The sequence below is a fragment of the Arachis ipaensis genome, chromosome B8 (assembly GCF_059453495.1).
Source record: "Arachis ipaensis isolate K30076 ecotype BB chromosome B8, ASM5945349v1, whole genome shotgun sequence".
NCBI classification, from domain to species: Eukaryota; Viridiplantae; Streptophyta; class Magnoliopsida; order Fabales; family Fabaceae; genus Arachis; species Arachis ipaensis.
The window spans coordinates 97,998,400-98,070,488 of NC_142443.1; the positions used below are offsets into that span (position 1 = coordinate 97,998,400).

At 35.8% G+C, this 72,089-nt stretch overlaps 2 protein-coding genes, 1 non-coding gene and 1 pseudogene across 4 annotated transcripts in view; all 4 read right to left on the reverse strand.

Annotated features, from left to right (window-relative positions):
• Window positions 1-11,381: 11,381 nt before the first annotated feature.
• On the reverse strand, window positions 11,382-11,489 carry LOC148548954 (small nucleolar RNA R71). Its single transcript, XR_015898277.1, has one exon. It is a non-coding gene; the product is annotated as a small nucleolar RNA R71 (small nucleolar RNA).
• Window positions 11,490-21,971: 10,482 nt separating this feature from the next.
• On the reverse strand, window positions 21,972-25,689 carry LOC148548955 (uncharacterized; annotated as a pseudogene).
• Window positions 25,690-31,776: 6,087 nt separating this feature from the next.
• Window positions 31,777-38,209, reverse strand: LOC148548956 (cytochrome P450 72A68-like). Of its 2 annotated transcripts, XM_088496687.1 has the most exons (5): window positions 38,077-38,209; window positions 37,645-37,889; window positions 35,399-35,786; window positions 33,792-34,211; window positions 31,777-32,205 (listed from the first exon to the last, which is right to left on the reverse strand). In XM_088496687.1, exons 2-5 carry the CDS (start codon window positions 37,884-37,886, stop codon window positions 32,194-32,196), a joined length of 1,062 nt encoding a protein of 353 aa, XP_088352813.1. In that variant the 5' UTR covers window positions 37,887-37,889; window positions 38,077-38,209; the 3' UTR covers window positions 31,777-32,193. The 2 variants fall into 2 exon arrangements, with proteins under 2 accessions (XP_088352813.1, XP_088352812.1); XM_088496686.1 differs by lacking the exon at window positions 31,777-32,205 and having other exon boundaries at window positions 33,766-34,211.
• A 28,416-nt stretch (window positions 38,210-66,625) lies between these two features.
• Window positions 66,626-72,089, reverse strand: part of LOC107613364 (cytochrome P450 72A68) — an 8,744-nt gene continuing 3,280 nt past the window's right edge. The window contains exons 2-5 of the mRNA XM_016315330.3: window positions 71,074-71,291; window positions 70,648-70,892; window positions 68,262-68,649; window positions 66,626-67,285 (exon numbers count right to left, since the gene is read on the reverse strand). Coding sequence (XP_016170816.1) covers window positions 66,854-67,285; window positions 68,262-68,649; window positions 70,648-70,892; window positions 71,074-71,291 — 1,283 coding nt within the window. The 3' untranslated portion in view covers window positions 66,626-66,853. The remainder of the gene's footprint in view (window positions 67,286-68,261; window positions 68,650-70,647; window positions 70,893-71,073; window positions 71,292-72,089) is intronic.

The following is a 72,089-nucleotide window of genomic DNA, read 5'->3' on the forward strand; positions in this document are numbered from 1 at the left end:
TAAATGAAGTATGGGTGGGTTAATGCCAAATGATGAGGGTCTCAATTATATGGTAGCTACAACATGCAAGTGAGAAAACAATAGAAGCCATGGCATGCCAGTGGTACAAGATTTGAAACATAGGAGGGAGAGTGTGGGTAATGAAAGATAGTATAAGCTCATGTCAATGCAAAGAGGAATACAAATATCATAAAAGATTAGCATTGATTGAAATAATATTACCCGACAGTGTAAACAAGTCACTAAGCACCAAATAATACCAGAAAAGACACAACAATTGAATATGAACAAGTGACACCAATGGTAAAATAATAACTTTAGAAAAGAAAAGAAAAATATGCACAAAATTAAAATGCAATGAATGAAAGTATGTAAATAAATTACGTAAAATAGAATGAAAGTGAAAAAAAAAAGATGAGAAGTTAAAAAGATAAAGTAAGAAAGAAAGAAGAAAGAAGAAAAGATGGAAGAAATTAGGATTGGGGAAGAAAAGATAAGATATTTGGCAAATTAGGATAAGCTGTGCGGCGCAATCGACGCGGACGCGTGGGGCACGCGGTCGCGTGACTTGCACTTATAAGGATTGACGCGGTCGCGTCGGTCACGCAGTCGCGTGACACAGTTTATGCTACTGGCGCAAGGGCAGCCTCGCGCTCGCACAACTCTCTATTCAAAATCATATTAGTGCCAAATTTTAAGCGACGCGATCGCATGGGGCATGTGATCGCGTGAGTGGGCTTTAAAGGAATATGACGCGGTCGCGTAGGTCACGCGGCCGCGTGGGAAGGATTATGCGTTCAGCACCAATCCAGCACCACTCTCGCACAACTTTCGGGTGTGCACCACTTTGACGTCGAAATCTTGGTCACGTGGCCACCGGGGGCATGCGGTCGCGTAGGAGGCTATTATTCCCATATGACGTGGTCGCATCAGCGATGCGGTCGCGTGGGACGATTTGTGCCATTGGCACGCCTCCAGCCACGCTCTCGCATGACTTTCTGTTCGTTTTCTTTTTTTCCCATTGCACTGGTGACGCGGACGCGTCAGCGACGCTACCGCGTCGCGTGTGTGCTTTTTTTTTTAATGCAATATGCATAATGCAATGCTTAATGTGAATGCTATGAAAACTTCCAGGTTCAATGAAAATTAAAATAAAATAAAAACAAACAACATGAAAGAAAATTGAAAAAGAAACGATCATACCATGGTGGGTTGTCTCCCACCTAGCACTTTTAGTTAAAGTCCTTAAGTTGGACATTTGGTGAGCTACTTGTTATGGTGGCTTGTGTTTGAACTCATCCAGGAATCTCCACCAATGTTTGTATCTCCAGTAACCTCCGGGGTCCCAAACTAAGCATGTAAAGCCCTTAAGAAGCTTCAAACAGATTCTTAGGCTCCCGGGGTAACAAGTGTCAGAGCAGATTCTAGGATCCTAAATCTTGCTTTTACACCCATCTTTGTCGGGATCTGTATTTTTCCAACTGGGAGATAAGTAATTTGAATTCTCACTGCAGCTACCAAACAACTTTCTAGACCCATTCAGTTGAGCTTTACACCAACCTTTGCGTTTAAACTTAAAGCTTCCAACCATGATGAACCTTGCAGGACAATTCTTACCACTGGCCATCTTCCTCTTACTCTTAATGTTACAAAGAGCTCTAAGTTGACCATCCGTCTCCAGTAGCCCATATTCAAGTGGAATTAGAAAGCTAAGGGATATGAATTTTACCCACTTGAATGTTGTGAAGGATGATGGCAACTTAGGGGGAGGTGTTTTTAATGAAATTGCAAGCTCCACTCCCTTGTTCTTTTCTCTGATAATTACCACCTCTTTGCAAGCTTCTTCAATTTCAACCTCTTCCTCTTGGTAGCTTTCTTCTAATTTAATCACCTCTTCATTGCTTTCCAAGGGCATGGGAGGTTGTGCTTCTTCTTCTTGAATCTCCATCTCTTGATCAACCTCTTCCAAGTCTTCAACTGTGATGTGCCTTGGAGGTTGTACACCCTCATCAGCATCAATTTCAAACGTCTTGAAAGGGGGTTCTATGACTGGACTTTCCCATGGAGGTTCTGCATCTCCTAAGTCTTCAACCACTCCTTCTTCTTCAATAATTCCGGCTTCCTCCACTTGTTCCAGTACAAATTCATGCTCTTTACTATCCACTGGAGTTTCTAATGTCTCCTTCATGCTACGTTCTTCATTAGATTGCCCACATGAAGCCATGAGGGTTCTTTGAGTGTTCAAACGTTGGGAAGCTAATTGATTTTTCTCTTGTTCCAATTGACGAATGGTTGCCTGAAATCGATCCACTGTTTCCTTGAAACGATCCTTTGTCTCTTGATGCACTCGGCTTTCATAAATAGGATCATAGTGCTCTTGGATTGATGGATATGGAGATGGTGAATATTGAAGTGGTGGTTCTTGTGAGTAATTGGGTTGGAATTGGGGTGGTTCTATATATGGTTCATATGGCTCATAAGGTGGTTGGTATGGTGGTTGAGGGTTAGGGTCATATGGAGGTGAATGGTGGAAAGGGGCTTGTGAGTTTGGTGGTCCAAAGTTATGTTGAAGAGGGGGTTCATAAGTGTATGGTGGTGGTTGTTGATAATCAAAAGATTGCTCACCGTAGCCATTGCCTTGATATGCATCATAGAATAGTTGTTGATAGTCCATTGGAGGTGGTTGTTGCCATGAGGGTTGATCAAATCCTTGTGGCTCCTCCCAGTTTTGATTCTTCCAACCTTGATGCATGTTCTCATTATAGTTTCCATTCCTAACAACAACATTGGAATCAAACTTGAAGCGAGAGGGGTGAGAACTCATAGTTAGTTAATAAAAATTTAAAAACAAAAATAAAAGAAAATTTTAAATTCAAATTTTTGAATTTGAAAATTAAAATTTGAATTTTGAATTTTTAAAATTGAAATTTGAAGATTAAAATTTGAAAATTTTTTTTTAATATTTACAATAACCAATAATAAGGCACACGTTTGCAATTCCCCGGCAACGGCGCCATTTTGAAAGAGCGGAAGATCGATGGTTTAGAAGTTATGGTAAATACTCGTTGCAAGTATAGTTACTAAACCAAGCAATCAACCTTTCTTACAAACGTTTTGGTTGTCACAAGTAACAAACCCTTTTAAAATTGATAACCGAGTATTTAAACCTCGGGTCGTCTTCTTAAGAAACTGGAGGGAAGTATGTTCTTATTATTGGTTATGAAGATTGTAAATTGGGGGTTTTGGAAGTAAGGAGGGAATATGTTATATGACAAGTAAAATAAAATAATAATAATAATAAAATATCTTGGCAAGGTATAAGAAATTGGAAGTCCAGACTTAGTTATCCTTATCAATAATAATGAAAGTTGAATCTTAATTCCACTTAGTTGACCTTTACTAAAGCAAAGGAAAGTCAAGGGACAAACTGGTTTGATCTTCAAATCCTATTTATTTCCTAAGAAAAGATTGGGATTATTGAAGTTCAATTTAATTGGCAAGATAACAATTATCAATTATGCTGTTGAATTGGATAACTCCTGAGTTACTGATTTCTTAACCAAAACCAAAAGGAAAAAATAATTCTACTGGAATAAAAATACCTTCAGATGGGAAGCAATAATCATGTAAATAAAAGAAAGTAATAATAACTGAAATACCTCAAATAATATTAATTCAAAGAAAATCATAACGTGAATGTAGCATAAGCCAAATAGGAAACATAACTAGTATAAGCATTAAAGTATCTGAAAATAAGAGATAAATATAAAGTAAAAGAACATTGAACCTGGGATTGAGAGTTACTCCTAAAACTAAGAGAAATCCTAAATCCTAATCCTAAGAGAGAGGAGAGAACCTCTCTCTCTAAAAACTACATCTAAAACTAAAATTGTGAATATGAATAGCCTGTTTTTGAATGGATGCATTCCCCCACTTTATAGCCTCTAATCTGTGTTTTCTGGGCCGCAAACTGGGTCAAAAACAGCCCAGAAATCGCTGGAGAAGAAATCTACCACGCTGGTTTTTCGTCACTGCGATGCGGCCGCATGGGTCACGCGGTCGCATCGCCTAGCGTCAGGGAAACTATAGCATATTATATATCAAATCGAAGCACCGGACGTTAGCTTTCCAAAGCAACTAGAACCGCGTCATTTGGACCTCTGTAGCTAAAGTTATAGCCGTTTGAGTGCGAAGAGGTCAGGCTGGACAGCTTAGCAATTTCTCCAACTTATTGTATTCCTTCCACTTTTACGTGCTTCCTTTCCATCCTCTGAGCCATTCTTGCCATGTAATCTCTGAAATCACTTAACATACATATCAAGGCATCTAATGGTAATAAGAGAGAATTAATATTGGCAATTATAAGTCCAAAGAAACATATTTTCAATCAAAGCACATAATTAGGAAGGCAAATGTAAAATCATGCAAATAGTATGAATAAGTGAGTAAAGAGTAGATAAAAACCACTCAATTGAGCACAAGATAAACCATAAAATAGTGGTTTATCAGTCACACAGGGCATGAGGCCCCAAGATAAGACCACATTGGAAAGTGCTAGCAATGGGTCTATGAAAAAGTACAAGACCACTGATGAGGCATGGCAATTGATCAGTGACTTAGCTGAATCTACTAGGAATCACAGGCAGAAACAAGGCCATGCAAAAGCCATTGCAGAAGTATCCTCTAGTAGAGAGACTAATGCTTTAACTCAGAGTATCTGTGAAATGACCAACTTGCTGAAGCAGATGCAATTGAATCAACAACAAGTTCAGCAAGCTCAACCTTCTCCACCACAGCAAAACCAGCAGTTAGTCCCACAGAGAGTTTGCGAAATCTGCGCTGATTATAGCCACTATACTGATGAATGTCCGCAGCTCCAGTAGGAAGACAACACCGTGGCAGCCACACATAACTTCTATGACCGCCTCAACCAAGGGTACAATCAAGGTGGCAATTACAACCACGGATGGCAAGACAATTCTAACCAGATTTGGAGGGACAACAACAACAGAGGAGGTAGAGATAATCAGGGAAATCAGAGGTGAAATAACAACAACAACAGGCAGCAGAATCAGAATCAGCCTTACAGAGCACCTCACCTAAGGCAATCCGAAGGACCACAGAATACCCTACAGCAGACCTCTCAAATTACCTATCCTTCTTCATCTGCTAATGATGACTTACTACAATCTATTGATCGGAGACAACAGACCATGGAAAATAACATTAATGCCATTCTAAATGGTCTGACCGCTACTTTGCAGGCTCTTGTCTCCCAGATTGGATCAATGAACAACTCCAATAACCAACCTTTGAGCTCCAGTGGAATTCCCTCTCAACCATTACCCAATCCAAAGGGTGGCATCAATGCCATCACCCTGAGGTCCGGAACCACACTGCAGGAGAGGAACCAGGAGGAGCCAAGCTCACCCGAACACGCCTCAGCTGAAGAGGTAGTGGAAATAGAAGATGTTGAAGAGGAAGAAGACATACAGGACATAGCTGAAAAAGAAGAAGCTCGACCATAGGAAGAAGCATCAAAAGGCGCAGACACTGCAGAAGACACCACTCCTATTCTATTTTCACAACTTGCAAGGAAACCCAGGAAGCAGCTGGAACCTGATCCAAAAATGGTAGAGATATTCAAAAAGGTTGAGGTAACTGTTCCTCTATTTGATGTTATTCAACAGGTACCTAGGTATGCAAAGTTTCTAAAAGATTTATGTATACATAAAGACAAAATTAATGAATTAGAAACTATTCCTTTAGGAAGTTCCATATCTGCTTTAATGGGAGGTTTACCTGAAAAGTGTAGTGACCCAGGTCCTTGTATAGTTAATTGTACTATTAGTGGTGTGATAATTTCTGATTGCATGTGTGATTTAGGAGCATGTGTGAGTATAATGACTTTGTCTATATATGATATTATGAGGCTCCCTCCCTTAAAAAGGTCGGCAGCTCGTTTTGTGTTAGCAGATAAAAGCATTATTACAGTGGCTGGAGTTGTTGAAGATGTATTAGTGGGCATTAAGGGCCTCACATTTTCCATTGATTTTTATATCCTGGAGATGCCCCAGAATGCCTCAGATAAGCCATCATCAATCCTACTCGGAAGACCATTCCTGAAGACCTCAAAGTTTAAATTAGATGCTTTTTCAGGAACATACTCTTTTGAAATAGATGGCCGAGTAGTGATTTTCAATCTGAACAGAATTATGAAGCACCCACCGGAGGATCACTCTATCCTCAAGTGTGACATTATAGATGAAACCGTGGCTGAAGTCCATCAGAAGGAATTTGAAGAGAAGCACACAGGACAAGGTCCAAGGGTGGGGACATTCTCAGAGGACAATGACAGTGCCTTGCCACTGTTACCAGCTCCAGACAACCCAGAGTCTGAACATGATCAGAAGTTAGAATTAAAACCCCTTCCTCCACACCTCAAATATGCTTACCCTGAAGACGGGCAGAAGTTTCCGGTTATCATTGCAAGGGAACTCACTTCTCAACAAGAAGAGCAGTTACTTAGTGTGCTGAGGAGGCACAAGAAGGCAATTGGATGGAGTTTGGCAGATATAGTAGGCATAAACCCTCAAGTCTGTGAGCATAGAATATTTTTAGAAGAGAGAGCAAGACCTGTCCATCAACCCCAGAGAAGACTGAACCCCATTATCCTAGAGGTTGTCAAAAAGGAAGTGACCAGACTACTAGAGGCAAATATCATCTATCCCATCTCAGATAGTGAATGGGTAAGCCCAGTACAAGTAGTGCCAAAGAAGTCTGTAGTCACTACAGTGAAGAATGAGCATGGAGAGCTCCTGAAAACCAGAGTTCAGAACGCCTGGAGGGTTTGCATTGACTACAGACACCTCAACCAAGCAACCCGTAAGGATCACTATCCTCTTCCATTCATTGATCAAATGCTGGATCGCCTGTCAGGTAAATCGCATTATTGTTTTTTAGATGGTTACACAGGTTATTTCCAGATTCATATAGCTCCTGAGGATTAGGAAAAGACTACTTTTACATGTCCTTTTGGGACTTATGCTTACAAGAGAATGCCCTTCTGCTTGTGCAATGCACCAGCTACTTTCCAGAGGTGCATGATGAGTCTTTTCTCTGATCTTATTGAGGACTGTATGGAGGTTTTTATGGATGATTTTAGTATTTATGGCGATTCTTTTAGCCTTTGCTTAGATGGATTGTGATGAGCGGATAATTTATACGCTTTTTGGCATTGTTTTTAGTAGGATCTAGTTACTTTTAGGGATGTTTTCATTAGTTTTTATGATAAATTCACATTTCTGGACTTTACTATGAGTTTGTGTGTTTTTATGTGATTTCAGGTATTTTCTGGCTGAAATTGAGGGACTTGAGCAGAAATCAGATTCAGAGGTTGAAAAAGGACTGCTGATGTTGTTGGATTCTGACCTCCCTGCACTCAAAGTGGATTTTCTGGAGCCACAGAACTCGAAATGGCGCGCTTCCAATTGCGTTGGAAAGTAGACATCCAGGGCTTTCCAGCAATATATAATAGTTCATACTTTGGCCAAGAATTGACGAAGTAAACTGGCGTTCAACGCCAGCCTTCTGCCCAAATCTGGCGTCCAGCGCCAGAAAAGGATCCAAAACCAGAGTTGAACGCCCAAACTGGCACAAAAACTGGCGTTCAACTCCACAATTGGCCTCTGCACGTGCTACACTTAAGCTCAGCCCAAACACACACCAAGTGGGCCCCGGAAGTGGATTTATACATCAAATACTTACTCATGTAAACCCTAGTAGCTAGTTTATTATAAATAGGACCTCTTACTATTGTATTAGGCATCTTTGAACGCATTGTTCTTAGACCATAGGGGCTGGCCACACGGCCATGCCTGGACCTTTCACTTATGTATTTTCATACGGTAGAGTTTCTACACTCCATAGATTAAGGTGTGGAGCTCTGCTGTTCCTCAAAGATTAATGCAAAGTACTACTGTTTTCTATTCAATTCTTCTTATTTCGCTTCTAAGATATCCATTCGCACCCAAGAACGTGATGAAGGTGATGATTATGTGTGACGCTCATCATCCTTCTCCCTTATGAACGCGTGCCTGACAAACACTTCCGTTCTACATGAATTAAGCTAGAATGAGTATCTCTTAGATCTCCTAACCAGAATCTTCGTGGCGTAAGCTAGAATGATGGCGGCATTCAAGAGAATCCGGAAGGTCTAAACCTTGTCTGTGGTATTCCGAGTAGGATTCAATGATTGAATGACTGTGACGAGCTCCTAACTCGCGATTGCAGGGCGTTAGTGGCAGACGCAAAAGGATAGTAAATCCTATTCCAGCATGATCGAGAACCGACAGATGAATAGCCGTGCCGTGACAGGGTGCGTGAGCATATTATTCACTGAGAGGATAAGATGAAGCCATTGGCAAGGGTGATGCCTCCAGACGATTAGCCGTGCCGTGACAGGGCATTGGATCATTTTCCCGTGAGATGACCGAAAGTAGCTGTTGACAGTGGTGATGTATCACATAAAGCCAGCCATGGAAAGGAGTAAGACTGATTGGATGAAGATAGCAGGAAAGCAGAGGTTCAGAGGAACGAAAAGCATCTCCATTCGCTTATCTGAAATTCCTACCAATGTTTACATAAGTATCTCTATCCCTATTTTATTATATAATATTCGAAAACACCATTATCACTTTATATCTGCCTGACTGAGATTTACAAGGTGACCATAGCTTGCTTCATACCAACAATCTCCGTGGGATTCGACCCTTACTCACGTAAGGTATTACTTGGACGACCCAGTGCACTTGCTGGTTAGTTGTATCGAAGTTGTGACAATTATGAATTAAGATCAGAGCACCAAGCTTTGGAGCCATTACCAGGATTTGTTCGAGCCTGGAGATCACAATTTCGTGCACCAAGTTTTTGGCGCCGTTGCCGGGGATTGTTCGTGTTTGGACAACTGACGGTTCATCTTGTTGCTCAGATTGGGTAACTTTCTTTTCGTTTTCTTTTCAAAAATCTTTCAAAAATATTTTCAAAAAAATTTTTCTTTTGTTTTCGAAAAAAAAATGTTTTCAAAAAATTTTTATTCAAAATTTTTAAGAATGAATTCTAGTGTTTCATGAAGCATGCTAAAGCCTGACTGGCTGTAAAGCCATGTCTAAATTTATTTGGACTGAGGCTTGCAATTTGTTATCAAGAGCAATTTAGTTGTTGCTCATCTACCTGCTGCTAATCCATGATCACCTGCTGAAGCTTGGCTGGCCATTGGCCATGTCTAGTGTTTTGGACTGGAGCTTTCATTGAAAGCTTGGCTGGCTAGTGAGCCATGTCTAATTCCTGGACTGAAGCTTTAGACTAACATGGCAAGATTCCTGGAATTCATATTAAAAATTTTGGAATCCTTATTTTTTCTTTTTCATAATATTTTCGAAAATAAAAATCCAAAAAAATTAGAAAATCATAAAAATCAAAAATATTTTTCTATTTCTTGTTTGAGTCTTGAGTCATATCATAAGTTTGGTGTCACTTGCATATGCATCTTGCATTTTTTCGAAAATATCATGCATTCATAGTGTTCTTCATGATCTTCAAGTTGTTCTTGGTAAGTCTTCTTGTTTGATCTTGATGATTTTTTGTTTTGTGTCTTTTCATGTTTATCATATGCATTCTTGAATTCTTAGTGCGTAAGCATTGAAGAATTCTAAGTTTGGTGTCTTGCATGTTTTCTTTGCATTAAAAGTTTTTCAAAATTGTGTTCTTGATGTTCATCATGATCTTCATAATGTTCTTGGTGTTCATCTTGACACTCATATCATTCATGCATGCATTCATTGTTTTGATCTAAAAATTTCATGCATTGCATCATTTTTCTTGTTTTTCCCTTGCATCAAAAAAAATTCAAAAATAAAAAAAATATCTCTCCCCTTTTTCTCTCATCAAATTCGAAAATTGAGTTGACTTTTTCAAAAATTTTTAAAAATCAAGTTGTTTCTCATGAGTCAAATCAAATTTTCAATTTGAAAATCTTATCTTTTTCAAATTTTTTTTCAAAAATCAAATCTTTTTCAAAATTATTAGTTATTTTAGAAAATTTCAAAAAAATATTTTTCAAAAATCTTTTTCTTATTTTTATACCAAATTTTCGAAAATAACATAATCAATTAATGTTTTGATTCAAAAATTTGAAGTTTGTTACTTGCTTGTTAAGAAAGATTCAAACTTTGAGTTCTAGAATCATATCTTGTGATTTCTTATGAATCAAGTCATTAATTGAGATTTTAAAAATCAAATCTTTTTCAAAAAACTAATTTCTATCATATCTTTTCAAAAATATCTTCTTATCTTATCTTTTTCAAAAATATCTTTTCTAACTTCCTAACTTCTTATCTTTTCAAAAATTGTTTCAACTAACTAACTAACTTTTTGTTTGTTTCTTAACTTTTTCAAAACTACCTAACTAACTCTCTCTCTCTCTCTAATTTTCGAAAATATCTCCCCTCTTTTTCAAAAATTTCTTTTTTATTAACTAATTATTTTTATTTTTAAATTTTAAAAATTTTTGCGAAAATATCTAACATTTTTCAAAAAACCATTTTTCAAAAATCACTAACTCTTTTTCAAAATAATTTTCGAAAATTATACCTCCCCCATCCTATTCTATTTATTCATTCATATCCTAACATCTCATCTCACATCTCTTCCATTCGTACAGTTGTGTTTCTTCCTTACATCACATTCTTTATCTCCCCCTCTTCTTCTACTCATACAGGGATCCCCTTACTGTGGTATAAAGGATCTCTATTATTATTATTATTTTTCTGTTCCTTCTTCTTTGTCATATGAGCAGGAGCAAGGACAAGAACATTCTTGTGGAAGCAGATCCAGAACCTGAAAGGACTCTGAAGAGAAAATTAAGAGAAGCTAAAATACAACAATCCAGAGATAACCTTTCAGAAATTTTCAAACAGGAAAAGGAGATGGCAGCCGAAAATAATAATAATGCAAGGAAGATGCTTGGTGACTTTACTGCACCTAATTCCAATTTACATGGAAGAAGCATCTCCATTCCTGCCATTGGAGCAAACAACTTTGAGCTGAAACCTCAATTAGTTTCTCTGATGCAGCAGAACTGCAAGTTTCATGGACTTCCATCTGAAGATCCTTTTCAGTTCTTAACTGAATTCTTGCAGATATGTGATACTGTTAAGACTAATGGAGTAGATCCTGAAGTCTACAGGCTCATGCTTTTCCCTTTTGCTATAAGAGATAGAGCTAGATTATGGTTGGATTCTCAACCTAAAGACAGCCTGAACTCTTGGGATAAGCTGGTCACGGCTTTCTTAGCCAAGTACTTTCCTCCTCAAAAGCTGAGCAAGCTTAGAGCTGATGTTCAAACCTTCAGACAGAAAGAAGGTGAATCTCTCTATGAAGCTTGGGAAAGATACAAACAGTTGACCAAAAAGTGTCCTTCTGACATGCTTTCAGAATGGACCATCCTGGATATATTCTATGATGGTTTATCTGAGCTATCAAAGATGTCACTGGACACTTCTGCAGGTGGATCCATTCACCTAAAGAAAACGCCTGCAGAAGCTCAAGAACTCATTGACATGGTTGCTAATAACCAGTTCATGTACACTTCTGAAAGGAATCCTGTGAGTAATGGGACGCCTATGAAGAAGGGAGTTCTTGAGGTTGATACTCTGAACGCCATATTGGCTCAGAATAAAATATTGACTCAGCAAGTCAATATGATTTCTCAGAGTCTGCATGGAATGCAAGCTGCATCCAACAGTACTCAAGAGGCATCTTCTGAAGAAGAAGCCTATGATCCTGAGAACCCTGCAATAGCAGAGGTGAACTACTTAGGTGAACCTTATGGAAACACCTATAACTCAACATGGAGAAATCATCCAAATTTCTCATGGAAGGATCAAAAGCCTCAACAAGGCTTTAATAATGGTGGAAGAAACAGGTTTAGCAATAGCAAACCTTTTCCATCATCAACTCAGCAACAGACAGAGAACTCTGAACAAAATGCTTCTAATTTAGCAAATCTAGTCTCTGATCTATCTAAGGCCACTGTAAGTTTCATGAATGAAACAAGGTCTTCCATTAGAAATCTAGAAGCACAAGTGAGCCAGCTGAGTAAAAGGATCACTGAAATCCCTCCTAGTACTCTCCCAAGCAATACAGAAGAGAATCCAAAAGGAGAGTGCAAGGCCATTGACATAAGCGCCATGGCCGAACCTATGAGGGGAGGAGATGACGTGAATCCCAAGGAGGAAGACCTCCTGGGACGTCCAGTGATCAATAAGGAGCTTCCCTCTGAGGAACCAAAGGACTCTGAAGCTCATCTAGAGACCATAGAGATTCCATTGAACCTCCTTATGCCCTTCATGAGCTCTGATGAGTATTCCTCTTCTGAAGAGAATGGGGATGTTACTGAAGAGCAAACTGCCAAGTTTCTTGGTGCAATCATGAAGCTGAATGCCAAATTATTTGGCATTGATGCTTGGGAAGTTGAACCTCCCTTGTTCATCAATGAACTAAGTGATCTGGATCAACTGACATTGCCTCAGAAGAGACAAGATCCTGGAAAGTTCATAATCCCTTGTACCATAGGCACCATGATCTTTAAGGCTCTGTGTGACCTTGGTTCAGGGATAAACCTCATGCCCCTCTCTGTAATAGAGAAACTGGGAATCTATGGGGTGCAAGCTGCTAAAATCTCACTGGAGATGGCAGACAGCTCAAGAAAACAGGCTTATGGACAAGTAGAAGATGTATTAGTAAAGGTTGAGGGCCTTTACATCCCTGCTGATTTCATAGTCCTGGATACTGGAAAGGAAGAGGATGAATCCATCATCCTAGGAAGACCTTTCCTGGCCATAGCAAGAGCTGTGATTGATGTTGACAGAGGTGAAATAGTCCTTCAATGGAATGAGAACTCCCTTGTATTCAAAACTTAAGGATCTCCCTCTGCAACTATGGAGAGGAAGCAGAAAAAGCTTCTCTCCAAGCAGAGTCAATCAGAGCCCCCACAGTCAAACTCTAAGTTTGGTGTTGGGAGGCCACAACCAAACTCTAAGTTTGGTGTTGAACTCCCATATCCAAACTCTAAGTTTGGTGTTGGAGAGTCTCAACAAAGCTCTGCACATCTGTGAGGCTCCATGAGAGCCCACTGTCAAGCTATTGACATTAAAGAAGCGCTTGTTGGGAGGCAACCCAATGTTTATCTAATTCTTATTTTTATTGTTTTTCATGTTTTCTTAGGTTCATGATCATGTGGAGTCACAAAATAAATATAAAAATTGAAAACGGAATCAAAAACAGCAGAAGAAAAATCACACCCTGGAGGAGCATCTGTCTGGCGTTCAAACGCCAGAACAGAGCATAGTTCTGGCGCTGAACGCCCAGAATGGGAGCATCCTGGCGCTGAACGCCCAGAACAAGCATGGTTCTGGCGTTCAACGCCAGAAATGGCAGCAAAGGGGCGTTGAACGCCCAAAATGGGCACCAACCTGGCGCTGAACGCCCAGAGTTGTGTGCAAGGGCATTTTACATGCCTAAATTGGTGCAGGGATGTAAATGCCTTGACACCTCAGGATCTGTGGACCCCACAAGATCATCTCAGGATCTGTGGACCCCATAGGATCCCCACCAACCTCATCATCTCTCTTTCCATTCATGATCATCCCTTTCTTTTTTTCCATTTACCACTCACATCCATACACCCACTACCTTCAAAAATTCAACATCTCTCTCCCACCCAATCCCACCCATATGGCCGAATACACACTCCCATCCATCTCCTCCATATCTTCTTCTTATTCTTCTATTCTTTCTTCTTTTGCTCGAGGGCGAGCAACATTCTAAGTTTGGTGTGGTAAAAGCATAGCCTTTTTGTTTTTTCCATAACCATTGATGGCACCTAAGGCCAGAGAAACCTCTAAAAAAAGGAAAGGGAAGACAAAAGCTTCCATCAAGGGTCTATAGCTCAGTGGTAGAACATTTGACTGCAAATCAAGAGATCCCTGAGATACCTCAGGGGATACATTTTCTTCCACACAATTATTGGAAGCAACTAAGGGTGGAACATCAAGAGCACTCCATCATCCTTCAGGAAATCAGAGAAGATCTAAAAGCAATGAAGGAGGAGCAGCAAAGACAAGGAAGAGACATAGAAGAGCTCAAGGACATCACTAAGGTGGATTCATTCCTTGTTCTTATTTCTTCTGTTTTTCGTTTTCTATGTTATGTGCTTATCTATGTTTGTGTCTTCATTACATGATCATTAGTAGTAATAACTATGTCTTAAAGCTATGAATGTCCTATGAATCCATCACCTCTCTTAAATGAAAAATGTTTTAATTCAAAAGAACAAGAAGTACATGAGTTTCGAATTTATCCTTGAACTTAGTTTAATTATATTGATGTGGTGACAATGCTTCTTATTTTTTTGAATGTATGCTTGAACAGTGCATATGTCTTTTAAAGTTGTTGTTTAAGAATGTTAAATATGTTGGCTCTTGAAAGAATGATGACTAGGAGACATGTTATTTGATAATCTGAAAAATCATAAAAATGATTCTTGAAGCAAGAAAAAGCAGCAAAGAACAAAGCTTGCAGAAAAAAAAAAGAAAAAAAAATAGGCGAAAAAAAATAAATAAATAAAATAAAATAGAAAGAAAAAGAAAAAGCAAGCAGAAAAAGCCAATAACCCTTAAAACCAAAAGGCAAGGGCAAATAAAAAGGATCCCAAGGCTTTGAGCATCAGTGGATAGGAGGGCCTAAAGGAATAAAATCCTGGTCTAAGCGGCTAAACCAAGCTGTCCCTAACCATGTGCTTGTGGCGTGTAGGTGTCAAGTGAAAACTTGAGACTGAGCGGTTAAAGTCAAGGTCCAAAGCAAAAGAAGAGTGTGCTTAAGAACCCTGGACACCTCTAATTGGGGACTTTAGCAAAGCTGAGTCACAATCTGAAAAGGTTCACCCAATTATGTGTCTGTGGCATTTATGTATCCGGTGGTAATACTGGAAAACAAAGTGCTTAGGGCCACGGCCAAGACTCATAAGGAAGCTGTGTTCAAGAATCATCATACTGAACTAGGAGAATCAATAACACTATCTGAACTCTGAGTTCCTATAGATGCCAATCATTCTGAACCTCAATGGATAAAGTGAGATGCCAAAACTATTTAAGAGGCAAAAAGCTATAAGTCCCGCTCATATGATTAAAGCTCTGTTTCATTGATAGTTTGGAATTTATAGTATATTCTCTTCTTTTTATCCTATTTGATTTTCAGTTGCTTGGGGACAAGCAACAATTTAGGTTTGGTGTTGTGATGAGCGGATAATTTATACGCTTTTTGGCATTGTTTTTAGTATGTTTTTAGTAGGATCTAGTTACTTTTAGGGATGTTTTCATTAGTTTTTATGATAAATTCACATTTCTGGACTTTACTATGAGTTTTTGTGTTTTTATGTGATTTCAGGTATTTTCTGGCTGAAATTGAGGGACTTGAGCAGAAATCAAATTCAGAGGTTGAAAAAGGACTGCTGATGCTGTTGGATTCTGACCTCCCTGCACTCAAAGTGAATTTTCTGGAGCTACAGAACTCGAAATGGCGCGCTTCCAATTGCGTTGGAAAGTAGACATCCAGGGCTTTCCAGCAATATATAATAGTCCATACTTTGGCCAAGAATTGATGACGTAAACTGGCGTTCAACGCCAGCCTTCTGCCCAAATCTGGCGTCCAGCGCCAGAAAAGGATCCAAAACCAGAGTTGAACGCCCAAACTGGTACAAAAACTGGCGTTCAACTCCACAATTGGCCTCTGCACGTGCTACACTTAAGCTCAGCCCAAACACACACCAAGTGGGCCCCGAAAGTGGATTTATACATCAAATACTTACTCATGTAAACCCTAGTAGCTAGTTTATTATAAATAGGACCTCTTACTATTGTATTAGGCATCTTTGAACGCATTGTTCTTAGACCATAGGGGCTGGCCACACGGCCATGCCTGGACCTTTCACTTATGTATTTTCATACGGTAGAGTTTCTACACTCCATAGATTAAGGTGTGGAGCTCTGCTGTTCCTCAAAGATTAATGCAAAGTACTACTGTTTTCTATTCAATTCTTCTTATTTCGCTTCTAAGATATCCATTCGCACCCAAGAACGTGATGAAGGTGATGATTATGTGTGACGCTCATCATCCTTCTCCCTTATGAACGCGTGCCTGACAAACACTTCCGTTCTACATGAATTAAGCTAGAATGAGTTTCTCTTAGATCTCCTAACCAGAATCTTCGTGGCGTAAGCTAGAATGATGGCGGCATTCAAGAGAATCCGGAAGGTCTAAACCTTGTCTGTGGTATTTCGAGTAGGATTCAATGATTGAATGACTGTGACGAGCTCCTAACTCGCGATTGCAGGGCGTTAGTGACAGACGCAAAAGGATAGTAAATCCTATTCCAGCATGATCGAGAACCGACAGATGAATAGCCGTGCCGTGACAGGGTGCGTGAGCATATTATTCACTGAGAGGATAAGATGAAGCCATTGGCAAGGGTGATGCCTCCAGACGATTAGCCGTGCCGTGACAGGGCATTGGATCATTTTCCCGTGAGATGACCGAAAGTAGTCGTTGACAGTGGTGATGTATCACATAAAGCCAGCCATGGAAAGGAGTAAGACTGATTGGATGAAGATAGCAGGAAAGCAGAGGTTCAGAGGAACGAAAAGCATCTCCATTCGCTTATCTGAAATTCCTACCAATGTTTACATAAGTATCTCTATCCCTATTTTATTATATAATATTCGAAAACACCATTATCACTTTATATCTGCCTGACTGAGATTTACAAGGTGACCATAGCTTGCTTCATACCAACAATCTCCGTGGGATTCGACCCTTACTCACGTAAGGTATTACTTGGACGACCCAGTGCACTTGCTGGTTAGTTGTATCGAAGTTGTGACAATTATGAATTAAGATCAGAGCACCAAGCTTTGGAGCCATTACCAGGATTTGTTCGAGCCTGGAGATCACAATTTCGTGCACCAGATTATCTAGAGTATTAGATAGATGTGTCAGTACAAACCTGGTATTAAATTTTGAAAAATATCACTTTATGGTTAAATAAGGGATTGTACTAGGACATGTTGTGTCTAACACTGGCATTTCTGTAGATCCAGTAAAGGTGAATGTTATTTCTAGTCTACCTTACCCCTCTTTTGTGAGGGAGGTCCGTTCTTTCCTTGGCCATGCAGGTTTTTATAGGAGGTTCATTAAGGACTTCAGTAAGGTAGCACTTCCCTTATCCAGGCTACTGCAGAAAGATATTGAGTTCGAGTTCAGTGAAAATTGCAAACAAGCGTTTGATAAGCTGAAAACCTCCCTGACTCAAGCTCCAATTGTGAGAGGACCAGACTGGAGCCAACCATTTGAAATAATGTGTGATGCTTCCAACCATGCCGTAGGAGCAGCACTGGCTCAGCGTGAAGGTAAGGATCCTTTTGTTATTGCTTACGCGTCTAAAACCTTAGATGCCGCTCAGTCGAATTACACTACTACTGAGAAAGAGCTTCTTGCTATTGTTTTCGCTCTGGATAAATTCTGAGCCTATTTACTTGGTACTAAAGTAGTAGTGTATTCAGACCACGCAGCTCTAAAGTATTTATTAGCTGAAAAGGAGTCCAAACCAAGGCTTATACGTTGGATACTGCTATTACAAGAATTTGATTTGGAAATTAAGGACAGGAGTGGTAACCAGAATTTAGTGGCAGAACACTTGAGTCGCCTTGAACATATTACAGATGACTCCACTCCTATAGCTGATAATTTCCCATTTGATAACCTGCAAGCAGTATCTGAGATAGTCCCTTGGTATGCACCTGTAGCTAATTATCTAGTCAGCCACACTTTTCCTCCGAACTTTTCTAAGCATCAAAGAGACAAGCTGAAAAGCGAGTCTAAATATTATATATGGGATGACCCATATTTATGGAGATGTGGCGCTGACCAGGTAATTAGACGGTGTGTGCCTCAATCAGAATTCCAGTCCATTTTAGAGGCCTGTCACTCATCTGAGAGTGGAGGACATTTTGGCCCTCAAAGAACTGCTAGAAAAATCTTAGACTGTGGATTCTGGTGGCCTACTCTTTTTAAGGACGCTGCTGAATTTTGTAGTTCTTGTTTTCCATGCCAGAAATTTGGTAATATATCCAGAAAGGATGAGATGCCTCAACAAATTATGCTTTTTTGTGAAATTTTTGATGTTTGGGGCATTGACTTAATGGATCCATTTCCAAATTCTAATGGTTATTTCTATATATTGTTAGCTGTGGATTACGTTTCCAAATGGATGGAAGCAATTCCTACCCGCAATGATGATGCTAACACTATTGTTTCCTTTGTGAGAAACCATATTATTCTTCGCTTTGGATCACCACGAGCAATCGTGAGCGATCAAGGCACCCATTTTTGTAACAGGAGACTAACAGGACTAATGAAGAAGTATGGGATAATTCATAAAGTTGCAACAGCCTACCATCCTCAGACTAATGGGCAAGCCGAGGTGTCAAATAGAAAGATAAAGTGTATCTTGCAGAAGATAGTCAAACCTCATAGAAGAGACTGGAGCACCAGGCTACAAGATGCACTCTGGGCATACAGAACAGCATACAAAACACCCATTGGGATGAGTCCTTTCCGCTTAGTTTATAGAAAAGCTTGTCATCTCCCTGTTGAAGTAGAGCACAAAGCCTTCTGGGCAGTAAAAGAATGCAACATGGGAATTGAAAAAGTCGGAGCTGAAAGGAAGTTGCAACTGCAGGAACTGGAGAGTCTTCGCCTAGAAGCTTATGCAACTCAAAACTATACAAGGAAAAGATGAAGGCTGTACATGATCAACACATCAAGAGGAAAGAGTTCCAACCTGGGGACTTAGTCCTCCTTTATAAATCTCGACTGAGGCTCATGCTAGGCAAGTTGAGATCAAGACGGGAAGGTCCATACAGAGTAGAGAAGGCCGAACCGTACGGAGTTTATCACCTAAGCCATCCTTCAAACTCTGAACTTATCAAAGTTAATGGACATCGTTTAAAGCTGTACCATGGCGAGAAGCTAAAGAAAAACAAGGAGCTTGAGATCTTCCTCTTGGAAGATCCCCACATAGCCGAAGACTGAGCTAGTGGAGCGTCCAACTTACGGACGTTAAAGCAAAGTGCTAGGTGGGAGACAACCCACCATGGTATGATCATTCTTTTCTTTATTTTTTAGTTTTCTTATTCAATAACTCTTCTCTTCATTAGTACATTTCGTGCATCTGCATTTTCATACTTTTATTTAAAAAAAAAATTCACGCAACGCGACTGCCTCATTGACGCGTCCGCGTCGCAGGTGTGAGAGAGAATAATAAATTGAACAGAGAGTCACGCGAGAGCGTGGCTGGAGGCGTAAAAAGGGTGCACGACCGAAAGTTGTGCGATAGTGGTGCTGGATTCGTGCTGAACGCATAATCCTTCCCACGCGGTCGCGTGACCCACGCGACCGTGTCATATCATTCTAAAGCCCACTCACGCGATCGCATGCCCCACGCGATCGCGTCACTTAAAATTTGGCACTAATATGATTTTGAACAGAGAGTTGTACGAGTGCGAGGCTACCCTCGCGCCATTAGCCTAAATGGGTCACGCGACCGCGTGACCGACGCGACCGCGTCATTCAGTTCAGCGCAAGTCGCGCGACCGCGTGTCCCACGCGACCGTGTCGCTTACGCCGCACAGCCCCCCTAATTTGTCAACTATCTTATCTTTTTCTCCCCAAATCCTATTTTCTCTTTTCCCTCCTTATTTCTTCTCCCCCCTTCCTCCCTTCTTCCTTCTTTCTCACTTTTTTCTCTCTCTCACCCCCATTAACAAGGTTTTTCTTTCTCCTTCCCTCCTTACTTTTCTATTATTCTTCTTATTTTTATATGCCATCTTCTTTTCTTTTCTTTTTACCTTCATTATTCATATTTTCTTTTTCTTCCTTTCTTTTTCCTTTTTACTTGGTGTTATAAATTTCTTTGAGTCATTGCTTTTCATTATATGCTTGTGGATTGTTGTAAATTTGTTTGACAATTATATATTACTTTTTAAAGGATTTCTTGAATGTTCAAATTCTTATTTTCAAGAGCTTCTTCTACATGCATGCTATGTGTTTGTGAAAAAGCCCATATGGCATTATGAACTTCTCTACATTTTTCTACTCTAATATTCAATGCTTGCTTTTCACAAATTCCCTTTACTATTTTATTCATTGAATTTAATTGTCAATAAAAACGTGATGGTTAGTTACGAGTGATAACATATTTAAATTGGACATTGAATGCTTCATCTATGCTACTCATGCCTTTGCCTGCATGCCAATAAACCTCTTGCATTTCATTGTCCTACATGCACTTGCTATATTTCCATTGATGAACTTTTCACATGTAATCCGGACCATGTGTTAATGTCATTCTTCTTTATTGTGCATTGATTATCACTTACATCACCCTCTTCCTTGCTTCACCCCTTTAAATTTAATTTACTTTCTCTTTCCTTTTTCAGGATGGCCACCAAGAAAGGAAAGGAGAAAGCTACCCCCAAACAACCAGCAAGAAGAGGTACAAAAAGAGCATTAGTGGCAGAACCCTCTTCAACTGCGGTAAAGCCCTCAACAAAGAAGATTAAGAGGATCATAAAGGTTGATGATAAAGAAAAAACCTTCCGAGCAAAGGACACTGCGCGATTCCCCAATCGCTACTGTGAGCAGATGTTCCTGATCCTGGCTGAAAGGAGTTACAACAACGAATACCTTCTTCTTCTCCCGCCCAATATTGCTACCTTTGTTGAGCCACAAATTGCCCGAAGACAATGGGGTTTCCTACAGAGACAGCCAAGGCAGGTCAATCTTTCTTGGGTAGTCGAGTTCTACTCCAACTTCCACCTGCCAACCCTGCAGTCTGTCTATGTCCGTCAGAAGCAAGTCCCCATTACTGAAGAAGCCATTCAAAAAGCTCTAGGTCTTCCCCCCTGTTCCAGAAGGACTGGACGCCTTTCAAGAAGCCGCACTCAAGCGCCAGATGTACCAATTTGACTGGGACGCCATTCTCAGAGTTATCACACTACCTGGCAGCAGATGGATCTATGGATACCATCATACCCGCCCTAAGGGAATTTCGGCTTCAGCACTTACCTTGGAGGCTCGCGTATGGGCACAAATCATGTCCCATTACGTCTTTTCGAGCACTCACGAGTCCTCCTTCACTGCGGACATGGCCGTTCTACTATGGTGCATCCTTACAGACCAACCTCTGAATCTACCAAGACATATCCGGAATGCCATGGGACACGTACAAATCGCTGGTAACTTACCTTTTTCAGCCCTGGTCTCGGATCTTGTCTCAGCAGCCGGAGTCTCCTACAGAGCTGGGGACACCAAAGCCATGCTTCCACGGGATGATCAGTATGTCCCCAACGGGGAGTACCTTAGACTTCCAGCAGCCACTATCAGCCAGCCTACTGAACCAGTTGAAGATATTCCTTCTTCAACACCACAAGCACCTACAACAGCCCAACTGCTCCATCAGATACTTGAAAAGTTGGATCGGCATGAATAGAAAGCTAAGATGAGAAAGCGCCGTAACAAGCGTCGATTCACATACCTCAAGGCATAGTTATCAAAACCAAACCGGTAATCAACCCGGTCACGGGTTACTGGTTCAACCGGTGGGTCACTAATTCACCCGATTAACCTGGTCATAATTAAAAAAATATAAAATTATATTAATAAAATTGAAATAATGTCTTAAAACTTAAAATGCGAGTCTTACAAACATTAATAATCAAATATCAAGTCTTAAACATAACTAATAATCTAAAGGAAGAGTTAATAAACTAGTTTTTAGTACAAAATATGTTCTCAATTTAAATCAACTAGAGCAAGTTAAAGATAACACAATCATTAAATCAAGTCCAAGGGGTGAGCTCAAAGTCGGCATCAACATCTTCATAGGGCAAATTAGGAGCTTGATCAACATTTCCCTCATTTTGATTTGTATCCATATCTTCCATAGCATTGTTACTTGGTCCATCATTATCTTGGTCATCTTCCAAATTTAATTGATCTACATTTGTGTATTTTTGACAAATCAATATCAAGAATAATTCATAATAGCAACTGACGATTAAAATATTCAAACAATTGAAGAATTTACCTAGATCATCCAAAGTTGGTTGAATGGACATATTTGCCAAATCATTTCGTAGAGCATCAACCTCTTCAGGAGTTAAAAACGGCGGTGAATCTTCCAATATCCAATCCGAATGCTCATCAAATGTATCAAGACAAATTGGATCATAGTTTTACTTTCTCATTAGATTCCTATGTTATCAAGTTATGTAATTACTAAACTAAAGATTAAATTTTAATGAACAATACTTTTTAAAATTAGATAAATAATTATAGAAGATACCTTTGTTGTAGCCTCAAGTTATAATGAACGAAAACAAGATCATTAAGCTTTTGGTGTTCTAACCGATTCCTCTTCTTTGTGTGGATGTGTTCAAAAATACTCCAATTTCGCTCACAACCAGAAGAACTACAAATTTGACTTAAAACACGAATGGCTAACTTTTGTAAATTTGGTGCTCCAGTTCCATAAGATTCCCACCATTGGTCTTAAAATCAAAAGAGGCAATGCATTACAAATAGCTTTTCTAAATAAATTAACGAATAAAGAAAGATAAAACCAAATAAAATATTTACCTGGCATCACTGTGCTTCGTTCACGCAGTGCAGATTGTCTTCCAAAATCATCTTCAGCATTAGAATATATTCTCTTCTCACTTGTCAACTTAGTATTCAATTCTGGATCATCATATGAATATTTCTCAATTACATCTAGTAGGCCAGAAGTGGTTTGCTTATGTTTTTCAAATTCAGCAGCATTGAATCAAAAAGCAGGGTTTAACCAATAGCCAGCAGCATGAAGATTTCTTTTAAGTTGTGAATCCCAACGAGTATCCAAAATCTTCAAGTAAGGCTCCACAATCTTCTTTCTTCGTCGAAACCTCTTCACCATCTCTTCTCTAGCCATATTAAAAGCTTGATAAAGAAAACCCATTGCAGCTTTATCTTCACTATCCACAATACGAAGCACACGAACAAGTGGCTCAGTAAGCTTGACAACATCTGTACATTGATTCCAAAACTTAGAGTCTAAAACTTGATCCACAAATGTTTTAGCTTTAGCTTCTTTGGAGTAGGCTGAGATTGTCCATTCTTTAGAAGTTACCATAGCTCTTAATGCATCTTTTTGAGCCAGAATACTCTGCAAAGCTATGAAATTGGTAGCAAAGCAAGTTGGAGCTGGACGAAGTATTTCTCGTCCACCGGTAAACTTCCTCATAAGATACAGTGGATGACAATGATTATATATGTATTTAGTAATCTTTGAAGTATGTGAAACTGTCTCACTAACTTCATTCAACTTTTCAATATCTTGCAACATCAAATTAATACAATGCGCAGCACAAGGAGACCAATACAACTTAGGGAATTCAGCTTCCAACAACCTTCCAGCAACAACATAATTTGCAACATTATCCGTCACTATATGAACAACATTTTCAGGACCGACAAAGTTGACAACATCCTTAAAAAGCTTAAACAATAATTCAGCAGTCTTGGAGGCATGAGAAGCATCAACAGACTTTAGGAAGATAGTTCCTTTAGGACAATAAACCAAGAAGTTAATTAAAGTGCGCCTACAACGATCAGTCCATCCATCAGCCATGATAGTACATCCAGTTCGCTTCCAAATTTCACGATACTGTTCAATCATCTTTTTCACATCCTCCACCAACTTACTCAACAAATACCCACGAACTCTACCAAAGTTTGGACCTTTATATCCTGCACCCATGTTTGCAATAGCATCAATCATTGGTTGGTAATATGCTTAATTAACTGCATTAAATGGCACAGAAGCATCAACCATCCACTTTGCAATGGCAATGTCACATTTTTCCACAATTTCTTTACTTTGCAATACACTTTTTATCGTTTGTTGGGCTCCAGGTGTTGTCGAAGATGGGAAAAAAGTCTCTATTCCAGTAGTCTTTTTCCCTTTCCTAGCTGCAGGTGGTGGCAACCTTGTCCTTGAATGTTGGAGTTGTTGCTGTCGTGCTTCAACCTCTTCCATTCTATCAAATTCTCTTTCAACATCATCACATGCTCCATAACTTTCTGCATAATTTTCTTGAGTTTTCCTTTTCTTATTCATAAATTCTTCAATACTTTGCCCAAATTGATGAGCAACAGCAGGTGGAACCTTTTTGCACTTCTCAACATCTCCTCCTTTTCCAGCCAAGTGATACTTAAATCGATTAATCCCACCTCCCCTAACAGGTTTGTCACAATATATGCACATCATAGTAATTTTCCCTATTTTTTCCACAATTTGTTTACAATGACCCCAAGCTGGATCAGTCTTTCCTCTATTGTTATAAACTCTTTTAGTGGTAAGATCAGGGGTAGGAGTTGCTGATGATGCTTGTTCTTGAGATGGTGGCGTTTCTGATGGTGTTTGAGATGAAGCCATTTTTAAAATTCTAGCAAAAAAACCAAAAATATTTTCAACAACAGGATTTGCTTAAATCAGTTTTTAAGCAACACAACAACCACCACCATTTCACCAAAGTTTCCTGATTCAACTAACAGCAACTCCAAAGTCTAAAGTCTAAACAAACCAGCAGTAAACAACAACACCAAAGTTTTCTAATTCAACTAACAGTAACTCTAAACAACCAGCAACTAAAAAACTATATACCAAATTACCAACACAGCAACTAGCAATAGCAGCAACCAGCAACAAACAGGGAAAATACAATTCAAGAACAATGCAACAGAATTGAAGTGCCTCTCAACTGAGAAAGATCGGAAAGGCAGATTCAAGACAAGAATCAAAGGACTAGAGAGCAAAATGAAGAAATTTTTGACAAATGACAAGGATCCGAAGCAGAGACCAAATTACCAACCAGCAACAATATAATTCAATTCAACAGAGACCAAATTACCCACCAGAATCCAGCAACAATACAATTCAAAAACTACTCTAAAAAATCAAATTTATCAACAGATTCCATAACAATAGGTCAATAGCAGAGGCACTGACCTGAGGGAGCAGAGGAACTGAGGCCAGAGACTGTGAGTGACGGAGAGGTGAGGCCGCAAAAGCGTTCTGAGCTTTCTGAGCTAGTTGATGAACAACACTGATGAGGACCACCCGAGACTGAGAGTGACGACGAGAGGTGAGGCCGCGACTTGATGAACAGCGCCGATGAGAGGTGAGGCCGTGACTTGATGAACAGCGCCGACGAGAGGTGAGGCCGCGACTTGATGAACAGAGCCGACGAGGACCACGCGAGACTGAGCGTGACGACGACGAGGTTGGCAGGGGGGGTGACGACGAGGACGACGCGAGACTGAGAGTGACGACGAGGTTGATGAACTTAGACTCTCAAAGTCTCAGAGAGTCTGAGAAGTGAGAAGTGAGAACTCTTCTCAGACGCCATTAGGGAGATCAGGAGATGTGAGGTGAGGGCGTGAGGGCGAGGCAATGGGGGAAGGGGGGATAGCCATTAGGGTTTCATTTCAGTTTGGGGAGGGGGGAATTATTCATTAGAACGATTGTAATTGGGTTTATTGTTGGATTTCTCTCTAGTCACTAACACCAATCCTCCCAAAAGCGGATTGGAACTTGTGGATAGAACCAGCATTCCAACTTGTTTAACTTTTCCTTACTTAGTAAGGGGCAACTAAACATAATAACCCTCAATTGTCAATTAATCTTGAGAGTACTCCAACAAGAATAGGGCTTCCAGCTAATCAACTCCCAGTCAAGGCTTTTATTTAAATTTATATAAATTCTCTAATTTAATTTTCTGCCATTCAACTCAAACCTTTTTGAAAATATCTGATTAATAAAATAGCACACTTTTCTGCAACTCATTGGGAGACGACCTGAGATTCATACTCCCAGTATTTTAATTTTAATTTCTGTGACACCCTTCTAAATTGATAAGCGGATTTCTGGATGGTTGAGAACTATACTTGCAACCATATTTTATAATCATTCTTAACTCGCCAATTTCTGCCAACATCAAACGTAATCGCCGGATTGGTGGTTACCTCCACATAGTCGGGAGGGAGAGATTTGTTGGGTTTTGGGCTCCAATTTTATGTGGAAAAATACCCAAATGTTAGTATCCAAGCCCATGGTTGCTCTTTTCTGAGAGTGAAGTGGCTTAGGTGAGTTAGAGCTAGAAAAGAAAGGTATCATTTTTGAGAAAAAACACTAAACACTAGAAAGAAGAGAAGAGAAAAAGTATTTTCGCACACACATAAAACGATCTCTGTAAATTGGTTACTGCAGATTCGTTAACCATTGGACCGAGCTCCAATTTAGACAGTGTGTTCTAGACATCTGGTTCTTCATTTCCACCGTTCAGATTTTTAATTCAAAGTCTGTAGTTTGAGATATTGGCCACAAAGCAACAGCTCTGTTTTTAGGGTATTTTCATCTTCTTGTTCTTGTTTTGTAGGTTTTGATTCTTGGGTTGTTTGGCTTGTTATAAACATGTTTTGTACATTGAATTGTGACTCCCTTGTACTCTATTTTGATCATAGTGAAGCTATTTCCTTGATCTTGGTGACTCGTGGTTTTTATTTCTCACACTGAGGAGGTTTTTCACGTTGAAAATCTTAGTGTGTTCTTGTCTCTATTATTAATTTTTCTGCGATTTTTCTACTGCTATTGGTATGTTATTGCTGCTGCCATTTATTTGTGAGTCGGTTTTGTTTCTCTTCTAATTCTTGCATGTAGAAAATTGTGTGTTTTTATTCCTAACAAGTTTAGGGCATGAAACAATGATGCATGAGCATCATTTGATAGTTTCCTTGGTTAATTATGTCAATAATGATTATGATTCTTCACTATTTTTCTCATATTTTCATCAAGATACTTTGAGTACTTTGTTTTATATATTTTGTATGATCTTTTCATAGGAAAACACCTGAAGAAGCTTTGGAGTTGATAGAAATAGTGGCTAATAACCACTGTATGTATGCCAATGAGAGAACAGTAAAGAAAGGAGTCATAGAGCTAGACACATTAGATGTTCTGTTAGCATAAAACAAAGCCATGTCTCAACAAATTAACTCATTCACTAAACAAGTAGGGCATGTGCAAGTATCAGCCGTGAGAGCACAAGCCACAACATGCAATGTGTGTGGAGGAACTCATACAGATGAAGAATGCGAGCTATTCAAGGATGACCAACACCCCACTAAACAAGTAAATTATATTGGTAACTTTTTAAGAAATACACAAAATGACCCATTCTCAAAGACATATGACCCAAGTTAGAGGAACCATCCAAACTTTGGATGGAAAAATGATGCATGAGTATCATTTGATAGTTTTCTAGTGAATTATGTTACTAAAGATGGTGATTTCTCATTAATTCTCTTATATTTTTATCAAGATACTTTGAGTACTTTGTTTATATGTTTTGTAAAAGATTAGTGAAGATTTGCCTAATAAACAAAGAAAAGCTTAAATCACAAGCTAAAGTCAAGTGAGAAAGCAAATAGAGGAAATAGAGAACTAGAAAAGGAAAAACAGAGGAGGAAGATACAAACAGGCAAGTTAAACGTGGAAAAAACATGTTACACATTGGGTCTAACTCCAGGAACAACTTCAAGTTACTTTTCTTCAAGAACGTGTAACGTGGAGAAGCCATGTTACACGTTAGGCCTAACTCTAGGAACTTCCCAGCACTTAGCCATCGCACACGTTTAACTTGCATCAGCCAAGTTAAACGTTGGGTCAAAGGCCAGTGGCTTCCCCTTCATCAAGATCACACAAGTTAAACATGGGAGGTCCAAGTTAAACGTTGGGCTAAAAGCCAGCAAGTTCCTCTTTTCTATGTATCGCACACATTTAACTTGGGAGGTCTAAGTTAAACATTGGGCTTGTGCCCAGTGGCTCCCCCTTTTCAATATGTCGCATACGTTAAACATGGGGAGACCATGTTAAACATTGGCTTCCTTCCCTCCTCCTTGTGTCGCACACGTTTAACATGGATAGTTCATGTTAAAGGTTCCTTCATGCAATGTTAAACGTCCAAGCAAGCTTCTCCCACGTCCAAGCCTGTTCTTCAGCCAAGTTAAACATGGGCTTCCTCAACATCCCCTGGGAGTGCAAAATCATGAATAAATGAAGATTTGCTAAAGTGGGCCTCAATTGGGAAATCTTTGCTTTATGGAAGTTAATTAAGAAAAAGATATTAGTTGATTTGATTTTAATTAAGTTTGAATTAGGTTTTGATTAATTAGTTTTTAAAGGTATTTAAGGGATTTTCTAGAAATCCTAAGGAGGACCAAGTTATTCCGGCACACTTTTGAAACCCTAATTTTGTTTTTCAGCAACATAAGTCACTAGTCTCCTTAGATAAGGTTAGGAGCTCTGTTGATTCTTATGGACTGATGTTATTTCTTTTCTATTCTTGATTTAGCTATTGATGTTTCTTAAGAATTAAGTTTTGTTCTTCATCACAAAGATTTGAATATATTGAAAAATAGTTTGGATCTAAATTGAACTCTAAAATCATCCTGGGAAGATTGTGTGTAACACCCTCACTATCAGAATGTCACGCTTCCAACTGCGCCACTCTGATAGCGAGAATATTACGACGACTCCCGTATATTTAATAATAAGATATGAGCCTTTAACTCGAAACTATATCGTTGTTTCCTTTAAAAATCGAAAATACTTTTTCTTAAAAAAAAGCAGGCATGCATATATAACCAAAATCTTTCACAATCCTCATATATATAATACTTATACATACAAAACTTCTTATACAAGCAACTTACACATATACATACATACATATCATTACAACTCTTATCCCTCTTACAAATAGAATAATAAAGGCGAAGAAAAACTATAACTGTAGATACAATAATATAGAATACAATCAGATGCTCGAAAGAAACTCTTTAAACTCTTCGTCCGAACCAACAGTTACAATCACAAGTAATGCAATTCAAACACAATCAAGAGCAATTACATCAAGTATAGCAATTATCAATTAAAAAGAATTATTCACATAGGCAAATCAAGTACAATTTGCACACCTAAATAGTGTCACATAGATGTATATGATGCATGGCTGTCTTACTGGCCAATGAGCTCATCTGTCGGTTATATAGCCAAACCCGACACATCCGATAGCTAACCCAAACATGGTCTCTCAGCACGAAGGGAATCCTCAAACTTTCAGGAGGGAATCCTCAACCTCCCATTCAGAGAGAGACTATGATGTAACGATAGGGAATCCTCAACCTAACTCGTTCATACCACAGCCAGAAATTGAATCGAAGGGAATCCTCAACCTTCTCCATTCAATTCCCCAATGTAACAAGAGAGAAAATCCTCAATCCCGCTTGCCCACCGCAATAAGAGAGGAAATCCTCAACCTCAACTTGTCTATCACAGCAAGAGAGAGAATCCTCAATCTTAGGTTGCCCATATGTGAGCAGGACAAAATCATCATCGTCACCATATCAATCCAAAACTCATATCAATCCAATATAGTCAAAGATAACCAAAATTAGAATTTAATAATATAGAATTGAACTGAAGGGAATTCACGACCTTCTATCTAACTTTCCGGTGTGATAAGCGAGGGAATCCTCAACCTTAAGCTTTTTCACTACAACAAGGAAGAGAATCCTCAATCTCAACTTGTCTATCGCAGCAAGAGAGAGAATCCTCAATCGCAACTTCACAGTTACTTCAATAGCAATTTACACTCAATCCACAACACGCCAAGAATCACTTTTCCTCAAATCATTCTCCTTTAAGACCAAAACCTCGTTTTATAACGTTTTCTGAAACCTTCAAAACAACGTCACTCTAAACCCGTTCTCTTTCATAAAACTCATATTACTCAATCAAAATCCGTCAAACTAACTTCAAAACCATTTCCAGTTTCAATCCCTTTTGAAAGACTTAAAATCATCTCTCTTTGTCAATCAAACTCAAATAATGTAAATTTGCTAAAACTCCTCAAAATATGATTATTTAATCAAATTCAAAACATAATCCATTTTCATATTAGATCAAACTCAAAACGTAATTCCTTTCTTAATAAATCAAACTCAAAACATAATACTTTTCTTAATGAATAAACTCAAAACATACTTCATTTATTTCCTTAATAAATCAAAATCGAATAATATAATCCTTGAATACAAACTTTTTTAAATAACTCTTCAAACCAAATCTCCAACTTTTTTTTTTAATTTTAGCAGCATCTCCTCTAAAATTCAGGTTTTGCAACCCTTCAAGGGTCCCAACAAAACCAAATCAAACATCAATCAATAATTCAAAATTCTCAGTCTTTTCAAACAGTTTCAAACTAAACCATTCTCAAATATCAAATTATTTCCAATATTAAATATTTTCCAGTAAATCAAGAGAAACCCAATTCAACAACATCAGTCAACTAATCAGAATATTCAGCTTTCTCAATCGATCAATAAATCAATCAAAAAATATTTTTATTCATCTAAAATAACTCAGTTCAATCCATAAGACTCACATAATTACAAAAAATATAATTTTGCATCAATATCGATTTATAACAATTCTTGAAAATAAAATGAGTTTAAGGAAAGCGCCTTTACCTCGGTTAACTGAAATTTGCATAATTAAACGCATTAAATTCCTTTTACCCTCGGCCCGTAATGCGGCAGTCACAACCACAGCTCCAAACCCCTTTCGCAGCAACAACAACAACTCTTCCTCGTGTAATGCAGCGCCGATGGAGGATGCTACAGCGGTGATGACGACACACAAACAGCGGCAACACTCCTCCAGCTCGTGCTCCTTCCTTCCTCGGCGACGCTCGACAACAACGGCGGCTCCCCTTCTCCTCCCTCACGCGCGACACGATGATGCTCTCTCTCTCTCTCTCTCTCTCTCCCTCTCTCTCTCTCTCTCTCTCCTTTGACGTACGATGACGGTGGCAGCAACAGGATGCGACGGCGGCAAGCTGGGCGCGACGAGGCGACGTATAAACTCCGTAAAATTAGCGAATAATTAATCAATAAATTAATTTTTAATAAAAAAATTAAAAATATGAATTTTATAGTTTAATGAACCGGGTCGTTACATATCTCACTATTCCTTGTCTTCTTAGGGATCTCATTGAACTTGAATTGGATCCTTTGAGATGCACCGTTGGGATCGCTAGAAAAACTATATATCTCCCTCCTCCTTATTTCTTTCCTTCTATTTTGAAGAGTTGAAATTAGAAGAGCTCCTTCTCATGGTACTTTTTTTTTTTAATTGTTAATGCGCTTTAGTGGTTTTGTGTACCAAATCTTCCAACTCCATATAATTTTGTAACCGAACCACATCTCTAATGTCACTATTCAGCCCATTTAAAAAACAGAGAACTACTCCCATGAAGATGCCAAAAACATCTTTTCATAATGATCTTTGTTTAAAAAGTGTAACTTATTTGTTTAGCAACATTTTAAATAAAGGTAACATTTTTACTTCAAATAAAAATCAAGCTCTACAATCTATTATCTAATGGTCAAAATGAAATATCTTCACATAATGACAATCATAAAATCTTCATTGGAGTAGCCACCTAAAAAACATGCCATAGTACCCTTCCTATCTACATTCACATTGGTTCTAATCAAAGACACTTTCATCTCCTTGAAATATTCATCCACACTCGTACTGTCTTGTGAAAGTCTTTGGAGTTTATTATAAAGGTCCCTATGATCACGGGAAGGGATAAATCTCTTTTTCATCAACCTCTTCATTTCGTCCCATTTATCCATTAATAGTTCTTCATATCTAAGCCGCTCCTTTTGTAATTGTGGCTGCCACCTTTATTTTATTCTCTTTGGTGTAAATATGGCATGAGAATAATTGCTCAATTTTTAATTTTCACTCAAGATAAGCTTTTGGATTACACTTTCCTTGAAATCTTAACCTCCACTTTTTCAATTCTGTCCTCTTTGATTTTACCTTCATTATCTCTTCTCCTCCTTCCATCACTCCTCCTTCTACGTACATCATCATCATAAAGTTTGATAAGTATTAAATACCGATTTAAAAAATTCTAAAGTTAAAAAGCTCAAATTTATTGTAAATATAGTTTTAAACTAGAATTTAACACTGTCAAATTTAGATTAAAATGTAACAATTTAAATTAATAATCGAAAGTTTAGATCCGTGTCGTTTCTCTTGGACTCACAATGTAATGCATTAGGATTGGCTATGAAAGTTGGAGGGTTTGCATTGATCGCAATTACGAAAAATTAAATTGACTAAAAACTAAAAAGGGCAATTAATAACTAAAAACTAAAAAGGGCAATTAATAACTAAATTGCAAGAAAATAGAATCGATAAGCAAGTAAAGAACTAATAAACAAGTATGAGATAAAAGGACAACAATTAAAATGAAAACTACACTAAGAAGCAACTAAATTAAACAAGAAGTGATTAAGACAATTAATTAATAAAAGAGAAAATTTAAGTGCTAAAAGAGTTTTAGCTATGATTGAGGCTTAAGGATCCCTATTTTTGTCAATAACCACAAAATTGTTAAGAGTTAATCTCATTTCATCAATCTTTACACATTGAGAAAAGTCAAGTAGGCATAATTAGCATTAATTCATAAATCCTAATCAATTTACTAATTTAATTTAGTAAAAAATTAGTGTTAATGAAAACAACATTAACTAACAATGCTAAATTATGAATCAAAATTAGGTATTAGTAACCCAAGGTTATCAAGTTCTCAACCACAAGTCTGTAAGTTAAGAAAGGAAAAATTTACTCCATAACTAATATAAACATTTCATCAATCACTTGGTGTACGTAAAAATAAAACATTATAAATTGTAAGAATTAACAAAAACTACAATTATCCACTATAAAAATTTAACACTAATAACTCAAATAAGTATGAATAAAATATAAAATATCAAATTTATTAATGAAAATTAAGAATTCACATAATTTATAATAAACTAACAAGAAATTCTAAACAAAATAGTGTAGACTGTATCTAGAGGAACAAGAAAATAAAAACAAAACTATAATTAAACAAGATTAAAATTCAAAAGTAGATATTTAAAGTAAAATTTTAAAAAATTTAAAGAGAAGTTGGAGTTTTTCTCACTAGTAATATAAATTAAAAAAATATCAAAAGTGACTATATGATAAGTTATCTTTTATCTCTCTTCAAGCCTTGACTCATAATTCTCTAAGAGTGGACTAAAATGGGCCAAAATAGCCTCTAAATCATGAGTCACGTGTCAACTTAAATAATTATGTGGATGAAAGTGATTGGGAATCATTCTAAATAGACTACCCAAATAAAAGCTAAACCTGCCAAAATATTAACAAAACACGATGACACAAAGTGAAGCAACCTTAGGAGAAATTGCAAGTGTGTTAAATTGATTGTAAATGTTATAAAATGTCAAGTATAAGACATACATATCAGAACATACTAATAATGGTGTTCTTTTATCATCTTTTCTTTGCCTTTACTCCCATTAGTATTTTACAACAAAATAGTATATTATTAGTACATTATGAAAATCAAACGTCGATGAGCATATTATTATTTTTTTATTTTTACCTTATGTAAAATGATATGAGCACCATGTTGTGGATGAAGTAAAGCCATAGTCATCGGAGCATGAGTATAAGCTGGAGAAAGTTCAAATGAAAAATGTTGTAGAATCAATGATAAAGCCATCTTTGCTTCTAATAACGAGAAGTTTTGTCCAATACAGATTCTAGGACCCCATCCAAATGGCAAAAAAGAAGCTTTGCCATTTGTCGCCTTAAATACTCCTTCTGAAAATCTTTCAGGATTGAAATTCTTTGCATCATTACCCCAAAGTTTGAAATCATGGTGAATCAAAACAATTGGGAAGAAAATTTGCACTCCTTCAGGCAAATTTAGGTCTCCAAGTTTTATATCTTTGGCGGTAGTTCGAGTAAGTCCAGGTACTGGTGGATATAACCTGAGAACCTCATATAATATCATAGTGACCTGTTATAAGAGATTTATATTAATAAGTGTTGAGTAAAAGGTGTTTCAATTTGTCTTTTTAATACTTAAAATTTTTAAAAAAATAAAATAATTCAAAATTTTATTTATCTAATATTAAAAGAATTTAATTTTATTTGATTCACTTTCAGTGTAAAGTAGTTTTACATATGCATCCAATGTAATATCATATCAGTAAAAATAATTATCTTTTATATTAATTACATGAATAATCATTTAAAAAAACGAATGTAATTACACAATGGTATATAAAACGTTTTTATACTGTCAGTGTATCAAAATTAAACTTATATTAAAATATCAAAAAGGAGATACATTGAATCTTTTATGGTTCAATAAAAGTAACTCCATCTATAATTTTTTATAGGTGATTTTGTACTCACAAATTTATTTAGACATCTACCATTATAAAAAGAAATAAAAAAATAACATAATAAAATTTAATTATAAAATATACGATAAATTAACAATTAATATTAAGCTTTACGCATAACAAAAACACAAAGAATAATAAAAATGAAAAGTATATATACATTTATATATATAAATTTAGTAAATTTATGATTTGTACGTGTGATTGCAAATAACAAGATTCGGTCTAAAGAAGAAACCCGGACCCAGTCGATTTGGACAAATTTGGCTTGGTTTCATTTAGATGTAATTGAATTGAAAGTATAAAAACTCTTTTCGGTCTAAAATCACTCAACCGAGTTAGGTTCAAGGTTTGGGTCAGTCAGACCCAGACTGGTTCGGAGAGTAAATAAGAGGATATACAGTCATACACACACAGCATTTTGTAATTCGTACTTCCACAATTCTTCCATCTTCAATTCGTACTCCAGACTCAACAAACAGTAGTCAACCTAGTCTTTGTTTGATGATGGAGGAGGAGAAGAAGGGCAGTGATGATGGTGACTCATGCTCTAGTATTATACTCTCAATCTAGTCTTTGTTTGACCGGAAAATATTAAGTTTTAATCAGGTTTAAAATCTGGTAAGAGTCTAAATAAGTGGTCTAGTCAAAATGTTGGATCGAGTCAAACTCGGATTCACTCGGATCATGATATGATTGATATCCTCTCCCATTCATCATTTACGGATGCGGATAAAATTGACATCTAACTACACATAGCAAGTAATGTCACAAGGACACAAATCAGAATACTTACAATCTTAAGGCGATTTAAGCCATCAAGGTGTGGTTTCTGGCTACCAAAGACCTGCAAGACTTCCTCCCTTGCCCGAGCTTGCCAATGAGAATGCTTACTGAGTAACACCATGCTCCAAACCAGCAAAACTGAAGTCGTCTCTTGTCCCGCAAAGTAGAACAATTTACATTCGTCGATTACATCTTCAACACTCATTCCATTATTCTTCTTCTTTCCATACTCTTCAATTTCCTTCTGATTTGATTCCAACAATATACCCAGTAAATCATCTTTTGCTGTCTCACCTGCTTTTAGTGCTTTCTCTTTCTTATTAATTATTTTCTTAAGTGAAGTTTTTATTTCTCTGTCAATTTCCTTCATCCTCCTATTGTTACGAGTAGGTAAAAACCTGCAAATAAACATAATTAATCTTATAATTATTTCAATTGTCCTAGTACTAGAAAGTAGTGACGAACATACAAAAAATTTGGTATTTGAAATTAAATTAAAACTATATTTATATATGAAAACTGAATCCCTAATAAATTGATTAGCTTATTATCGGAAATATATTAATTCAAAATAATAAAAATTAATTTTTAATTGTTCTTCTCTTTTTATTTTCATCGCCTTAAATATAGTTTTTTCCTTATATATTTAACTATTCATTATCTGTATTTCAATTTTAAAGTCTACCTGTTATAATATTCATGGGATAAAAACTTTTTATCGAAAATAATTGTTCCAAATTAGACTATATATTTAAACATTGAAATAAAGGAATAATACAAAACCATAAAATTAAAACAAAGAGAAAACTAAAACACAAGCACAATATTTTCTTATTTCAACTTACTTTTTTATAAAAATTTACAAACAGTTCTATTTATATTTAGAAGATTAAACTTTAATTTAGTAATTAAATAATTAATAATGTTACAAAATTCATTATAACTCTTTATTGATTTTTTTATCAAAATTATTTATTTATTTCTTGTTTCGATACTAAAACAAATATAACAAATATATATATAATCATGGACTTAATCTGTTCTTTTTTCCGGTTAAGTTTCTTTTTGGTTTGCTTCAGACTGTTTTTTTTTTTTTTTTAATAATAACTTTCTACCCCCGAAGTAATGATTTATCTTTCTTGAAAGTAACTTTCTTTATAATAATAATTGTTTCTTTGATAATCAAATTTGTTCTTCAATTTAAAAATTAATCAAATTAATTTCTTGCTACTTTAAAGGGTAAATCAAGTAAATTCTTCGTTATTAGTCTGGATAACGGCATTAACAAAAAAGTGACGTGATGAAATGTTACATAAGCTAGCTAGTAGAAACATTGTTTTTATAAATCAAATTAGATTTCCAATTTTCACCCTATAATAAAATTGGTCCCCTAACTTTTACTTGATTATCAAATTATTTTTTTATATTATTTAGACATTATTATCTTGGAAGAAAAAGAAACAAAATAAAAAAGAAAAACCCCTAATTTATGCGATATTTAGTTAAGGGGAGTGTTAGGTAAACAATGACTATCTTGAACAACATGAACAACCACCAATCAAATAAAAATACACTACACTCTAATTTAATGCTACTAATTAAATTTATTCTTTTAAGCCTATTAATTCACATTGTTTACACATTGTTCAAAAATGTTGTTGGTTACCTATACTTTTCCTTTACTTAAAATCACTTATACACCTAAATTTCTCATTTTTTTTTTAATAGTTTTTCCTATTCAATTTGCAATTATTATTACACTGCATCTTCTTGTTCAAGTATTAAGGTTGTGTCTCGATTCTTGAGACACAAATACCAAAAAAAACAGACACAGAAAAATCTATAGAAAGAGAGACAGAAATTTGTTTGCCCTCATCAAAAGTTGAGATACAAAATTTGGTTGAAACTTGAAATTAAGACATTTTTTATCATCTTTATTTTTATTTTGTCCTCATAAAAATGTCAAATTTTTAATATTTAATCGTCTCTCTATATCTCTATCTTTTCTTTTCTTTTTTGCCTTTTTCCAATTTTAAGAAAAGAAATCTTGATGATGATTAGATTTGTGAATTTTGCTTTGAATTGATGATTTTAACAAAGGGGAGTAGTAATTTTTTCGTTTATGCATTTTGTGTCTCAAGAAGTCAAGATACAATGTTTAATTTTATGTGTCCATTGTGTTGAACGTAAATGTCATTTACACATCAGTATCTAGCATTAATTATAAGCCACATTTGATTTGAAAAGTAATCTTACCTCGATCCGGGAATATAAACTTTCATCACAACTTCCATGGTAAGTTTAAGTTGCTCTCTTTGAAGTTCAAATATTCTTATTCCTTCTTCATAGCTGCTTCCGAATGCTGCTCGAGAGATAACATCACCGGCTAGATTTTGAAAAGAAGGCCACACATCTATTTCGCATGATTCATTCGACGATATCATTTTCTCCCATTTACTTATGATGTCATTGCAACTTTTGAAGAATATTGGTATCATAATCTGTGAAGCAATGTAGAAAAAATAAATCAAAATAAGTTTCTATAAAAAGAAAAGAAAAAAATGTGTTACTTATTCCTAACATATACATTACGAGCTCAAGTTATTGCAAATTATGCCATGTCAAAATTGAGGAACGAAGAAATTTCATACTCATCATTTAAATTTAGATATATGTAGTGAAAACAACCTTCAACTTTTCTGAATGAAATGCAGGATTGATTATTCTTCTATGTTTTCTCCATTTCTCACCCTCATGGCCACCAAGCCCATTAACCAATAATTTGATCAATGGATTTGTATTTGGCTTTGGAAAATCATAGATCTTGTTGAATACATCTTTGATTAGTTCAGGATCTGTGACTATCACTATTGGTATTCCTCCAGACCAGAAAAAAGAATTCTTTCCTGTATACCACATACAAAGAACTTCATATAAGAATTATTTTATTTTAGAATTAGTCACTAAATGTCTATGCCAATTTGCCAACAAGCAATACAAAGTTAGAGAAGATGGTTGTTGTGAAAGTTCAGGAGTTGTGACCTAATAAGAAGAAAGAGATGAGGGTGAGAGAAAGAGAAGAGAGAGATAGCAAACACACGGAGAATCAGAAAGAGAAAATAAAAATCATAATTCAATAATAGTGAATTACACTTTACATAGAAGAGTAAAAAGGTTTACATACACGTAAAGTTAACTAACTTCTATTTGTTTTTTTACATTTCATAATTAGCTTAGTTGCTGCTTCACTATTACTTGTAACTAAACTGAAGTTTAACTTACACAATAATAATACATTCTCCTACATCCCCCTTGCAAACTAGAGAGTGAATGTTTACTAGTCCAAACTTGGAATATGCATGGCTGAAAGGTCCAGGAGCCAAAGTTTTAGTGAAAATGTTAGCGGTTTGGTTAGAGGAGGAGATAGGTAGGAGTTTGAGGATGCCAGCCTAAGTCTTTTCCCTTGTGATGTGACAATCGACTTTAATGTGTTTAGTGCATTTATGGAAGATCAAATTGGCTGCAATGTGGAGGGCAGATTGATTGTCGCAGTACAAGGTAAATGGCTTGGGATAGTCAATTCTGAGGTCCTTGAACAAGTACAAGAGCCACTATTCTTCAACCATGCCTAAAGCCATAGCCGATATTCAGCTTTCGAATATAAGCGAGCTACCGTGACTTGCTTTTTGCTTTCTCACGAAATAAGGGAGGTACCAAGATAGGAACATTGGCTAGAGATCGAGCATCGTGTGTCTGAGCATGTGGCCCAATCCGAGTCCGTGTAGCCAGAGAGTGAAAGATCAGAATTTGAGCTGAAGAAGAGGCCAATTGCTAGAGATGACTTGAGGTATCTGAGAAGGTGCATGCCTGATTTGAAGTGAGAATTGGTAGGGCAATCGAGGTATTGACTAAGCTTGCCAACTGCGAAGGAGATGTCGGGTCTAGTATTTGTTAGATAGATGAGTCGTCCGATAAGTTGTCGGTACTTGGATGTGTCTTCTAATCTTGTCCCTGAATTCTTGCTGATTTGAGTGTTATAACACATAGGAGTTGAAGCAAGTTTAGATTCTATCATGCCAAAATCTTTGAAGAGGTTGAGTGTGTATTTGCGTTGATATAGAGAGATGCCTTTGCTATTACGAGCTACTTCCATTCCAAGAAAAAATTCCAGTTGTCCCAAGTCCTTGATGATGAATTTCGCATCCAACAATGCTTTGAGGGCATTAATTTCTTTCATGTCATCACCACCTATAACTAAATCATCTACTTACACAAGAATTGCGGTGAATTTCCAATTTTGACACTTGGTGAAAAGAGAATGATCACTCTTGGACTGAGTATAGCCTGCTGCGAGAACCACCAAGAAGCTATGAACTGCCTTGTTGGATTAATGCAAGTAATGCTTGTTGCTGATCTTGGGTGAAAGAGAATCTGGTGTTGTTTTTCTCTTCTTGTTGAGAGATGCCTTGAGTATTGATATCACCACTCTTAGCGATAGTTACATTCATAGCCACTGAGTTATGTTGTTGTTGTTTCATGTGGGAGGGGGGGGGAGGGGGATCCCATGCTTCCTAAAGCATGTGTCAATTAAATGTCCACTTTTGTGACAATATGAGCATACACGAGTGGGGTTTCGGCCAATTCTCACACCCCTACCTCGACTTCCCCTTCCTCTACCACTAGGAGCTGAATTTGGATACTTTATTGCAGCACTGTGAGTGACTTGAGTAGCAAGCACAACCTTAAATTCAAGAATGTTAGGTATGGACAACTGTCTTTCTTGTTGAGTGAGAAGGGTAAAAGCATCATTGATGCTTGGCAGAGGCTTCATTAGCATGATCTGCAATCTGACTACCGCATGTTGCTCGTTCAACCCTTTCAAGAAACACACCACATATCTATCTTTTTTGTAGTTTCGAATGACACCAAAATCGTATGTACAAAAATTTCCATAATTGCAAGTTGGAATGAGACAAAAACTATCAAGTTCTTGCCAAATTGCCTTTAATTTCGTGAAATAAGCCCTAATGCTCAGCTCATCTTGTTTGACTGAGAATAGTTCTTCTTCTAATTCTGGGATCCTGAAAATGTCATCTTGGTAGTAGCGATGCCGTAAATCACGCCAAATATCTGTAGCATTCTCATTCCAAATAACGTTTAGATTTCTTCACTAAACAACGCACTTAACCAAGATAGCACATAAGTGTTGCATTTTTCCCACGCAAGAAAGGTAGCATCAGACTCTAACGGTTTTGGAATGCTACCATCAACGAAACCAAATTTATTTTTTTATTTCAAAGCCAGAGTCATAGCGCGTGACCAAGAATTGTAGTTTTGAGGAGTGAGAGCTACATTGACCATGGAAATGCTAGGATTTTCACATGGAGGAATAAAGAAGGGGCTTGAAAGATCAGAACTCACATTTATTAATGGTCGTGGAATCTGGGCTTGAAGATTCGAAATTTGAGAGAATAATAGATCGGAGGCTGAGAAGCCTGATTTGGATCAACATTATCAGATCCTGGGTTCACTGATAAACCGCTATTTTACGATTTATTTTATATTGAATTGAGTGAATTTTATCCATTACTCTCACACTTATGCATATAAATCGCATGTTTTATATTTTCCTTCCCGATTTTGTGCTATGATTGAAAACATGCTTTCTAGGCCTTAAATTACTAATTTTTAATCCTCTCTTATTACCATTCGATGTCGTGATATGTATGTTAAGTGATTTCAGATTTTTCAGGGTAGGAATGGCTTAGAGGATGGAAAGGAAGCATGCAAAAGTGGAAGGAACACAAGAAATGGAGTATTTTAGAATCTGATAGCGACGCACATGCATGAGCGACGCGTACGCGTTGCCAGTACAAATCTCATCAACGCATACGCGTGGTTGACGTGTACACGTGACAGAGCGTCACGTGCTGCAATTATAGAAAACATTGGGGATTGATCAATTAGAGACTCTTGAGTTATCAAAATTCCTTTGTTGATTGGTGATTGAGACTTGCTAGTTGGCTTAGATTTCATTAAATCTAGTCTTTGATTAGGACTTGTGAATTTAATTTAATTTTGCTCACTTGATTTTCCTTCATTATTAGAGGTTAACTAAGTGAAAGTAAAAGGCAATTACCATCACAATTGATGATGATAATGAAGATAGGAATTCCAATTCTCAATCCTTGCTAGGACTTTTCTTAGTTGTTATTTTATTTCCTTGTTATTTACATTACTTGTCTCTTATCACGAAAACCCTAAAAATACTTTTTCATAACCAATTATAAGTACACTTCCCTGCAATTCCTTGAGAGACGACCTGAGGTTTAATACTTTGGTTAATTTTTTATTGGGTTTGTATTTGTAACAAACAATTTAAATATTGACTGAGGTTTAATTGTCGGTTTAGAACTATGCTTGCAATACGATGATTTTTGTGAAGATCTTTACCAAAATTTTTCCTCTGTCAAGATTTTGGCGCCGTTGCCGGGGAATTGCAAATGTGTGCCTTATTATTGGTTATTGTGAATATTGTGAATATGTTTGCCTTTTTGTTTCTTTGTTAGTTTTTTCTAGTTTTAGGAGTTTATTTTCATTATTTCTTGTTAGTTTTTGTTTTTATTTTCTTTTGTTACTATGAATTCTCACCCCTTTGGCTATGAGTTTGGTTCAAATTATGTTGTAGGGAATGGAAGCTACAATGAGAACATGCATCAAGGATGGGACAATCAAAGGTGGGAGGAGCGTCGAGCATATGATCAACCTTTTTGGCAACAACCTCCACCAACGTACTATGAGCAAGAGCCATTCCAAGATGCATATCAATCCAATAGCTATGGTGGACCCCCTTGTAGTTACCAACAAGTCTCACCATATGCCTATGAATCCCCTCCTCAACATAGCCCTCAACCACCATACTCACAAGCTCCATTTTACCAAACACCTTCAGATGATCCAAACCCTTATCCACCATACCAACCATCATATGAACCATATGAACTTTACATAGAACCACCACCTCAATATACACCATCTCCATATCCTTATCAAGAAGAACCACATTCACATTATGAGCCCTTTCTCCTAACAAATGAAATCAACCCCAAGCTCCCATATATGATACCTTTAGTGTTATTCGCCAAGGGCAAAGAGAGTTTCAAACCACACTTACCTCTACTTTCACTGGTCTCACCTCTACTCTCCAAGCTCTTATATCCTGTGTGAATCCACATTCTAACCCCAATACTCAACCTCGAGCTCTAGAGCACTTCCTTTTCATCCATATTCATCAATCCAAGAGCAATACGATCCCAATTATGCCAGTAACATGGAACAAGAGAGAAGGGATTATCTTAGAGACCTAATGGATCAGGTTCACGCATCCATACTTTAAGAGAAGCAAGAGGAGTCCCAAAAGGTGGAGGTAGGAGAGACCCTTAAAGATGAAGGAATAGTTGAAAAATTAGGGGAGGTTGAACAAGCGGAAAGTTCCATCATTGAAGACAACTCTACACCAAATGACAATAGGAATCTTGTTGAAGCTTCATCCATCGGATGTGAAACCAATGTTAAGGAGGAATGTATACACCCTCTAACACATGACTTGATCAATGAGGAAGAGTTGGAAGAAGTTAACAAGAAAGTGGGAATTGAAGAAAGTTGTCAAGAGATAGAAGACATCAAGGAGGAGATTGATTTTGTACTAGAGCAAGTGGAGAAAGCCAAAATTATCGAAGAAGAGGAAGTGGTTGAAGACTTAGGAGATCCGGAACCTCCATGGGAACTTCAAGTCATAGAGACTCCTTCCAAGATGTTTGAATTTGATGTTGAGGAGGGTGTACAACTTCCAAGGCATATCATGGTTGAAGACTTTGAGGAGGTTGATCATGAGATTGATTCAATAATTGATGAGTTTTTATCTACAATTGAATCCTCTCCCATTGGACTTAAAGAAGAGGTTAATATTGAAGAAGCTTGTCAAGAGGTGGAGATCATCAAAGAGGAGTCCAAGAGAGTAAAGTATACATTGGCAGGGCCGCTATTGGAGACATCTCTCCCGAAGCCATCACCATCCGTCCCTCCATTCAAGTAGGTAAATCTCTACTCCTTAAGCTTTAATTTTTCACTTGCATACGGTTTGCTTGAGACGGATGGACAACTTAAAGATCTTTGTGGCTTTAAGAGAAAACGGGTGATGGTTAGTGGTTGGAATTGCCATTCAAAGTTCATTATGGTTGGAAGCTTAAGGCCTAATTGCAATGGTTGGTATAGTTCTCAATTGATTGGGTCTAGGAAGTTTTTAGGGTACTTCACTGAGAATTCGGATTACTTTCCACCCGGTTAGAACAATGATAATCAACTTAAAGACGGGTGTAGAAACAAGATTTGGGATCCCGACATACAAGAGGATCAACTTTGGGAGCTCAAAGCTTGTGAAGAACTTCATCAAGGCTTGGTGAATTCACTTGGAATTGTTAGAGCTTATTAGAAGTCCAAGCGTTGGAGGAAGTTTCAAGATGAGTTCAAGCACAAGCCACCATGATAAGGACTTTAACTAAAAGTGCTAGGTGGGAGACACCCCCACCATGGTAAATTCTTCCTATTTTTCCTTTTATTTACATTGGTAATAAGTTAATTTTCAATTTTAGTTGGCTTTATTTGATTTAAGTTGTGCTTATAATAATGTTTGGCGTACGTGTCGACGCCCAAAACTGGTTCGTGCCCGAACCGTGCTAGAACGGTGCGGCAGCGCGGCCTAGATAGAGAGTTGTGCCAGGACCGCGCTGGTGGGGTGCTAGGCGCATAGCCAACTCCACGCATGCGCGTCACTGACGCGTACGCGTCATTTACATTTTTTGCCATCCACGCGTGGGCGTGGACGACACATTCGCGTCGACTCAAAATTTTGATTGTCCAGTCCTACAAACAGAGAGTTGGGCTGCTACTGTTCTGGAATCGTGCGTCTGGCATGACGAGTAGTCACGCGTACGCATGACTGACGCTCATGCATCATTTTTCATTTTGGGGCATCCACGCGTACGCGTGGACGACACTCACGCGTCGCATGCCTGATTCTGTTTTTACACGCACGCGTGACCCATGTGCGCGCGTCGCATTCGCGCCTTGTTTATGCCTTTCTTCTTCTTTCTTTCTCTTTTCTTCTTCTTTCTTCTTCCTTTCTTTCTTCTTCTCTTCCCTTCTCCTCTCTCTAGGTTTTAGGATTTTTTAGTCTTGTTCCTTCTCAATTTCAGATTTCTACCTTGCTTTAATTTAGTTTTCTTCTACTCTTATTTGTTCTAGCACTTTAGTTATCTACTTCTCTTATTGATTCCTTTATTTTGCTAATTTAGTTTATGAACTCATGTGTTACTCTCAACTTTCATTAAAGCAATTTATGTCTCACATTTCTTATTATTCAATTGCCTTGTTATTGTTATTTCCTTGCTTTGGTTAGTCTTAGATTTTGCTATGTCTTGTTAGTTTCCTCTGTTTTTATTTTATGACTTCCAAGTGTTTGATAAAATGTTTGGTTGGATTTTAAATTAGTTTTTTACGTTCTTAACTTGGATTGATCAATTAGAGACTCTTGACTTATCAAAATTCCTTTGTTGATTGATGACTGAGACTTGCTAGTTGGCTTAGACTTCACTAAATCTAGTCTTTGATTAGGACTTGTGAATTTAAGTTGATTTTGCTCACTTGACTTTTCTTCATTGTTAGAGGTTAACTAAGTGAAAGCAAAAGGCAATTACCATCACAATTGATGATGATAATGAGAGTAGAAATTCCAATTCTCAATCCTTGCTAGGACTTTTCTTAGTTGTTATTTTATTTTCTTGTTATTTACATGACTTGTCTCTTATCACAAAAACCCCAAAAATACTTTTCCATAACCAATTATAAGTACACTTCCCTGCAATTCCTTGAGAGACGACCCGAGATTTAATACTTCGATTAATATTTTATTGGATTTGTCCTTGTGACAAAAAATTTAAATATTGGCTGAGGTTTAATTATCAGTTTAGAACTATGCTTGCAATGCGATAATTTTTGTGAAAATCTTTACTCACATTTTTCCTCCGTCATTCACCAAGCGTGCAGTTTCTTAATTGTGTGACATTGATAAAGCTTCTTCCTTTGGTCTCATTGATCGGAACTGCTACTTCAATTCGGAGTTGATTTAAGGAAGAGAAGTAGGCAAGCTCCTATCAAACCCTATCATGTGAGTTCATGAGAAGAGAAGAAAAGCAAGAAAGGGAGAAAAAAAATTGACAAGAGGAGTGATAAACCACTATTTTATGGTTTATCTTGTGCTTAATTGAGTGGATTTTATCAACTCTTTACCCACTTATTCATACTATTTGCATGGTTTTACGTTTTCCTTCCTGATTTTGTGCTATGATTGAAAACATGCTTCTTTGATCTTATATTTGCTTATTATTAATCCTCTCTTATTACCATTAGATGCCTTGATATGTGTGTTAAGTGTTTTCAGAGATTACAGGACAGGAATGGCTCAGAGGATGGAAAGGAAGCTTGCAAAAGTGGAAGGAATACAAGAAGTTGGAGAAACTGCTAAGCTGTCCAGCCTGACCTCTTCGCACTCAAATAGCTATAACTTTAGCTACAGAGATCCAAACGACGCGGTTCTAGTTGCATTGGAAAGCTAACGTCCGGGGCTTCGATTTGATATATAATATGCCATAGTTTCCTTGATGCTAGGTGACGCGATCCCGTCATTCACGCTGACTCGTCTCAGTGGCGAAAATCAACGTGTTTGAATTCGCAACCAGCGAATTCTGGGCTGTTTCTGACCCAGTTCTCGACCCAGAAAACACAGATTAGAGGCTATAAAGTGGGAGAATGCATCCATTCATGAGGATAAGCTCACAATTCACAATTTTAGGAGTAGATGTAATTTTTAGAGAGAGAGGTTCTCTCCTCTCTCTTAGGATTAGGATTTAGGACTTCTCTTAGCTTTAGGAGTGACTCTCAATCTCAGGTTCAATGTTCTTTTACTTTATATTTATCTCTTACTTTCAGATATTTTAATGCTTATATTAGTTATGTTGCCTATTTGGCTTATGCTACATTCATGTTATGATTTTCTTAAATTAATATTATTTGAGGTATTTCAGATTTATGATTGCTTTCTTTTATTTATATAAATAATTTAGATTTTTCCCTTTTGGCTTTGGTTGATTAATTGGTGACTCTTGAGTTATCAAACTCATTGTTGATTGAAAATTGAAATTCTTCAAGAATTAATTCGAGTTCCAATAACTCTAGCCTTTCCCAAGGAAAGACTAGGACTCGAGGAATCGAAATTAATTCATCCACTTAACTTATCTTCATAGTTAGAGGTTAACAAAGTGGGAGAAAAATCCAATTCTCAGCATAATTGATAAGGATAACTAGGATAGGACTTCCAATTCTTCATACCTTGCCAAGAGTTTATTTTTATTTTTATTTTATCTTTCTTGTCATTCAACTAACTTTTTACCTTAATCCAAAACCCCAAAACACACTTTTTCATAACCAATAATAAGAACACCTCCCTACAATTCCTTGAGAAGACGACCTGAGGTTTAAATACTCGGTTATCAATTTCAAAGGGGTTTGTTACTTGTGACAACCACAACGTTTGTATGAAAGGACTTTTGAAGGTTTAGAAACTATACTTGCAACGAGGATTTATCCGCAAATTTCTAGACCACGCAAAAGTTCCTCTCGTCAAAATGGCGCCGTTGCCGGGGAATTGCAAACGTGTGCCTTATTATTGGTTATTGTAAATATTTGCTTTTTACTTGTTTATTTGTTTTTATTTTTGTTTTTATTTTTGCTTTTTCATAAATTAAGAGGTTATTGGTTTTTATTTAGTTATTAAAAAATTTTCAAAAAAAATTTTTTTTTTGGTGTTCATCTTGATCTTCAAGTTGTTCTTCGTGTTCATCTTGACCTTCAAGTTGTTTTAGTTGTTTTTTTCGTTTTGATCTAAAAATTTCAAATTTAGTGTCATTTTATTGTTTTTCTCTTTCCTCATTAAATTCAAAAATTTAAAATTTAAAACTCAATTTTTAAATCTCAAATTTAAAACTTCAAAATTCAAATCTTTTTCAAAAATCTTACCTTATCTTATTCAAAAAAAATTTAAATTTCAAAATTTCAAATTTTAAACTTCAAAATTTAATTTTCAAATTCAAAATTTAAATAACCTTTTAATTTAAATTTATTTTTATTTTCGTTTTTAATTTTTATTTACTACTATGAACTCTCACCCCTTTGGCTATGAGTCTGGTTACCATTATATTGTAGGAAGAGGAAATTACAATGAGAACAGGCATCAAGGTTGGAACAATCAAAGATGGGAGGAGCCACAAGGATTTGATCAACCCTCATGGCAACAACCACCTCCAATGGACTATCAACAACCACCACCATATGCCTATAAACCCTCTCCTCAACACAGCTTTGAACCACCATACTCACAAGCCACCTACAACCATTCACCTCCATATGACCCTAACCCGTATCCACCATACCAACCACCCTATGAACCAAATGAACCCTCCTATCCACCCCAAACCTCCATGAAGAAAGCACTAGCCGATCTAAACTCTACTATACAAGCTCTCTTCGCCCAAATCGGACCACCAAATACCTTCAACAATCAACCCTCAAGCTCTAGTGCACTTCCTTGTCAACCACAAAATGATCTCTCCATCCCATCACCACCATCCATGGAAGAGCACCCACATCCATCAATCTAAGAGCAACATGATCTCAATGATGCTATTGACATAGAACAAGAGAGAAGGGATCATCTTTGCAAATCCATACTTCATAAGGAGCTAGAGGAGGCCCTAAAGGTGAAGGTAGTAAAAACCCTTGAAGTCGAAGGAGTGGTTGAAAAATTAGTGAAGGAAGAATCAAGGGATCATCTCAAGGAAGCAGCGGATCGATTTCATGCAACTCTATATTAACTAAATCAAGCGATAAGTCAATTAGGTTCCCGACGCTCGGACACTCAAAGTGCTCCCATGGCTTCATGTGGGCAATCTAATGAAGAACGTAGCATGAAGGAGATATTAGAAACTCCAGTGGACAATACGGAGCATGACTTTGTACTGGAACAAGTGGAGGAAGCTGTAATTATCGAAGAAGAAGAAGTGGTTGCAGACTTAGGAGATGCTGAATCTCCATGGGAAAGTCAAGACATAGAACCTCCTTCCAAGACGATTGCATTTGATGTTAAGGAGGGTGTACAACCTCCAAGGCATATCACAGTTGAAGACTTGGAAGAGGTTGATCAAGAGATGGAGATTCAAGAAGAAGAAGCACAACCTCCCATGCCCTTGGAAAGCAATGAAGAGGAGATTGAATTGGAAGAAAGCTACCAAGAGGAAGATGTTGAAATTGAAGAAGCTTGCAAAGAGGTGGTAATTATCATAGAAGAGCACAAGGGAGTGGAGCTTGCAATTTCATTAAAAATACCTCCCTCTAAGTTGCCATCATCCTTCACAACATTCAAGTGGGTAAAATTCATATCCCTTAGCTTTCTAATTCCACTTGAATATGGGCTACTGGAGACAGATGGTCAACTTAGAACTCTTTGTGGTATTAAGAGTAAGAGGAAGATGGTCAGTGGTAAGAACTATCCTGCAAGGTTCATTATGGTTGGAAGCTTTAAGTTTAAACGCAAAGATTGGTGTAAAGCTCAACTGAATGGGTCTAGAAAACTGTTTGGTAGCTGCAGTGAGAATTCAAATTACTTATCACCCAGTTGGAAAAATACAGATCCCGACAAGGATGGGTGTAAAAGCAAGATTTGGGATCCTGGAATCTGCTCTGACACTTGTTACCCTGGGAGCCTAAGAATCTGTTTGAAGCTTCTTAAGGGCTTTACATGCTTAGTTTGGGACTCCGGAGGCTACTGGAGATGCAAACATTGGTGGAGATTTCTGGATGAGTTCAAGCACAAGCCACCATAACAGGGAGCTCACCAAATGTCCAACTTAAGGACTTTAACTAAAAGTGCTAGGTGGGAGACAACCCACCATGGTATGATCGTTCCTTTTTCAATTTTAATTTTATTTAGTTTTGTTTGTTTTTGAATTTTATTTTATTTTATTGAACCTGGAATCATGCATAGCATTCATATTAAGCATTGCATTCTGCATTTTACAAAAAAAAAAAAAACACGCACGCAACGCGGCAGCGTCGCTGACGCGTCCGCGTCACTAGTGCGTTGGGGAGAAAAGAATTGAACAGAGAGTCACGCGAAAGCGTGGCTGGAGGTGCGCCTTTAGCATAATTTGACCCCACGCGACCGCGTCGCTCACACGACCGCGTCATGTGGGAACTTTGGCCTCCCACGCGACCGCGTGTCCCCACGCGGCCGCGTGCCATGAAAATCGACGTAACAAGGGTGTATGGCCGAAAGTTGAGCTGGAATTGGGCTGGACTCGTGCTGGAAGCCCAAGCCTTCCAACGCGAACGCGTGCCCCACGCGGCCGCGTCGTTTTCCAAAAATGGCCATCCACGCGATCGTGTCACCCACGCGATCGCGTCACCCAATATTTGGCAATTAATGATTTTTGAACAGAGAGTTGTGCGAGCGCGAGGCTGCCCTCGCGCCAGCAGCATAAACTGGGTCACGCGACCGCGTCAAGTAGTTAAGCGCAAGCCGCGCGACCGCGTGCCCCACGCGACCGCGTCGCTTGCGCCGCACAGCTTATCCTAATTTGCCAAATATCTTATCTTTTCTCCCCGAATCCTAATTTTTCCTCCCTCCTTTCTTACTTACTTCTTCTTCCCTTCTTTCCCTTCTCATTCTTCTTATCTTTTATTTTATTTTACTTAATTTATTTGCATATTTCATTCATTGCATCTTAATTTTGTGCATATTTTTGTTTTCTTTTCTAAATTCATTATTTTTCCTTTGGTGTTAAATTTTTCTTATTTAACTGTTGCATCTTCTCTTGAATTATTTTGGGTGCTTAGTGACTTGTTTTATTCTGGATAGGTAATATTATTTATATCAATGCCAATCTTTTATACTTGTATTACTTTTACATTGACATGAATTTTTATTATCTCTCCTTACCCACACTCTCTTCCCTATTTTTGCAAATTTTTGCATTCCTGATTTGCCATGTACTTCTACTGTTTTCTCATTTGCATGTTGTAGCTACCATGTAATTGAGACCCTTATTATCTGGCATTAACACCCATATTTTATTTATTTTTTATCTTTATTTTTTGGTTACTTTTTCTTTTCCCTCTTCTTTCAGGATGGCCACCACGAAGGGAGCGGAAAAACCTCTTAAGGGGAGACAAGACAAGTCCATCTGCACAATTCTTGAAGAAGAGCACCAGTTGGAACAGCCCGTCCACCTGCACATCTTAGCATGCACCGAGGACGGTGCAATCTTTAAGTGTGGGAAGGTCGATACCGATCTCCATGGGTTAGTACTTTCTTGTCTCAACACCAATGTTTAAATTTTCTTTGTAGATTAGTTGTTGCATTTGCATGTTTGTTTGATTTTTTTGCACATTTTACCACTTGGTTGAAGTAATATTTTCTTTTTCAAGAAACCTTTTTAAGAGCATTTCACTAATAAAATTTTTTGTTACACTTGTTTGAAAAAAATATTATATTGGAACATGGTCTAGAGCTCGAACACAAGAAACCCGTGAGATTTTTTAGCCTAATTGATTGGTTGCATTTTATCAACCAATAATTTATTTTTGATGTGTGTTTTTCTCTCTAAAATTGTGATCTTTGTCTTGCTTGATTCTATATTTTCATGGTTTGATGTATGCATACACTTACATGATTGAGGCCTTTGTTTCACTAAGCTTACATACTCATATGGCCTTACCTTTTCATTATTCTTTGCAAACCAATGTTGAGCCTATTATACCCCTTTGTTCCTTACTTTAGCACATCATTAACTCTAAGCGAAAAATAATAATGTCCTTAATTTGAATCCTTAGTTAGCTTAGACTAGTGAGAGTGCTCATAAATTAAGTGTGGGGAAGTGAATTTGGAAACATTTGGTTTGAGAATTGAGTATGTTAGAATTTTCTGAAAATGTGAAAAAAAAATGTTTAGGACATGATTCATGCATCCAATAATTTAATCATATGCATTGAGAAAAATAAAAGAAAAAAATATGTATAAAAAAAAGAGAAAAAAGAGCAAATAAGAAAAAGGGGACAAAATGCCCCAAAGTAAATGTTGAAAACAATGCATATGTACTGTACTTGAAATTAGAATGCATGAATATGTGGAAAACATGGTTAATGGATGGTTAGATGTGGTATTATGATTACATGGATTGTCTAAAGTTAGGTGGAAAGTTTAAGTTAATTAAGGATTCAGATTTTAGTCCACTTGGCCAAATACAATCCTACCTTGACCCTAACCCCATTACAACCCTTAAAAGACCTCTTGATATGTGTATCTGTGCATTAAATTTATGTTGATTGTTAGATGAAGAGCAAGCCTTAGAAAGCAAGGTTAGTGAAGAATTGAGAGAATCGAACCTAAAACACTTGAGTAATTAGAGTACATACACTTCCAGTGAGGGTTCGAAGCTCGATTTTTTGTTCCCGGCTGTCATGAGTTATTTTCTTCTACAAGTCTATTTGTACTTCATTTTTATGATTTGAATTAGTGAAATCCAGTTCATAGTTATTCTTGGAGAACTTATTTACTTTTAAACCAAGTAGGTAGAAACATTTTTTCATGTAGTTGCATTCATATAGATAGGTTGTATTTCATACATCCTGCCATTCCTCTTCATCTTTATAGTTTCTCTTGAGCTTAGCATGAGGACATGCTATTGTTTAAGTGTGGGGAGGTTGATAAACCACTATTTTATGGTTTATCTTGTGCTTAATTGAGTGGATTTTATCAACTATTTACCCACTTATTCATACTATTTGCATGGTTTTACGTTTTCCTTCCTGATTTTGTGCTATGATTGAAAACATGCTTCTTTGATCTTATATTTGCTTATTATTAATCCTCTCTTATTATCATTAGATGCCTTGATATGTGTGTTAAGTGTTTTCTGAGATTACAGGGCAGGAATGGCTCAGAGGATGGAAAGAAAGCATGCAAAAGTGGAAGGAATACAAGAAGTTGGAGAAACTGCTAAGCTGTCCAGCCTGACCTCTTCGCACTCAAACAGCTATAACTTTAGCTACAGAGATCCAAACGATGCGGTTTCAGTTGCGTTGGAAAGCTAACGTCCGGGGCTTCGATTTGATATATAATATGCTATAGTTTTCCTGACTCTAGGCGACCCGATCGCGTCATCCACGCGGACTCATCGCAGTGGCGAAAATCAGCGTGTTTGAATTCGCAACCAGCGAATTCTGGGCTGTTTCTGACCCAGTTCTCGACCCAGAAAATACAGATTAGAGGCTATAAAGTGGGAGAATGCATCCATTCATGAGGATAAGCTCACAATTCACAATTTTAGGAGTAGATGTAGTTTTTAGAGAGAGAGGTTCTCTCCTCTCTCTTAGGATTAGGATTTAGGACTTCTCTTAGTTTTAGGAGTGATTCTCAATCCCAGGTTCAATGTTCTTTTACTTTATATTTATCTCTTACTTTCAGATATTTTAATGCTTATATTAGTTATGTTGCCTATTTGGCTTATGCTACATTCATGTTATGATTTTCTTAAATTAATATTATTTAAGGTATTTCAGATTTATGATTGCTTTCTTTTATTTATATAAATAATTTAGATTTTTCCCTTTTGGCTTTGGTTGATTAATTGGTGACTCTTGAGTTATCAAACTCATTGTTGATTGAAAATTGAAATTCTTCAAGAATTAATTCGAGTTCCAATAACTCTAGCCTTTCCCAAGGAAAGACTAGGACTCGAGGAATCGAAATTAATTCATCCACTTAACTTACCTTCATAGTTAGAGGTTAACAAAGTGGGAGAAAAATCCAATTCTCAGCACAATTGATAAGGATAACTAGGATATGACTTCCAGTTCTTCGTACCTTGCCAAGAGTTTATTTTTATTATTATTTTATCTTTCTTGTCATTCAACTAACTTTTTACCTTAATCCAAAACCCCAAAAACACACTTTTTCATAACCAATAATAAGAACACCTCCCTGCAATTCCTTGAGAAGACGACCCGATGTTTAAATACTCGGTTATCAATTTCAAAGGGGTTTGTTACTTGTGACAACCACAACATTTGTATGAAAGGACTTTTGAAGGTTTAGAAACTATACTTGCAACGAGGATTTATCCACAAATTTCTAGACCACGCAAAAGTTCCTCTCGTCAAGGAGCCAAGAATTAAGGAGATTCAGAAGAATAGAGTTGAGTCACATAACGCTCACCGCACCATGTAAAATTTCGGGGAGTTTTGACCCAAGAAAAAAAAGACGAAAAAGATAAAAAAAGAGAAGAGAGAGATGACAAACACATAGAAAATCAGAAAAAAGAAACAAAAGTTACAATTCAATAATAGTGAACCACACTCTACAAAAAAAAAAAGTAAAAATGTTTATATATACATAAAGCTAACTAACTTCTATTTGCTTCTTTACATTTCATAACTAGCTTAGCTGCTGCTTTATTACTACTTGTAACTAAACTAATGTTTAACTTACACAACAATAATATATCCTCCTATGATTGTTATATAAAATACTATCCTGCAGTGTAAAAAAGTGAGAACTTTCATTTTCTAGATAGTTGAATCAATTTTTACACTGACACTTCACTATTTGAAAAACATTCTCTCTTCCTCTTTCTTTCTCAATTTGTCAGCTTTTTATTTTTGTTATTAGACTTCCAATGGTGTTTCAAACAATGTGGAGAATTTGTGTGTTTTTTTTTTCATGTGGAAAGCATAAAATTGAAGGTTAGGATTGTGACTTTCAATATTTTTTTCAAATACAGAAATTTGAGGGTTGAATTCAGATTTTTTATTTTAAATTTTTTTGAACATACAAATTTAACTCTCAAATTCGTATTTTAGTATTAAAGGAAAATTAAATGTACAAATTAGTCCGATTTACTTAATAGCAAGAAAAAAAAATTATTCCAACACAAATTAGACCTTTCAATTTGTGTATTATAAAATCTAATCTCACATTTTTCTAGTTTTCTAATTTTAAGGTCCGATTTGTTACTTAAAATTAAAAAAATAATTTAAATTTATATAAAAAAAATATACCAATTATTCATTTCAGTGAATTACACACTGTTTCTTTTTATATCTTAAAAAATTAGTCCAATTTATTTTTTCTAAAATGATTTTTTTTAACAGAAAAAAGATTCTTTTATATTTGGATAAATTTTTTAAAATATTTTTTTTTTAAATAAAATATTGTTTACTTTTAATAAAAATATTTATTTTTTTAAAAACTAAATACTTTTTTAACTCAAATAAACCAATCAAAAATTGCTAACGGTTTTGGCTCACCAGGTTCTTCACATATTTAATCATTCTTAAAATTTGAATTCTCAGTTACATCTATTTTCAAGCTATGACAAAATTTATTGCATAGTATACATATAGTGTGTAGCATAATTATTTTCACTAGGTATCTATGTGTACCGTGAAATAAGACAAACTAATAACTTTCTGGTGAATGACCACAACAATTAAAACTTGCTAGACAAATTAATTATGTTCTCATGTTAATTAAAGATGGCTTAAGGGCGTTTGAGAAACTTTAAAAGTAATTTTTTTGAATTTTTAACTTATGAAAAATAGTAGAATTAATGTCTAGTATAATTTTTAAAATTAAATTATATTTTTTTAAGAAATTATTTAAGAACTTATAAAAAAGATAAAAAAAATAATTTTTTTCATAATACTATTATATTTTATCATATTTTTATAAAATAAATATTTTTAGTATTAAAAATCTAAATACAAAATAACTTATTTATAAGCTATTTTTAATATAACTATTTATTATTTAAGTTATTTAAAAAAAAAAAACCTAATTAATCTGCTTATTCAAACTGAACCGAACCTAAGTCCAAAAAACAAAGTTTCCGATTGATATTATTTCTCTATTCTTTAGTTCTTTTTTTGTTCACATCATATGACATATGATATAAATGACACTTATGAACTTATAAAAACGAGTGTATATTTTTTATACTTATTATTTTTATACTAAAAATAATTGCTAAAAATAAAAAAAAATTATCTTTAAAACCACAAAAAATATGTACAATAGAAATATACATACAAGATTTTAAATATTATTTTTGTTAAGATATAAATAAAATACACGTCTTCTTTCGTTTAAATTATACAAGATGATAAATGGACACAGTACAACACATATACATGACCTGAAAATATATATGACACTTTGAAGGGAAAAAAAAAAGAGTGGATGGGCATATAACGAATGTCATTTTCTCAACTCATTTTATATATAATTATTTATGTAACTTTTGATTTACTTAAATTAAAAAAAAATAATTTTATGACATAATATCAAAATTTTTATTGCTAAAAAACTTAAAATTTAATCTTTGTGATAAAAAAATTTTCAGTATAAAATAATTAAAAAAAAAAAGCTAATGAAAAATTTACATTTCAAACTCAAGATTATGTATATAAAGATATCTGTTAATAAAATATATGAATATTCATAATTTTTACAATACGCATATTAATAAGTTTATTATAAAATAATATTAATTTCTAAATGAGAATTCTTTTTATATAAATATGATTGTCATACTTAGACAATTTAGGACACTCAAAAGGAGTTGGTGAAATTCCATAATATATGTATATCATAAATAAAGTTGAAAGTGAGTTAAACCCAGTCATAAGTTTATTAGCTAGAGTTCAATTGATTAACAGTTGATATCATGAGTTCGATCATCAAATTCGCTTTGGACACTACTTCGTCCTTTTAATCAACTCTGATCTTAAATAACCTTGTTACCAATGAATATCACTTTCTATGAGTATCTAAAACAATGTTGATGAAAGATGATACAAAATAAAAACCGAATTAATTTAGATAACACAATTCCATAACTAACAATTAGACATATCGTACCGTATTTGTTGAAGCATTGTAGGACATAAGGCTGCGTACGAGGAACAATATCATCATCAGAGGTGTTCATGGGTTTGGTTCTGGCTTCACTTTGCATCTTCATAAAATCTTTCGAGTCTCCAACTAGAACCTTGTACGGTGTGCCTCGAAGGCCTTGATCTCTTAGCAACCTCTCAAGCTTCTTTGGCCTCAGCCATAACCAATTGAGGATCCTCCATCCCCATGAAAGCAACACAACTACTGTGGCAGCAGTGATAACAATAGTAGGCCATGCTGCTTCCATTTTCTTTTTTTCTCTGTGCGATATATTGGTGGTAGAAGCAAAATACGGATCGTATAAGATTTTAAAGAGAAGGAAGCCAAGTGATCCACGGAAATAAGTATATGGAAAAAGTTAAAAGCTTCCTAAATTTTGGCAGAAATAAGTGTGGGAGGTGCTGGCATGCTGCGTGCTGCAGTGTATGTCATTTAATTTTATTAATTTTAACATTAATTTATTTTTGGTGATATGCAACACCACGAACTAGCGAGCGATGAAAAGCATGCGACTATGGCTGGGAATCGTGTGGCTAACACTGTCATCATGCACATCGCGATGCTCAAAAGCTGCCATGCGTGCTGCCCCTTGCTCCTATCTCCCATGCTTTGCCCTACGCCTGCTATACTGCTTCTCAATGGAAAGTGCATTGTTGGATAAATCCAATGATTTTAGGCGGATGCTACCATACTGAAGTAACAATCATAACATGCAAACGAGTATAGACCTTCAAGAATTAGACCAAAAATTGCATTAAAAGTTCTTAGGCATATTGACGAATACTTGGCGTGCACAACATTAAACATGTAAAATCAAGATTAAATAGTAATTGATAGTCCTAATTTTAAATTAACAATCAACACCAGCAACAAATAATTTAAAACCAGTACCAACCAAGCATAATCCAAATAATCCAAACATTTTTCGGCAATTCAGGACCTAATAACCTAATCTAACCTATCCTAACCACTTAAAATCCACTAACAAAATTAATTCTAACTAACTAACTAGAAATCAGATTAATGAAACTAAAATTAACTGAAACAGAAGTTAAAAATAGAGTAATAATCTAGGTTGCCAAAACGGAAAGGAGCGAAGAAGATGAAATAAATTACAACGGCACTATAATATTGTCGGTGGGAGAAGCGGCAAGCTAACGGTCGCCAGAGTTGGAAGCTAGTCGGAATGAGCTAGGAATAGGGATTGTGTGACAGGGGCTGAGTTAAAGTGGGTAAGAGAGAGAAAGGAAGAAAGAGAAGGGAGAGGCGGCAACAACCGAGAAGGCGGGAGGGTTAGATAGAGAAGGGGCAAAGGGGTAGAGGAGTAGAGAGAGGGGGAGGCGAGAGGGTTAGAGAGAGAGTGAAATTCAAACGAGAGAAGAGGGTTAGCACTTTGATTTTATGGCCCAGTCACAGTCGGATTTACCGTTAGAAAATTCTATGATAAACTATTGCGGGTCACCAAAACGCAACATTTCACTAAGTGAGTTTAAAATCCGACAGTAAATCCGACCCTCATAAAAGACGTGCCAATTTATTTTTTGTTTCCCTCTAAGTATTACCGGCGAATTTACCATCAGAAACGTAAATTCACCGGTAATTACTTAACCATACGAATTTAACACTATTACAGGCGGTAAATTCGACGATTTCAACGTTTTTCTTGTAGTGCATTTCAATTAATAATAACTATTTATAGTCTGTGTTAACTTAGTTTTGTTCATGCAAAAATTTAATGTAAAAACTTGTTTATAAAGTGGACTTCTACCTTGTAATGCATACTTAAGCATATCAAAACAAAACAAAACAACTAAATAGAATATTTACCAAATCCAAATTCCAAAATGAAACTAATGCAAAAAATGCTTATAATTAATACAAATTAAAATAGAATATCTACCAAATATCAATTAAATAAAACATAATAAACAAACCACCTTTACCTTGCCCGAGCGGCACTTGTAGAAGACATCCCAAAATCTCGTGACTTTTCTTTCATACTTCTCTGTAACAAGTATCAAAAATTCAAAGTTATAAACCGAAATTGCAAATGACAAGTAGGTCCCATTGGTGCTTTCTCCACCAAATTGCAATGTTTACAGCATCATCCCATGTCCGTCCAGCACCTTGCATCTTGTAGCTGCATAAGATATGACAATACATTTGTCAAAGAAAATCAAGTACATTATATTAATAACTTTACGACAAGTTTTTTATTAAAATAGCTATTGCACACAAAATCCATCAAACGACCAAACCATTGTTTACAACTTTATAAAATAAAACCATAAGATAACATATCTTAAGTTGTGTGCATTTGTTTGAATGCATTTGGCACTCTTAAAAGCGACTTTAAGAAAGCAAAGCAAATAAGTAATACAGGAATTGTATTATAAAATGTTGCCTCACCTTGGGAACATGCTTTTTGGTATCTGATGCAGCTACATTTTTAGTTCTTTTTCCTTTAAAACTTCATTCAATAAGCTAAGAATTCTTGTTGATTAAGTAATAATTTTATGATTTAATGAACATTACTTTGAGTTAATTTGAATTCATTTGCTACAGGAGAAATTGGAGAAAAATCAATAAAAGTGAACAAACAGAATAGTTGCTGGATTGAGCAAAAAGGTTGCTGAGTTAAATAGAAAGATTTCTGCATTGAACAGAGAGCTTCTGGACCTAAACAGAGACTTCAAGGGATGGGAATCCAAAGGACACGTCCAATGTAAGAATCAGAATTAATCTGATCGCTTAGATAAAATAAAATAATAATTTAATTATTCGAAATAGGTTTGAAAATTTAGAGATCCTAATTAAAAAATTTAAATATGAGATTTGGATTTAGTAAATTTTTTTGAGTGAAAAAATATAATTTTCTGCGAAAAATTGCGTAAGAACGCATACCGATAATTTAGCCAGCAGTACTGACTTAAGTCTGTCCGATACTGCGTGAGAGAAAATAAAATAGTAGAAAAACTTGGAAAAATATTTAGAATTAAAAATCGGGCACTAATTCAAAAGGTTTTGGCCCGAAATTGGGCCAAAAGAACCAAAAATACTAACGGGTTGGACCAGACCCAAGTTGGGCCCAAGCCCAACAATTATATATACTCATAAGAGGCCTTCAGCATTTGAGTGAGAGAGAGAGAGAGAGAGAGAGAGAGAGAGAGAGAGAGAGAGAGAGAGAGAGAGAGAGAGAGACGTTGATGACAAGAGAGGAAAAGAGGGTTTTGGTTACTATTCATCTCCTCCTTCATTTGATCATATATTGAGATACAGTGCTCCAATTTGCGTTCTATTTACAGCCACGTGAATCTCTCGCCGTGATAGGAAAATATTAAAAAAGATAGATAAAAGGTTTTTCCTACTAGATCTCTAAGATACCTGTTCTTAGCAACCTAGGTCACCGGAAAGGATTCCCTACTAGACCTTCAAAGAACCTGTCCTTGACAACCTAGATCAAAGGGATGAAAATTGAATCACTCAAGCTTCTTCATGCAACAAGCGAAGCAAATCACTCACCTCACTTCTCACACAATAAAACGTGCTTAAAAGCAACTAAGGAAATTTTTATTCATCAAAAGTTATGTAAATTGTCTCACCAGAAGGTGTTTAAATAGACACCAAATAAATTAGCTAAAAGATAAGATAAGATAACTAATTTAAATCAGATTTGATCAGATTTGATTTAAATTTTAAAATCCTAAAGATATGATAACTAATTTAAATCAGATTTGATCTTATTGGATTAGATCAGATTTGATTTAAATTTTAAAATCCTAAAAATAATACTAAGCAAATTATAACTAAATCAAATCTTCTAACAAACTCTAACAGAAAAAAAATTACAATAAAAGCCTAATAAATTCGAAATAAATAATAAATTATGCCTCCCACTGAATTTGAAAAGCATTATTGGGCTTCTTGCTGTCCTGACTTAGCCTATTGGGCCTTATGAGTTATCGCCCTTTTAGCACCACTGTTTTTGAGATGAACTCTTGGTCTTCTAGATGTCCAAGACTGGTATGGTATGATTCTTCTAGTATTCAGATCTTTGAATGTGACGAGATTACCATTTTGTCCCTTAACTCTAAAATGACGAAAATGCCCTCCTGACCACGTATCACGCCGAGCTCTTCGATTCTATCTAAATAAAGTGGTAAGATTCTCGAAATCCATACTCCAGTTCTCAAAGCTGATAGCACAGTTAAGCATGTTAACAACCTTGGCGTTGAGCTCTATCTTCTTTTTAATTTCATCATTCCATTCGGCCCCAATCTTAGGAATGACTACGCCATCTGCTCCTGTTTTGGTTGGGACTTGGGATCATTGAGGATTATCTTCAAAATATTGTAATCTACTGATTGAACAAAAATCTTCATTCTCTTCTTCCAATAACTGTAATTCTTTCTATTGAAGAACAGAGGTCTGTTATTGGATTGCCCTTCTGTCAGAGTGTAGGCCACCATATTAGAACTATTGTTGTTTGCCATCAGAATCTTTCTTCCAAGCTGTAAAGTTTAATCTCTTTGAGACCAAGCTCTGATACCAATTGATGGTTATCAGTGGCTAAGAGAATAGGAGTTGAATCTTAGCTTCTTTTTCTGTTGAATATTACATTTGCCTTTTTAAAGAAACTTAGGAGATATTTTTACTTTTGTCTCGTAACGAGTTGAGAGACATTTTCATTGTCTCCTAAGTAACAGAAACAGAAGTGAAGTAGAGAAGAAGGAGTACCATCCAAATGTATCCTGGTTCAGCTACTTAGTGCAATGTAGCCTACATCCAGTCTCCATCACAATTATGATAGAATTCCACTAACTTTTTGACGATTAGATTTTTGACGGTTTAGAATTTCACTAATGAAATCTCGTTGTAAAGTATAGTTTCTAAACCAATCACTAATCCTTTCATACAAAAAGTTGTTTGTCACAAGTACAAACCCCTAAAATTTATAAACCGAAGTATTTAAACCTCGGGTCGTTCTCCCTAGGACTTACAATGAAGTGTTTTGTTATTGGTTATGAGTTATTTTGGGGTTTCGGATAGGAAGCATGAAAAGTAAATGGCAATGAAAATAAACTAACAACTATAAAAGGCTCTTGGTAAGGTGTGAGAACTAGAAGTCCTATCCTAGTTATCCTTCTCAATGGTGATGAGAATTGTTCATTGCTACCACTTAGTTAACCCTTACTAATTAAAGGAAAGTCAAGTGGATGAATCGATTTGATTTCTCAAGTCCTAATCAACTCCTAAAGGAATGACTAGCTTTAGAGGTTTTCAAATCAATTAGCAATCTATCCAATTATCAATCAACAAGGGAATTAGATAACTCAAGTGTCACTAGTTACTCTACCTAAGCCAAGAGGAACAAAATCTATACTAAAATCCAACCAAGCATTTCATCAAACACTTGGAAGGCACAAAAGAAAAACATAGTAAGTCAACAACAAGAATGAAATCTAACAACAATTATTGAAAGGAACTAACAACAACAATCAAGGAAATCACAATTATCATGAATTACCTCAAATTGCATTATTGAAAGAAAACCAAGGAACAACAATATATCCAAAACAAAATAAAGAATTACAATTATTAAAGCACACATCTAGAAAGAGGAAGAGGAGAAGATTAAGAATTGGTAAATGAGAAGTGAATCAAAGCATGAGTTAAACCTAGATCTAAGAAGGGAGATTAACCTAAACCTAATCCTAATCCTAGAGAGAAGAGAGAGCTTCTCTCTCTAGAAACTAACTACAAAGCTCAACTAAACTAATTGGTAACTAACTTCTAAAGTATGAAAAATCCTAAGTGATGAAATGATGCATTCCCCTTAATCCTTCATCCTTTTATTCCTTTCCTTTAGCAATTTGGCGCCAAAAATGGGTTCAGAAACCCCCTCAAATCGCCAGGCACGTGTTGCATTAATGAGGTCATGTGCCAGCATCGGCGCGTGCGCGCATGGTACGCGTGCGCGTCCCTGGTCGATTCTGCAATGTGCGCGCGAGCGCCTTGTGCGCGTGCGCGTGCATGGCTGACTTTGCTTCTTTGACTTTTTATGCTTCTCTCCACTTGTATGCTTCCTTCCTTGCTTCCTTCCTTGCTTCCTTTGATCCATGCCTAGTTTCAACCTGAGGTTACTAGCAAACACATCAAGGCATCGTATGGAATCAAACAGAAACTAGAATTCACCAAGATAAGGCTTAAAAAGCATGTTTTTACACTTAAGCACAATCATGGAAGAGATAACAAAACCATGCTAATTCTTAGGCTAAATGTGACAAAAGGTTATCAAAATGTTCTAAATTCAAGGCAAAACAAACCGTCAAATTGGGGTTTGTCACTTTTCAACACATTACATACACCAATGTTAATGTTTTTTCTAGAATCTACCCAATCCTATCTGGGACAAATCCAGATTCTAACCCAATTTGAACTTGACTAGACCTCAATCTAGCTTTCAATAGCAAAGTGCTAAACCAACTTACAAAGGAATTCCCACAGGATCATGACATAAAATAGAAAGATTACAAAGAAAATTTGAGACTTCTTATGGCTTTTTCTCCTAGTTTAACTCACTGTCTTTTATCACTCGTTGGCTTTTTCTTAGAAATCTCACCATGTTTGTCTTTTTCAATGAGACTCAGATAGATTAAACTGAGAAAAAGAAAATACTAAATGTAAACTATTGAAGGTTGGAGAAGGCTTAGAGAAGGGGGGTTGAATCTATGGCCTTCTTTTACTTTAATGAATTTTGCCTTTGCTTGCAAACTTTTATTTAGAATCTGTTTGAACTGTGCAGCGAAAATTTTATGAGACAATTCGATTTTGTCTCATAATTAACAGAAAACAGAATGTTGAGAAAGAGAAAAAGAATGGCACCAACATGTATCCCGGTTTAGTTGCCTTATGCAATGCAACCTACATCTAGTCTCCACCACAACTGTGGTGAAATTTTCACTATAGTTAAAGTATTACACACACCAATTCATAGGATTCACACAATCCTTTCTCTCTCAAGTTCTAACCTAACTTGACTTGGTTATGCTAATACCTAACTCTTCACTCTAAGTGCTAACCCAACTTAGAAAGGGGTACCTCACAGGTACAAGACACAAGACTTAATAAACAACCTAAAGAAATCTGAAATCACTCTAGGCTTTTCTCTCAAGTGTATCACTCAATCTTTTGTCATTCATAGGCTTTTTCTTGATTCCTCTCTTTCAGCCTTTTTCCACCAAGAAATTACAGAAAGATATACATTGAAAATGAAATGCACACTGTAAAACATGAAGGAGATTAATATTTCAACAGTCTCAGTTGCTATAAGTTGAACCGGATTTAGTTGACTCTGATTGAGTTCTTCATCTTGGCGGAATGCTTCTTTGACTAGAAAACACTGTCCAAGGTTGATGAACACTTCACAGAGGATCACTTCAGAACAAACTCAAAAATCTGGTTCTCTCTCCTTGTCTTCAGAAAGAAGAAAATTTTCTTTTGTACCTTTTTCAATGTTGCTGAGTTGCTTTCTTCCATGTCAACTCCTCGAGCGGTGTGCTTCACCAACTTACTATTTCACTATTTTTAATTAATTTCTAAATTAGGAATTTTGAATCTGAGCCATTTTGCTTGATCGAAAATCTCAGGGTAGCAATGAAAAAGTTGTTCAGTGGTAAACCCAGATCTGAACCCTTGAGCTAGAGCTTTATTCCCAAGAAACAATTTTGGCCTTTGATTCACAGCAGTGATTATCAGAAATCACTTTCTCCATTTATCCCAAATTGGAGTAGCAGAGAGTTGGAGACGGAGTGAAGAAAGTAAATTGCATGCAAATGGAAATAAATCACCTTTAACAATTTTATTTTCCTGCACACTAAACCAGGTAGATTAAACAAACAATTTGCTTATAATGTTTGTTCATCATAGACATTAGTTTTCTAAACTCAACACGACTTAAGCATAAAACTTTGTGTGGTAAGGTGTTACAAAAACCAAATCCATTAATTGCCATTTTGACGATTTCACTTTCAGGAATTGACACAACATTTATTGCGAGCATTTTTAAATCGAATTATATAATCATCGATTGACTCGCTGTCTTCATGTTTAAGTGTGAACAAATCTGTCAAAGTGACGGTCAATTTCCCTTGATAAAATTAGTTGTGAAAATCATTTTTCAATTAAATCAAAGTCAAAATTGAGTTGGGCCTCAAATTCAAAAACCAAGTAAAAGTATTTTCGTCAAGAACGATGAAAAGTTTTTATTTTTAAATCCTCATTGTTTGCTAAATTTTCAAGTTCTACCAAATATCGAGCAAACTTTTAACTATCTTAGAATTTTTTACTCCCCTAGACACTTCAGCCATCCGCACAGCTTCAAGAAAAGCTAAAGCAAAATAAGATCGATACTTAAAATCTACATTGATACCCACTCGATTAAGGATATTCTCTACAGTCCTTGTCATCTGATAGTGATCACCATGTTAATTTGCTCGAACCTAATTCAAAATATTACAGCATTTTGACCACATCGAACAACATGAGGATGACCCTCCTCATTATAATCATTTAGAAAACCTTCCTCATTATTATTTCCTAAATTTTGAGGCTGATCACCATACCCATCATCGAAATCTATGATGTTAGCAATCTTATTGACTTGTCTAACTAGCTGATCATACTTAGCGTTATTATCAGCCATTATAAGATTAAGGATCGTAGTCATTTGCTAGGTCAGCAAATTAACTAAATCATGATGACTCTCATAAATATGCTGTCGAAAAGCAGCTAGTGACCTAGTACTATTCGATGTAGAGCCAATTTGGTAATCTCCATTCATTTTAGAATGAGTGAAATTAGACTAATTACTAATCATGACTAGCGCACTCTCAAATCGAACTGGAGGTGCATAACCGTCAGATGATAGCACATAACCAGGAGGAGGGCCGAATGGGGCCATCCAGCAGTCACTAGTGGTTGATTTGGTACATGCGTTATTCTACGGCGTGGATTTCGCCCATTTTCCCTAGTATTTGCACTAACAACATTTTTTCATGGGTACTTCCTTCTGTATGCAATGTGACATTCACAAAAGTTTGTGTAACCACCACTGCAACATTTTTTTTAATAGAATTTTAATGAGACATTTTTTGATAAAAGTCTAAGAGTGTGTTATAATATATACTAGATATCCATAGCTTTGTTAGTTCATAGTTTTTAACCACAATAAACAATAGATGCCATGGTTTGAGTTCAAAGATTTGAACTTGTTTAACAGATTTTCTACAAATTAGAATTGATATGCTTTTTACAAGAAATTTCTTAGGTTGGTTTGAAATCTAATATCTAGGAACGAAGCCTACTCCTCTTTACTAATATCAGTTTAGCATGCATCAAAACCTTCTAATAAAAGAAACTAAAATAAATCTTGAACATAACAATGACTAAAATTTAAACTTGTTGAAAAGATAAACTACGAAGCATAAAATACAAAATTTTAAAAAACAATGGAAGAAATGATGATAGAAACAAACCTACAGAAATTTGACTCAAAGTAAAATCTCAAAAAGTCGCTAGGAGTGTGAGAATTTGTATGAGTGTGTTTCTGAAAACAATTTCCTAACCTTCAACCCTTGTTTGCTATCCTATTTATAAACATGTTCATCCAATCCTCTGATGACACTTGTCGAGCAACCTATGGTTCAATGAAATAACCATTATATTCCCGCTAAAACACATCGCGATAACTGCTCTCTTGACCACGTTAATCACTTCTTAGAACCTATTCTGCCACCAGATCGACCTCATCCTCATTGTCGATACATCATACTTGTATTTATCTTGCCTGATTCACTAGTCGAACCCCTCCTCAACTTTAATAGATATCGATGGCCTAACCTATCGACCTGCCAGCATTTGTCGAGTAACAGAACCACACTATAGTTTTTTTTTTTTTTTTTTTTTTTCTTTTTACATTATAATTAAGTGATTGAAGATCAAATACTGAGGTGGATGAAAGTGGCTTGGAAGAAGAGCTTTGTAGCAATATAAATAGACTTATCAAACAAAAACTAAGCCACCAGAATATTCAGAAAACACGACGACACAAGGTGAAGAAACGTATCAATTTGTTTTCTTAAGAGAAATTACAAGTGTGTTGAATTGATTGTATTATTACATAAGGTATCAAATATAAGATATACATATCAGAAAATATTAAGAATGACAGTATTCTTTTATTCTCTTTTTTCTCTCTTTACCCTCCTTAATATTTTACAACAAATATAGCATATTCTTAACTCATCATAAAAACTAAATGTCCCGAGCATGTTATTATTTTTATATTTTCACCTTATGTAAAATGATATGAGCGCCATATTGTGGATGAAGTGTAGCCATAACCATCGGAGCATGAGTATATGCCGGAGAAAGTTCAAATGAAAAATGTTGTAGAATCAATGATAAAGCCATCTTTGCTTCCAATAACGAGAAGTTTTGTCCGATACATATTCTAGGACCCCATCCAAATGGAAAAAAAGAAGCTTTGCCATTTGTTGCCTTAAAAACTCCTTCTGAAAATCTTTCAGGATTGAATTCCTTTGCATCATCACCCCAAAGTCCAAAATCATGGTGAACCAAAACAATTGGCAAGTAAATTTGTACTCCTTCAGGCAAATTTAGGTCCCCAAGTTTCATATCTTTGCCGGTAGTTCGAGTAAGCCCAAGTACTGGTGGATATAACCTGAGAACCTCATATAATATCATAGTGACCTGGTTTAAGAAATTTATATTAATAATAAGTATCGAACAATCAGAGTTCTATTTATTATCTTAATATTTAAATAAGTAAACATTTAAATATATACATGCGTTATTTCTTAAAATTATTAAAAAGATTAAAAGTTCAAAATTTTATTTATTTAGAAATTAGAAATGCAAAGACAAAGAGTACATTGTCCCTTTCCTAATTCAACGAGAATAACTCGCCTCCATCATCTATACTTTTTATAGGTAATTTTATACTCAAAAGATTTGTATGGATATCCAAAATTATTAAAATAAAAAAAGCATAATAAAATTTTAATCCTATAGCATATCAGACACGGTAAATTAATAATAGTTCAATGTCAAGCTTTTTGCATAAGAAATATATATATAGAATAATAGAAATAAAAACTATATATACATTTATCCAAAATCAGTATAATTTTGTATCACAAATCTATAAATCTAGTAATTTATGATTTTTATTATAAGTGTGATTGTTGTGGATACCATGACCCCCTACTCTATCCCATTCACGTATTAGAGTTCAACTAGTGAGCTAACCTTTTTCAAGCTAAATACTAGTTAATTTTTTTAACAAATTTTAAATTTTATACTCTAGACCGTATGTTATCCAAAAATAAATATTAAAAAAACAATTTTATAATAAAAAAGTTGACTAATGTTAATTAAGGTGGCTATGTTTTATGATAGGTATTACCCACATGATTTACGGAGGTAGGTAGAAATTGATATCTAACTTCAAATAAGTAATGAGAAAGTCTAAGAGGCCAGCAACTTTTGTGTTTTGTGGCCAGCACTTAACCATCAAAAGAAAAGTGAATGATCTCCCACTATTAGATATAATTTCACACCATTAAAAACACTATTGATAGCCAATTGATGACTACAAAACACAAAAGTTGCTGGTCCTAGCACTCCTCATAAGTAATATCATAAGGAGCAAAATCAGAATACTTACAATTTTTAGGCGATTTAAGCCATCAAGGTGTGGTTTTTGGCTACCAAAGACCTGAAAGACTTCTTCCCTTGCTCGAGCTTGCCAATGAGAATGCTTACTGAGTAACACCATGGTCCAAACAAGCAAAACTGAAGTGGTCTCTTGTCCCGCAAAGTAGAACAATTTACATTCATCGATTACATCTTCAAGACTCATTCCATTATTCTTCTTCTTTCCATGCTCTTCAATTTCCTTATAATTTGATTCCAATAGTATACCCAATAAGTCATCTTTAGCGGTCTCACCTGCTTTTAGTGCTTTCTCTTTCTTATTAATTATATCCTTAAGTGAAGTTTTTATTTCTCTGTGAATTTCCTTCATCCTCCTATTGATAGGAGTAGGTAAAAACCTGCAAATAAACATCATTAATCTTATGATTATTTGGATTCTCCTAGTACCATCAGCAACTAATAGTGATGAATCTACTAAAATTTTGGTATTTGAAATTAAAATTATATATTTAAATTAAATCCCTAATAGTTTGATTAGCTTATCAAAAATATATTAATCTAAAATAATAAGAAGTTAATTTTTAATTGTTCTTCTCTTTTTATTTTCAACGCAATTAAATATAGATTTTTTCTATAAATATTTAACTATTCATTATCTCTTATTTAATTGTGCAACTTGCTATAATAGTATAAAAAAAATTTTTTTCGAAAATAAATGTTACAGATAAGACTATATATTTAGAGATTAAAACAAAAAAGTAATACAAAAATTTAAATAATATATATATATATATATATATATATATATATAATTTCTAATTTCAACTAACTGTTAAAAAACTTGAAATAATTTCATTTATATTTAGAAGGTTAAACTTAAATTTAGTAATTAACTAGTTAATTAATTTATTAAATTTATTTATTTATTTTTTGTTTTAAGATCTTTTTGTTTCACACGGTATCTCCCAATTCATTAGATAAGAATTAATCTATCGCAGATCAAAATTTCATTTAAAAATTTATTGTTGATCAATAAATTATTACATATACAAAGAGATTGAAATCTCTAATACTACCTTAAACAGATTAATGAATTAATTACAAAACAACCCTAAGTTAATCATACATATAAAAAGATAATGAGCGAGTTTAGGTTTTATTTAAAAAGGTGACTAATGACATAAAGACAAAAACTAAAAGACAAAAAATAAATTAAACCTCTATATGGTGTTTGTAATAAAATTACTTGATATTTTGTATGATTTAAAATAAATATAAAGGCTAAAGCAAATAAAATTTCTTAGCCCGTCCACCTTTTCTCATTTCTCTTTTGTCACATACCTCACCTTCCCCTCTTAACCCAGCTTTGCTGCAGAACGTCTTTCCCACCATCGTGGTTCCCAGCCCTGGTGAGAAGCTGTTGGAGCACTACATGCTCAATTCGGAGCTTGATGCTTTCAACGAGTCTCTAATGTTCGACGATTTTTTGGTGATTCCCAAAGAGCAGGGCATGTGTGTTTGATTTCCCTCCTCTTTGGAGTTCTTGTTATCATTCTTGCGTGCTCAAGGGTTACTGGGTAATAATGTGATGTGTGGGAAAAAGATCAAAACATGGAGAATGGAGCGAATTGGAGTTTCCTCAAGAAGAAAAGGGGACCATGCTGGCTGGAGAATTAGGGGACGATGGCTGGGAGGTATACTTTGAATTTCAAGAGTTTAAAGAGTATATTTTCGAAAAAAAAAAAAATTTAAAATTTCAGTTTTCGTCTTGGTAAAATTCAGTCTAATGTATCTTCACTTTTTAAAGGTATTGAAGGGTATGTCTTGAAATTGAAATTTTAGTTTCACTTTCTAATCAATAAACACAATATTTAGTCTCAATCTCTGTCCTAGTCTTCAGAAACAAACACAACCTTAGCGGCATGGAAACTTCAATCCCGCATCAAGGACTTTCCATTTTATCCTCGAAATGTCAAATTTCCATGTTTTAATCCCCAGGCCTATCTATCTATCTATTTCATTTTTCTATTTTTTCTTGTTTTAAGAAAAGAAATAATGATGATTAGATTTTTGAATTTTGATTTAGGTTGATGATCTCCGATGAGGAATAGTAGTGGAAGAAGGTTGAGAGTTGTTTAATATGTAAGAGACAGATAAAAATATGTTTAAATTTTTTGTATTTATATTTATGTTTTCACCAAACAAGATATATAGAAACTTTTTCATATCTGTCTCTAGTATTTTAGTTTCTATCTCTTTATTTTTGTATTTCTGTCTGAAGATATAATTCAAATAGTGTCAAATTGTATGTGTTTGTTAAAAGTAAATGTCAATTGCTAATGGTAATCTTGCATTAGTTAATTATAAGCTAGGTTTGATATGTAAAGTAATCTTACCTCCAACCGGGAATGTAAACTTTCATTATAATTTCCATTGTAAGTTTAAGCTGTTCTTTTTGAAGTTCAAATATTCGTATTCCTTCTTCGTAACTACTTCCAAATGCTGCGCGAGAAATGACATCACTGGCCAGATTTTGAAGAAAAGGCCACACGTCAATTTCACAGGTTCCATTCGATGACAACATTTTCTCCCATTTATTTATCATATCATTGCAGCTTTTGAAGAATATTGGTACCATAATCTGCAAAGCAAGATAGAAAAAATAAGTCAAATAAGGTTCTTAAAAAAATAAGAAAGAAAAATATATTACTTGCTAATAATGTATATTCAAGTTATTGCAAACTATGGCACATCAAAATTATTGAGGAATGAAAAGATTCCATGCTCATCATTTCAATTCAGATATATGTAGTGAAAATAACCTTCAACTTTTCTAAATGAAATGCAGGGTTGATTATTCTTCTATGTTTGCTCCACTTCTCACCCTCATGACCAGCAAGACCATTAACCAATAACTTGATCAATGGATTTGTATCTGGCTTCGGAAAATCATAGACCTTGTTGAATACATCTTTGATTAGCTCAGGATCTGTGACAATCACCCTTGGTATTCCTCCAAACCAGAAAAAAGAATTCTTCCCTGTATAATACAAAGGACTGTATAAGAATTATTTTGTTAGAGAAATAGTTACTAGTAGATATTTATGCCACTTAAGTGGGTTTTGTATAAAATGCTAATCTACAATGTAAAAATGTGAACTTTTATTCTATAGCTACTTGAATCAGTTTTAACTTTTAACACCAACACTTCATTATTCAGAGCTCTCTATCTTTCTCTTTCTCTTTCCTCAGTTTCTCTCATATCAAATTTTGGTAAGAAAAAAATTTCTAAATTAGACAAAAATATGAGTCCTTAAAAAGTCTCTTTATATAGATAAACAATCTGACGTAGGAATGACTTGTTTAACGAAATAAAATTTTAATGACTGTGTTAAATCAAAGATGTAACTATCTCCTTTGAAATTTAATTAAGGATCCAAGTGTTTACCACATCATTAACACACTGCCAACTTTCAGATTGTTCTAGTGAATGAATTTTTTGAAGCTTCTTAGAGCAAAAGTGAAAGAATTTCTTTTGATACCATGTTAATTCAGAGAGTTGGAGAAATGAATGATGGAAAAACCAATGAATTTCATTGAGTTCTTTCTGGTTTATATACAAGAAATGAGAAGAACTTGCTTACTTGGTTTAACAAGCTAAGTAACATAACTAACTTCAACTAAATTCTCAACTAACTAACTTGCCTTACCAATTAAATATATCAGGTGCTAACAATCTGATTTTGTGATTAACATTTATTGATTATTAAAGTATTTGACTAGAATTTCTTAAAAACTGATTTGAGATATTAATTGTATATTAAAGATAGTAATATTT

Coding starts and splice junctions, on each gene's coding strand:
- LOC148548956 (XM_088496686.1), bottom strand. CDS start 37,886: ATGATACCAATATTCTTCAAAAGTTGCAATGACATCATAAGTAAATGG. Junction 35,787..37,644: donor GTTTATATTCCCGGATCGAG/GTAAGATTACTT, acceptor GTTTATTTGCAG/GTTTTTACCTACTCGTAACA. Junction 34,212..35,398: donor GCTTAAATCGCCTTAAGATT/GTAAGTATTCTG, acceptor CTCTTATAACAG/GTCACTATGATATTATATGA.